The 70,954-nt window shown below is 34.6% G+C and overlaps 8 protein-coding genes across 13 annotated transcripts; 3 read left to right on the plus strand and 5 right to left on the minus strand.

The window, feature by feature from the left end:
- Positions 1-4,302: 4,302 nt before the first annotated feature.
- LOC111913046 (pentatricopeptide repeat-containing protein At2g48000) lies at positions 4,303-5,854 on the plus strand. Its single transcript, XM_023908770.3, has 2 exons — positions 4,303-4,617; positions 4,760-5,854. The coding sequence occupies exons 1-2, from the start codon at positions 4,384-4,386 to the stop codon at positions 5,753-5,755; spliced, it is 1,230 nt and encodes a 409-aa protein (XP_023764538.1). The 5' UTR covers positions 4,303-4,383; the 3' UTR covers positions 5,756-5,854.
- A 110-nt stretch (positions 5,855-5,964) lies between these two features.
- On the minus strand, positions 5,965-7,638 carry LOC111913049 (uncharacterized). The gene is made up of 3 exons (XM_023908774.3): positions 7,150-7,638; positions 6,800-6,888; positions 5,965-6,493 (listed from the first exon to the last, which is right to left on the minus strand). The coding sequence occupies exons 1-3, from the start codon at positions 7,303-7,305 to the stop codon at positions 6,088-6,090; spliced, it is 651 nt and encodes a 216-aa protein (XP_023764542.1). The 5' UTR covers positions 7,306-7,638; the 3' UTR covers positions 5,965-6,087.
- Positions 7,639-11,371: 3,733 nt separating this feature from the next.
- LOC111913048 (rhomboid-like protein 11, chloroplastic) lies at positions 11,372-14,854 on the minus strand. Of its 2 annotated transcripts, none has more exons than XM_023908773.3 (7): positions 13,047-13,634; positions 12,565-12,689; positions 12,382-12,467; positions 12,255-12,295; positions 12,012-12,178; positions 11,873-11,935; positions 11,372-11,678 (listed from the first exon to the last, which is right to left on the minus strand). In XM_023908773.3, the coding sequence occupies exons 1-7, from the start codon at positions 13,258-13,260 to the stop codon at positions 11,514-11,516; spliced, it is 861 nt and encodes a 286-aa protein (XP_023764541.1). In that variant the 5' UTR covers positions 13,261-13,634; the 3' UTR covers positions 11,372-11,513. The 2 variants fall into 2 exon arrangements, 1 of the variants encoding a protein (XP_023764541.1); XR_006184092.2 differs by having other exon boundaries at positions 11,471-11,678; positions 11,742-11,935; positions 13,047-14,854.
- A 2,947-nt stretch (positions 14,855-17,801) lies between these two features.
- On the plus strand, positions 17,802-22,968 carry LOC111913045 (potassium channel KAT3). The gene is made up of 13 exons (XM_023908769.3): positions 17,802-18,093; positions 19,403-19,618; positions 19,908-20,069; positions 20,338-20,395; positions 20,472-20,789; positions 20,865-21,104; positions 21,367-21,465; positions 21,549-21,581; positions 21,771-21,956; positions 22,099-22,176; positions 22,257-22,323; positions 22,399-22,545; positions 22,678-22,968. Exons 1-13 carry the CDS (start codon positions 17,906-17,908, stop codon positions 22,779-22,781), a joined length of 1,896 nt encoding a protein of 631 aa, XP_023764537.1. The 5' UTR covers positions 17,802-17,905; the 3' UTR covers positions 22,782-22,968.
- A 3,878-nt stretch (positions 22,969-26,846) lies between these two features.
- LOC111913028 (uncharacterized) lies at positions 26,847-27,943 on the minus strand. The gene is made up of 2 exons (XM_023908748.3): positions 27,456-27,943; positions 26,847-26,997 (listed from the first exon to the last, which is right to left on the minus strand). Exons 1-2 carry the CDS (start codon positions 27,838-27,840, stop codon positions 26,945-26,947), a joined length of 438 nt encoding a protein of 145 aa, XP_023764516.1. The 5' UTR covers positions 27,841-27,943; the 3' UTR covers positions 26,847-26,944.
- A 25,877-nt stretch (positions 27,944-53,820) lies between these two features.
- On the plus strand, positions 53,821-56,439 carry LOC111913043 (branched-chain amino acid aminotransferase 2, chloroplastic). Of its 4 annotated transcripts, none has more exons than XM_023908764.2 (10): positions 53,821-54,097; positions 54,300-54,400; positions 54,487-54,664; positions 54,760-54,936; positions 55,045-55,176; positions 55,263-55,361; positions 55,619-55,735; positions 55,818-55,913; positions 55,983-56,095; positions 56,215-56,439. In XM_023908764.2, exons 1-10 carry the CDS (start codon positions 53,963-53,965, stop codon positions 56,330-56,332), a joined length of 1,266 nt encoding a protein of 421 aa, XP_023764532.1. In that variant the 5' UTR covers positions 53,821-53,962; the 3' UTR covers positions 56,333-56,439. The 4 variants fall into 4 exon arrangements, with proteins under 4 accessions (XP_023764532.1, XP_023764534.1, XP_023764533.1 ...); XM_023908766.3 differs by having other exon boundaries at positions 53,830-54,097; positions 54,303-54,400; XM_023908765.3 differs by having other exon boundaries at positions 53,831-54,097; positions 54,490-54,664.
- Positions 56,411-59,121, minus strand: LOC111913044 (psbP domain-containing protein 5, chloroplastic). The gene is made up of 11 exons (XM_023908768.3): positions 58,962-59,121; positions 58,686-58,855; positions 58,427-58,535; positions 58,087-58,136; positions 57,904-57,971; positions 57,709-57,807; positions 57,444-57,503; positions 57,315-57,374; positions 57,150-57,204; positions 56,889-56,938; positions 56,411-56,726 (listed from the first exon to the last, which is right to left on the minus strand). Exons 1-11 carry the CDS (start codon positions 59,027-59,029, stop codon positions 56,628-56,630), a joined length of 888 nt encoding a protein of 295 aa, XP_023764536.1. The 5' UTR covers positions 59,030-59,121; the 3' UTR covers positions 56,411-56,627.
- Positions 59,122-60,887: 1,766 nt separating this feature from the next.
- LOC111913042 (uncharacterized) lies at positions 60,888-67,654 on the minus strand. 2 transcript variants are annotated; one of them, XM_023908761.2, is made up of 6 exons: positions 67,496-67,654; positions 65,926-66,416; positions 63,478-65,173; positions 62,649-62,769; positions 62,018-62,077; positions 60,888-61,932 (listed from the first exon to the last, which is right to left on the minus strand). In XM_023908761.2, the coding sequence occupies exons 3-6, from the start codon at positions 65,145-65,147 to the stop codon at positions 61,012-61,014; spliced, it is 2,772 nt and encodes a 923-aa protein (XP_023764529.1). In that variant the 5' UTR covers positions 65,148-65,173; positions 65,926-66,416; positions 67,496-67,654; the 3' UTR covers positions 60,888-61,011. The 2 variants fall into 2 exon arrangements, with proteins under 2 accessions (XP_023764529.1, XP_023764530.1); XM_023908762.3 differs by lacking the exon at positions 65,926-66,416.
- Positions 67,655-70,954: the final 3,300 nt, after the last annotated feature.

Raw genomic sequence — 70,954 nt, forward strand, 5'->3', positions numbered from 1 at the left:
AACTACTCATTTTTAATACCGATGATAGTGCTCTACAATGATCACACAAATGCAATATGAAACAAATGCAATTATAAATAGAAAATATTGTATCTCTACTGATCAAAATTCATAGTTTAACCTTTTAAATTCATAGTTCAACTTTTTGAATTCATAGTCAAACCAATTCATTTCATAGTCAAATTTCACTGACCGACATGACAATACTACAGAATGTACTTGTCTGCATTTCATAGTTCAACTTTTTGAATTCATAGTCAAACCAGTTCATTTCATAGTCAAATTTCACCGACCGACATGACAATACTACAGAATGTACTTGTCTGCATTTCATAGTTCAACTTTTTGAATTCATAGTCAAACTAGTTCATTTCATAGTCAAATTTCACTGACCGACATGACAATACTACAGAATGTACTTGTCTGCATTTCATAGTTCAACCTTTTGAATTCATAGTCAAACCAGTTCATTTCATAGCAAAAAAGAATTGTCTGTAATATGATTTCTTCTATAAATGGGTGTCACTCATTATGAAAAATTTAACTGAGAAAGTAACTCCGATTTAAAAGAAAAAGAAGGCTAATGGCATACTGCAATTGCGGAGGAGAACGTATCGTTAGGATTTCGGGTACAGCTAAAAACCCAGGAAGATTGTTTTACGCTTGCCCATATTTGGTATCATGTTGTTAACGTCATTCAAATTTAAACCCTCGTGTTTACATCACAAAAATTTATTTTCTTACTGTGAATATTAAATTTAACAGGGACCAAAATGCGGGTTTATCAGTTGGGTTGATAAAGAGAAGGACCAATCTTCTATGGTAATAGCTAAAGTAGCTAACTCTAATAAGCTATTTCAATCAGAAAATAAGAAGTTAAAGATAGCGTTGGTTTGTAGTTGGGTGTTGTTCTTGGCAGTTCTTGTTTACAAGTTGTAAGCTTTTCAATATTGTTTTTATGGTTTTGAAGTTGTTAGGTCAATAAATTGTTGTATTTGTAATGTTAAAACAAATGTTGTAGTCTTTCTTATGTTGTATGTATTGATAAGTAATTAGTAGGTCATTAATTTGTTGTAATTGTCGTAACGTTATATTTTTTGCCATCCGTTGAGTAAACTGTAAAAATAAACTAATAATGAAATCCAACATTAATTTATATATACATTTATATAATCCAACTACATAGGACCAAGACTAGACCCCCAAATAATTTTTGCCATCCGTAGACGGAACTCTAAAGCTGCGTTCTTTGGGTCAATAAGAACACATATTGGTTGACCTGAAACCAATTGCTCCATAAACATACAAAGAAAAACACCGCAATCTCCCAAATGACTACTTTGTTGGGGAACATTTTCTTCATAAATGAATTGCATATTCAATGGAATCCTTGGGATGTTCCTCCGGGCCCAATACTTAATCTTGTCCAAATAATTTGCCACCCGACGTTCAAATTTGGAAAAGATTCCTTCAGATTTGAATTTTTCATAAGCCCCTCAACCAAGACTGTCATAAATATGCACTTCCATTGACGTTAATCGTAGTTCCCCAAAAACCTCTGTAGGTTGTCGGTTCATAAACACATGCTGCTCCAGTGCATGTAGCCGTTTCAACACCTCGTCTAGCTTGTGTTTCCCACTGCCCCAACCTCTACCATGAGAGCGGCCACTGGACGACATACTAGACGAAGATTCGTCTTGTCTCCTAAAATGGTCCCGTACTGGGGATGGAACTGCTTTCCCTTCACCATATACATACTCTTGAAATGACATATAATAAGAAGATGTCATCTCACCATCACCCGGTAACATGTTTTGTCTTGGTGGTAGCCCCTCCTAAAAAATTAAACATATTAAAAATGCATATAAAAGTATAATAATCAAGTTTATTAATAATAAACGAAATATTTTTAAACCTACATCTTTGACCAAATATTGTTCACGTCAACCCATTTCAAATTTTTTGTTCCACTCCATCGTTTCATCCGAGGCAAGTTTTTATTTTTTCTCGATGCAAATCCACATGCACGAACAGCCAGAATCATCTCATATATCCATATCTACAATTTTTTACAATTACAGTAATAAAAGTTAAAATTAAAATAAAAAACATAACAATAAAACAATTTAAATATAAGAAAATTTTTATACCCTTATTAGAGCCGTAAATCTTGAGACGGAGTACTTTAAAGTTTGACCACGCTCAGAAAGTGATAAATAATGATATATTTTGTTCCATGTATCCTTAAGGTCAACATAAGTAAAATCCCAAAGATAGCTACCCCAAACGAAGCTAACAAAACAAAAAAACAAAATTGATTATTATATAAATTATAACTTTAATAAAATAGAACTTTTAACGTAAACAAAATATACCTGTTCCAGAGATCCAAATTCTCAGCCAAAAAAAACCAATCTTGTGGCACCCGATCATTAACTTCTTTACCCAAAAAAACCTTCACACAAAACGTATATCAAACATACTCTAACTGCATCAACGTCGTCAAGTGCTAGGAATGTTTGATTTAAAATTAAACGTTTCAGGTCGCCGATTTTCACCGAACTATTAGTATGGTCCGGAAATAGCCGTTCACGCAATAAACATCTTTTTTTACTGCTTATTAATTTTTCCGACCCTTTTCTCTCAATGTTTTTTGGATACTCCCCAAAATTGAAGCCGATAATCAAACAAAACTCTTCCGGCCCATAAACCATTTTCGTATTGCCTACTCGAAAATATAAACGTTTTATTCCATCTGGAGATAAAACAGGGTCCGGCCGGATCTGATGAAGGAACATTTTATGAAACAATAATGCGTCCCCTTGTAAACGAGGGACATCAATAAAATAACCAAAGACGGTATCTCTGAAAATAGCACGTCGGGCATCATCTAAAACTTCAAATACTTCCCATATGTTACCGCTAGAGCCTTTTAAGTTCGCAAAGACTTTCGTATTCATTAAACTAAAATCATGCTGCAAAAAAACACAAAAACAAATTAGATAACTAAAAAATATTTTTTTTAAAAATATATGATTACGAACTGCAAATACAGTTTCTTAATTACTAATATATATATTTCCGATAAAAAACAATAACATACACATGTATAAACAATTTTCCAAGTTATACAACAAATATATTTACGATAGATAACAATATCATACATAATTATATAAACATTTTATTAAACAAATTTTCAACTTAAACGAAAAATATATCAACGACAAATTTTCAACTTAAACAAATTTTCAACTTAAACGACAAATATATAAACAATTTTTATCTTTCTAATTAAAACTAACATTTTATAACCATATAAACAAAAAAATTTAAAAATAAAACGACAATCAAATTAACAATTTTGCAAGTTATATGACAACTATATACAAAATTTTAACTTACACGACAAATACAAACAATTTCTAACAATATATATACGACAAATTTTCAACTTATACAAATGTTATACTTATACGACAAACACAAACAATTTCTAACAATATATATACGACAAATTTTCAACTTATACAAATGTTATACTTATACGACAAACACAAACAATTTCTAACAATATATATACGACAAATTTTCAACTTATACAAATGTTATACTTATACGACAAATATATATACAAACGACTATTTTGCACTTTATATAAACAATTATACGATAAGAATATACAAGATTTCAGGTTATACAACAACTAAAAAAATAACAAAAATAACAAATTGTAAACATTATCTACGCAGTCTCTACTTGTCTCTACTTGCATTTAAACTTCAAGTACACTAAAAAAATATTAAAACTATCAAACACAACAAAATTACCCTTTTTTAACACTAAATAATACAACAAATGATAAAATAAAGAGATTGTTGACATTAAAAGAGTTAAAATCTAACCATATTTGCGGGATCGTTGACATAATCCTCTATTTTCTTCAAAAACTAGCCAAAATTCCGAGAGAAGCCCAAAGTTAGAGAAAGTTTTTGTGTAGAGAAGGGTGAAAAATGGAGAAAAAAAAAACATTTTTATACTCAAAATCGAGGGCATTTCGCAGATGAGAGCCATTTCGCAGATGGACCTTCTCATCTGCGAAAGTACAAGTACCTAAAGCACAGGTGCTTGTACTTTCGCAGATGAGAATGTCATTTCGCAGATGGGACCTTCTCATCTGCGAAATGGGTGGCTATTTTTGTAATTTCGATTTTTTTTTGCTATTTTTCTAATACAATCAGTGTAAATGATTATTTTTGTCATTTTCTCTATTTTAAATATCTAAAATAAAGTGCTTTGCTAATAGGAATAGAATTTATATCACTGGAAAGGTTTGCAAATAGGTCCATCACATCAACCAAGAGCCGCAAAAAAGCTTCACAAATGGTGGGAGTGCGAGTGAATGGTTTATCATCTGCCAAAAGGCTGTACCAGACGATTCTGTATCAATCCTCACGAACAATTGCATCCAATATATTGATTCAGGAGCCAGTTTCTCGAATCAAGACAAACCTTGATTCAGAAATGGTGGGAAAATCAGGCATCGAAAACCTCGACCTTTCATGGGATTCGCTCCTGACCTCTATTTATTCTTCCTCCCCTCACAAAGCTCAGCTCGTAAGAATTCTTTTCCTAACCCTAATCGTCTCGTTATATTGTCTGAAGTTGTAATTAATTAGAAATTAAGTATGCTTCAGATAGTGAAAGTTAAAATCAAACTACTTGTTGCTAATCCAAAACCTATTATTTACTTAGACAGGTTCTTGAATGGGGATTACAGAAGTTGCAAAAAGAAAACGAGAAAAACCATGATATTTACTTGGAATTAATCCATCTCTGTGGGAAGATCCAAAACACACAAACAGCAATGCGTGTTTTCACTTTAATGGAGAATCAAGGTCTAAAGCCAACTTCCATCATTCTCAACGCCCTAATTTCTGCTCACTTATCTTCAGGTAATGTCATCACTGCACTTAGCATATTTCAGCTAATGCAAAACTCAGAGGACTATAAACAACCTACTTCTCACACATACAATTTGTTCATTTCGGGATTTGCAAACATGGGAAACAGTAAGGCAATGGTGGCATGGTATGAAGCCAAAATGGCCTCTGGGTTTTCAGCTGATTTAGATACTTATGAGACTATCATTTTAGGTTGCATAAAGTTAAAAAGATTCGAAGATGCTGATAGATTTTACAGAGACATGTTAGTAGCAGAATTCAAGCCTAACACATCAATACTACATAATATGCTTGTGGGGTTATGTGAACGAAAAGATTTGGTTAAAATCAGAGGGTTTATGCAGAGTATATTGGATCATAAATGGGAGATTAACATGTGTATGGCTGATAAGCTTGTGGGGTTTTATTGTGAGTTAGAATTAGTGAAAGAATTGGAGTGGGTGGTAGAGAAGATTAGGAATACGAATCTCGATTTTGATGTTGTTTCTCAATTTCACAATGGTTTGATTAGGGTTTATGCTAAATTGGATAGATTGGATGATTTGGAGTATTGTATTGGGAGGATGTTGAAAGAAGGAGTGTCTTTTAGGTCACATAAAGATGTGGAAATGGTGGTGTGTTGTTATTTTCGTGGGGATGCTTATGATAGATTAGAGGTGTTTTTGGAGTTTATAAAGGATTCACATAAACTTGCAAGATCCACTTATGAGTTATTGGTTGCTGGTTATCGTAGAGGTGGATTATATGAAAAAGTTGATTTTTTGATTAAAGATTTGGATAATGTTTGTTGATGAAGGAAAAATCCCATTGCTATGATATGTAGAAGCTATTCACATTTAAGCCAAATGTATGTTGCTATATCTTTGAGGTTCATAATCTTTTACTTTCTACCACAGTTTGTATGAACTATGAACATTGACATTTCCTTAATTCAAGAAAAATGAGAAAGATATTAGAAGAATGCACTATATATATACAATCAATCATACAAAAAAAACCAGAAAATAACATCCTTATCATGCCTTCAAACACAAGCCTTAACATACAAAATCAGTCAAGACTACCGAGTCATGAAGGTTGGATAAGAATCAGTAGTGAGTCAACTCGGGAAAGAAAAAAAAATTCATCCATCTCGACTTTTTTGTTCTTTAAAAGAAAAAGTCTTGAACCATTGTTTCCAAGCAGCATCTTGTTGTTGTTCAAGCCATGAAAGGAAACAGCTATCCAACAAGCAGAAAAGATTGACATATAAAAGTTGGTATCTCACGGGTATAAACCGGAAATTGCCCACTTGAACAATGGGCCATATCCCGCCTTCTACAATTAAGGCTGGTAAAAAATCGCGTTTCACTTCTTCTTTCACTTGATTTACATTTTTACCGGATGCAAAACCCATGTAAGTAAAAAATACAAATAAATCAACCGGACCGAATATGATCCCATCTAGGGCTACTTTCATGGCAACAAATCGCATCGATTTTGGTGGGTAATTGAATCTACACTTTAGAAAACGATCTAAGCCTTCGTACCTACAAAAGCAATCTCATAACATCAGTTCAATGCAACCCAAACACAGTATAACAATAGCAACAAATACCCAATTTCTACAAGGGGGATTGATGTGTTAAAAACTTAATCTGGACAATTATGCATGTATGTTTATTTCTAACTTATTCTGGACCGAATGACTTACCGGGTTAAGCTAAAAAAATTCTGGCTTAATGTATTAAGACGTTAACTTCTCTCTCGTTCAAATTGATGAATATTGTGATATTTGTTATGTGGAATGTAAGGGTAAAGTGGTTGAAAAAGATGCAAAATAAGAAAAAACTAACCAGAAGTGACCAATTGGGCCAACAAACGCCATACCAAAAATGCTTGTGGTAACAACTCGTCTCCAATTGATATGTATATTATCTTCATCCTGTTGAGTAAAGGATATATCATCATACATGTTAATCAAACGAAAAGTCATCCAATAAAAACAGATAAATGGTGACAAAGATAGATAGGTATCGGATGACGGGATGAGATGAAATTTAAAACCATCCAACAAACAAAAGATTATCTTCGCAAATAAAAGAAATAATCGCAAAGAACAGGAACAAGAAGACGAAGAACAGCAGAAACATGAAGGGAAATATGGAATTGTTAGAATTGGAGAAGAATGATGGGGGAAACTTACGGAAAGGAAAAGGTTTTTTTTCTTAACAGCGGTGGCGCGTGTAACAGCCTGAGCGGCGAGATCACCAAGTCCCCAAATTAAACCGGAGCTGATAACCTGTGTTTTCACCGGATGAACAGCTAAACAATTTGTATACCATCGCCAAATCTTCAACATTTCATTAAACTTTCTTGTTGAAGGTGGTGGGATTGGTTGTTTATGTGGTAAATTGAATTGAAATTGCAATAATGTATGAATAATAATAATAGTATGAGAGAATATTCGATGATGGATACAAGTTTTCTTCAATTGATAATCGAATTATGTTGAGGAGACAGACGGAAACGAGCCTTTCTTCTCGCCATGATAATGTTGATATTGTTTTGGATTGTGTGAATCTATACGGGGTTTGGAATCAGAAATTTGAAACCTCTGCTAATTATGTTGGTTGAGATTCAATTTAGGCAGCCGTGGGATTGTGATTTGATTTGTGCATGAAGCCCATCATTACCCTTTTTCTTTTATGATAACCCGACCCGAAATTACAATCACATTATGTAATCGTATAAAAAGCAATGTTTTAAAAACTAGTTTGAACTAGCCGGTTGGACCGGAAACCGGGAAAGAGAACGGTTCAACTATCATCGGTTTTACGTCGATTTTTGAATCGGATTAAACCGACAAGTTTTTAGAAAAACCCGATTGAACCGGTCAAAATAAATCGGTTAAACCGAATAAATACACATACGAAAGAATCATTTACATAATAAACTTTGGTAATTTTTTTAAATCTATTTAGTTTTCTCTACATAAAAACATATGGTAATATTATAAAGTTTTTTGATGTGTTTGTATTCATCTAAAACTATATTTTGTTTCGCTATTATATTTTATTTTCTTTTTGACGTATATGTATTGATTTAAAACACTAAAACTTATGCTTGTATGTTATTTTGATGTATTTGGATTGATCTACAACTTATTTTTATGTATATTTTTAATGTTTGAATTATTTAACGTCAAATTCATGATTTATATTTGTATATATGTATAAAAAATAAGAAAAAAGATGAAAATTATAGAAACCGGTTGATCCGACGGTCGAACAGGTTAAACTAGTTGAACCGGAAACCGGTCACCATACCTGTTCAATTAAAAAAACCGGTTTTTAAAACATTGATAAAAAAGTTTACTTTACAAAGTCATGTCTTAAGTATAATTTAGTATTCGAGTTATATAATTAATATTAGATTCTTGTTCGAGCATTTTTGAATAATATTGTACATTCTAGTTACTTAAAAAAACAAATTAAGGCTACACGGAGTGGTTGTGTAATGCCCTCCGTAAGACGAGGTGGCGTAGGTTGACTTACGTTACGTTAGAAGGGAGACAGAAAGAGGCAACAATCTTTTTTTCTTACCATTGAAAAAAAAACTTTATCTTAAACTATCTAATATTTACCTATAAATACCATCTTATTTCATACACATTTTTATATAACATTCACCAATTCTTTCTCTTTAAACACACTATTTCTCATTCACCAAAAATTAAAAAATGAATCAAAATCCAAACACTCCATACAACCATTTCACCCACCGTTACATACATACTCAACACAACACCTTGCAAATACTCATATTTCAAATCACCAATCCAAGGGTTCGTGAACATGCTAGTTCCAACAACCTCACTTATTCCACAACCACCTATTTTCCAACAAAACTACTTCCAACAATTAGACCATTACCAAATATCACACCAATTCCAACAATTTCAACAACCTCAAACCTAATCTTCCTACCAACCACATTACCAACTCCAATCTCCTTATAATAATGACATCAAAAAGGTGTTGGAAACTGAACCACCAAAATCTTAAAGAAGAAAAAATAAAGAAAAGGGGAAAAGGGGCAAAAATATTGGACCGAAGATGAGGAAGCGGCGCTTTCAAAATCTTGGATTTCAATATCTTTATATGGGAAGACATGTAACGACCAAACCGGGACAACATTTAGAACCGTGTTCTAGCACACTTTCATTTGCAAATTTGAAATGGTGAATACCAGAGTTACAATTACAATGGTGTAAATGACAACTAGCTCGAGCTAAGAGCTACTTTCACAAGTTTTAATGAAATCTTTCCTAACCTCACAAACATCGACAAAATGGGTGTAACGAATTTGACCTTTTAAGCACTGCTCTTCAACAATACAAAACCACCCATGTTGGTAGACCCTTTAGCCATAAAAACGTGGTGTATTATGCAAGATGATCTAAAGTGGGTACTTGATTCGAGCTCGCTTAGTTAATCACAATCCATTGGCTCTGACAAACAACAATAGAGAACTTTGGAGTTGGACGTGGGTTTTGGATTTGACCTCAATGATGATGATGACGAGGAGCCACAAAAAGTCACCATTCGACACCCAATGGAAGAGACAAAGCTAAACTGAGAACATCATCATTGACAAGGAACAAAGAAAAAAATGTCACTGAAATGAATATCATGCAAGTGCGTTCGCAAAAACTTGACAATCATCTTATCTATCTCAAAAAATAATAATAATAGGAGTTGGAAAATTCAACTCGAGAAGAGAAACAAATGCTTAACGACGTTAAATTTATAAACATCTCCCCCATCCAGATCTTCCACTTGATCAACTCAGTCTTTTTAAAAAGCTTCAACGCAAAATGAAAGACAAATATAAGGATTATATTTTTTAGGTTTAATGTAATTTTTAATTTTAGCGTAACATTTTTTTTAGTATTTTTTTTTTAGTTTTTTAATGTAATTTTTTATTTTCAATTTTAGTAATATAACTTTTATTTGATGTAATGAAAATTTTATTTTGTTTCGAAAAAGGTTGTATTTTTATTAATTTTGTGTATTTAAAATAAATAATTAAATAAATGTATATAGATAATGCGAATGGTGAGTATTTCCTATAGTTAGTAAGAATATAATAAAGATGTAGTGAAACTGATGTGACATATTTTTTAAGTAAAGAATTAGGTTAGAGAGACCGATATCATCCCTAACACTTTGTTACATCACTTTTTTTACTGTTATATTAGTTTTTTTGTCTATCATCTCACTAACACCTAATTCTTAGTATTTCATAGAGAGTTATAACATTCCTAGCAATCATTTTTTTTTCAAATTTAATTAAGTTATATTTTTTTTTAATGTACATACATTTATTATTACATAAATTCTATTGTTTTAAAGACAAACACTTAATATTTTATGTGTGTGAAATATTAAGAGTGTAGTTTAATTTATAATGGTTGATAAAAATTTGAAATTTTGATTTTTTTAGGGTAAAATTTCTTTTTTGAATTTGGTCAAATGTGAAGTAATGAATCCGATCAATGGTCAATCCACCAATCACAACAAATCTCTCTCTCTCTCTCTCTCTCATAGTGGCTCCCTAGTGAGAGCCAAGGGGAGGTGTTCAGCGAGCCTAATGACCCCTTAGCGAGCTCCATAGCACCTACACTCCGCCTAACCTTAATGGACCACTCCTTAAGTTACCTAGTATGGACAATTTCATGCATAGAAGCTAACGTGGAGGGAGGTTCCGAAGTTTTAGTGGTTGTCTTGTGGAGTGAAGGTTTCCCTTGTGAAATGGTTAACTGATGATGACTTGCTTTTCACCGTGATGATATCGAATGACCTTATATCCTAAGAATCAGGTTTGAATAATCATACTATTTTTCTTAGTACTATGCATGCATCTCTAAAGTAAAAACATGTGATATTCCAACTAGACAAATTTTTTTGAAGTTTAAACTGTGCAACTGAAAATCCTAAATAAATTTAACTCCGCAACAATTCATGAACAATATCCAATAAAAAACCACCTACAAAAGCAAAAATATAATATACTAAATTACATGCTAACATGATAGATCTCTAAAAGATTTCTCTCCAAGGCAATCCACTCTAATCCTTGCTACATGAGACAATCGAAAAAAAAAATGTTTTCCTGGAAGCCTTGTGAGGTATGTTTTGTTATTCACAATTATCAAGATATAAATATCACTAAAAGAAACCATGTAACAAACCACTGTCCTCGGAGGGACAGTGCTGTTAATCGGTGTGGATCCTCATTGATTTTGGTGGGGATCCCATTGATGGTAGCATGAGCAACTTAAAGGGCACCTATATACAGACCTTCTTTAAGATAACCTTTTTTTTTGAGATACAGATGGATGATAAGTCAGTCGTTGGCTGGAGTAACCAAAATCCAAAATATGGAATGCTATGCATTTAAACACAAGCAAGTGATGGTTTAATATGTAACAGAATTAGCAACAATTAACAAAACAGCAGAAATAGTTGAAATGGAATGGGTATTAATAATTATATTATGAAAGCATCATTTTTTATTATCATGGTCCACAGATTGAGAAGGAACTCTGCTGAGAAGCCACACCAAAGTCGCACCCACAAGAGCACCAGAAAGATGAGCAATATGATTTACATTCTGCATAGCACTATTACTGCTTGCAAAACTTGTTGAAGCTTGAGCTGCTTCCATCACCTGTCAATATATGCCCTGTTACTTTTTTACTTCATACATTAAAATAGCTTATATATAAGCTACCTTTTTAAAAAACTATTTGAAATAGCTTATTGATAAGCTTGTAGAGCTTTTCCAAAAAGTAGTTTCACTTTCTTGAAGATTTTTTAAACATTTCCCATTCATATATGATCACTATATCCAGATATGCATACCCTCTCAATAACAAATTGACCGAGTATAAGTACTTCAAGAATCTTCCTCCAGTCAAACGAGAGCTGCAATAAGTAAAAAAATTAATAATTAATTAATAAAGTGGTTGGATTTCAAAACTTTTAAAGAAAAAACATGTACCTTAACAAGAACACTAATTGCAAAAAGACCAAACACTGCACCAGAGGCACCAACAGAAACCGCATTTCTTGGAAGTATAAGCCAAGAAACAAGATTTGCTCCAGCACCCGTTAAGATATAAGAAAGCCACACTCCAAAACTTCCTTCTTCTTCTTCAACAAGCTTTCCTATTTGCCAAAAAGATTCAAACTATAAAACCCTAAAATAGACAATAAGGAAACATTAAAGAAATCTTTCCCTTACCAAATATATATAGGAAGAAAAGGTTGCTAGAGAGATGATTCCTGTAGTATAACATATTAAGATACAGAATAAGTAAACTTCTTGGATTAAATTTAAACCACATCAATAGTTTCGGTTTAGGCCTTACCAATCAGCATGACAGAAAGTTGAAGTCACAAACTGGTACCAAACAGGAAAATTGTGGTATAAATACAAAGCTTTAATCTCACGAACCTGGTTCAAAATATAAAAATTTTGAATCAATTCTCTATAGTTTAGATGCCAAGTATATGTATGAAACAACATTATAATAAGTTGATTCAGTTTGAACCTGAAATATGTGATCTGCTACATAGATTCCAATATTAAGTAGTAAAATCCAGAATATCCCATTCACTCTCTTCTCTGGCTTCCTCTTGTCGCTATATTTTCCAATCTCCAGCTGCGATATCATATCTAAAATTGTAATGAATCAGTTTAATAAGTCTTGTTTCATTCCACAAAAGAGCTACAGCTTAACTATAGGCTTCACTTTTATGATTTCTAACTTAAAAATTGGTATGAATTTCGATCTCAGTGGAGATGTATTGCTACCTACATTTAAGTTTAGGTGGATAATCTACTTAACTAGGTGTTTGATAAAACTCCTCAATAAGACAAAGCTAATCAACCAGAATACTTCGCCTCAATTCTTGGGAATTGGGTATTCATCATCTCACTATATAACTAAACAATTAAACCGAATTTAAGCTATAAGCATCAATCAGATATATGTAAACCTAAGCAGGACATTTTTACGCAACAAAGAATTACCGGAGTCTTGCATCTTGCACAACAGACGAGATCGAGGAATCGGATGAATGAGAAGAGGGCGGTTGAATCTGCCGAAACTTGGAGAAAGAGATTGAGGATTATAACTGAATTTGAAGGGTTGGCGATTAAGTATCATAGGCATTAGTTTACATGATGGTGAAAAAGATAAGGGTTTGGCGAAAAGCTGGTTACGTATAACTATTAACTCCGCCATTGTTGTCAGCTTAGTGCAGCTAAACAACCAACAGAAGAGAAACCCCGCCAATTGTTCTTCACACTTCCGGCTCTCAACGCACAAGGTTCGTGTATTCTCGGGCAACGAACACCGTTCTACAGTTATTGACTTGATAGAAAGGAAGAAAAGAAAAGACTATTCTCTTAAAAACAAATTAAGGGAGGAAAAGATGTGAAAATGAGGTTACATTTGAATTGATTTGTTTTATAAAATGGTTAATTTTAAAATTGAGTAAATAAACATTTAAAATGTTAAAAAAACAAGTGAATTAAAAATGATATAAGACAGAAATTAAAGTGTTCAAAAAATTCAAGTTTAGTGGGTCATGTTTTGAGTTAACGTCTTTCACAAAAAAAAAAATAAATAAATAAAATAAAATAAAAACTTATTGTTTATTAGTAGTTTATAAGCTAGTAATTTATGAAAAACTGATTTATTAGTTGTTTTCAACTAGAATAAACTATTTTTATTCAAATATTAACTTATGGATAAATTACACCTTCGTGTATATGTCGAAACGCACGTTTAGTCCCTATTTTCAAAAATTAACTCGGACCGTCCCTCATATCATTTAAAGTTTCATGTTACGTCCCTGAAAGACGTGTTTGTTGCTAATTTAATCCGTGCCCAAACTAAAATGACCATAATACCCTTGTCTTTCTATTTTCCAATCAATTTGATATTTTTATTACTATTTTCATTTTTTTTAAAAGGGCCCACTAACCAACCCTCCTCCTTCACTTTCACCACCCTCCACCATTTTACTGATTGAAACACATACCTACACACACTCGATGAGAGAGAAAAATGAGACCCAACTCTTTTCTTTACTCTAAAACTCACCGGTGACCTCTACCTCCGGTCGTCTTCATCCGACGAGCATCACCTCATTACCACGCCCACTTAGTTCACTTTTAAACCAAAAGAGCCAACCACCGATCTATTTCTCTTTGTATCTCTCACATCTGTTGTCATCCACCTCCAATGATCTTTTACCTCTGGCGACCATCATCTCCCCAACGTCATCATCCTTTAGCGACAATCATGAAACCCATCAAAAATCGAAGATCTTGCCTCAAAAATCTTATATCCGATTAGAGAGGAACCAATCTTAGAGTTTTAGAAATGGATTCAAAGAATGAGTAAAATGAAGTGGTGTTGGACGATTACCACCATAGGCATCGATGGTCCCGAGATTTAAGTTGCACCAAGTTCCTCGATTTGGTGGTGATGGACATCGGTTTCCTGCGACTCGTTAGTTCCGATTTGCAGGTTTAGGGTCCGATCTTTTAGGTTTTATTGATTCGATATTTAATTTGATTTGATGTGTGTATCAACTTGAAGGGGTTTGATGAAGTTCACATAAACAAAAATTGCAAAATTGATGTCCAGTCATTACAAAAGTGTGAGGGTGATAAGGATATTTGGGAAGGGAATGAATGAAGGAATATGGTTGAAGGGAGTCAACAGATGTACACTGGGAGTGGTTTGATTTCTTTGAGTTTGTCGGAGAAGACGAAGGACGTGTGGAGGGAGGGAGGCTGTTTGAAGGAAGGGAAGGGTGAGAGGTGTGGTTGGTGTGGATATATTTTTTGTTAAATTATAAAAACTGATAAATGAATAAAAGAAAATAAAAAAATATATATATATATTAAAGGCAAATTAGTCTTTTTATGTCCACAAGGACTAAGAGTGTAAGGAAAAACAAATCTAGGAATGATCGGAGTTAATTTTTAAAAATAGGATAAACGTGAGTTTCGACATATGCACGAGGGACTAGTGGTGTAATTTATCCTTAACTTATTAACTTATAGCGTTGTGAAACCTAATAAATTAATAAATTATTTTAATTTATAATGAACTATTTTAAGAGAAAAAAACCAATCATTTTAATCTTATTTAGTCAAATTATCAAAATAGCCATCAATTTTGTGGTGAATTACTACAACAAATGCAAATCATAAAAAACGGGAAAAAAATTCCGCCATATGTAAAATCATAGGTTTTATTTGCAAATATGAGGGAAAAACAATTTTTTTTAAAGCTTTTGGGTGTTTAAATCTTTCTTTTTGGATGTGTAAATAGTTTTTGAAATTTTATAACACAAAAAATTTTATTGTTTCCCATATATTGCAATAAAACCTCCTATTCGTAGTGAGGTATTTTGAATTTTTTAGATTTTTGTCTTAAATTAATGTTGTTTTTATGATTTTACATTTATCGTAGGAATTTGATAGCGTGGGATGACATCATGCAAAATGATGTCTATTTGATAAACTTTTTGATTTTTGCTTAAATCTTGGAAAATAGTAAATGAAATTAGCTTCTTTTGTCTTTTCTCTTATCTTAAATGCTAAAAAAAACCTTTCTGAAATAGAAAATTTGTTAAAAGGCAATGAATTATTTAAAATGTTCAAAAAAACATCATAGTGACATGGTATGTGTCATTTTGTTTTTTATGTCCATCCGTAAAATAAATAAAGAATAAAATTTATTACTATGGTTAGAGAGCTATTTGTTCAAATATGACTTGAAAGTTCATATATTTATAAAGTTACAAAGGGTATTTATGAAACTGACATTATAAGATATTAACATATAATTTTTTTACCTATTTGGGATTCGAAAAGGATTCAATAGTATACTAATCTAAAGAAAAGGTCGAAGATAATCTTTATCTAACTATTCAGGAGTGTAGCAATCCAAAGTATTTGAAATTATATAGCCATAATGATATATGATCTTTGAAATTGTATTATATTGCTTGTTTCAAGTTCAACGCATGAGTTATGAATTATTTAATCTGTTTATTATTACACGAGAGATTGAAACAAACATAAAGACCAAATTTGTCGGATAATAAATCATAACAACTCGTATCATGCATTATGAATTTATAGGTAGAGAATTAACCGTGTTACCAATGGAAGAGAGAATGAAGTTTTATTTAGAGGATTAGTTTCACCGATGAGGGTATCAACATGCTTTGATGCCTAAAATGAGCAATTTTACAATTATCATTATTATTTTCGACTTCACTATTATCCTTTACACCCCCTAAATACCCTTCTATTCCTTATTTCAAGATCAAGATAAAGAATTTCAAACGATATACTAGTTTTCTAACCATAGCAATATCTAACCTTTCAAATCATATTTAAATGGTACGATTTTCTAATCACAACAATATTTTTATTAACTAAAGTCATTTACAATATTATTGTCCCTCAAGACATGTAAAACATGTTGTGTCGGACTCGGATGAGTTTGAAACATTAAATAGGTTGAAAAACCTTGACTCTTAACCTTGCTTAAATCTATGTCGGTTTAAAGTTTGCACCTTGTAAATTTGAGATGTTGTGCCGGTTTGAAACACTAAACATGTTAAAATAGTAGAAATTGATGATGTGGATAAAACTTGCATATAAAAGAAAATGGTCATTTTCGGGTTGAAGTTTTGTTTAATTAAACAAACTAAGATTTCTTACCAAAATTCATTTATCTGCAAAAATTAGCATTAGCATGTTACGTCATCTTTTTGTCTGCTCACAATATTTATGAATACAAGGATCTTTAAGTTGAAACATTATCATATTAAGGAAAAAAAACAGCTTGGAATAAAGTACATAATTTTAAATATATTTTCCTATTTTGTAATAAAAAAATCATATAAATGTTACTTTACTAAAAGTGTTTTGTAAAATTCTATAACAATAAAAAATGGTACTCGTATTTTAGCAGATATTACAATCAAATAAGAATAATTATAAAAAAAACAGATATCATTTCTTTTTTCAAAACACACTAATAAATAATATATATATATATATATATATATATATATATATATATATATATATATATATATATATATATATATATATATATATATATATATATATATATATATATATATATATATATATATATATATATTATGTTAACTATATTTTTTTCTTTTATTTTTTCTAAAAGAAACTCGAAAACATTGTTCACTATTGAAGGGTTTGGTCCAAGTAAAATGGGTGTGTTGATACTCAATCCAAAGTCCAAGCCCACGTCCCACAACAACGTTTGTCTCACTTAAAACAAATTTTGACTAATCTCGCTTTTTCTGTCTTAATATATTTTTAAATTAATCTTTGTAAAATCTTTTTGCGAAGATATATAAACCTTTCATTTTAACAAAAAGGAAAAAAAGTGTGTTTGGGTCAATCGGGTCAACCCTATCCATAAACCCATGATCCAATTTGATTCAAATCATGACATAAATGATAAAACCATGATCAATCTTTTAACAGCTGTTGTTCATTTTGTCAAAATCCAAACACACACACACACAGAAAGTCAAACCATCCAAGGGCCAGCAAGCAACAAATTTAAAATATAAATTTTGTATTTACCAATAAAGTCAAACCCTATCACCAATATCTTAAGCAAAATGTAATTATCGTTTGGGTTTTTGTTTAATTAATATATTCTACTCCGAATTGAATAATGCAATTATGCAAGGCAAACCCCAATGCCTCCTTTCTTAATTGCTGGTTTAATCCGAATCTATTTACTAATCAACATCCCATAAAAATATAGATCTAATCTCTCTCTGTCTAAAGACTCACCGGAGATGAAAGAGAAGTCACCGGAAAACCGATCTCCGGTGCCATTACTGTACCGGAGACATTCGAGTGGAGATATTATGAACAATCTGGCATCAGTCTCAAGCAGTCTGTTGCCAGCTTTTGGAACTGTTGTTGGCGGCGATTCACCTCCCCTTAGAGACTATGTCATTGCACCTTATGATCGACGCTACAGGCAAGTTAAGTGTTTATATGTTTGAAAGTTGTACACCATGCATCAAAATGTGTACGATTGCATGTTCTTTCGCCATTGAAGAAACTTTTCCAAGATTATTTTCATCAAATCTTCAACTGTCTTGTAACTTTTTATCTTCTTTTTTTAATAGCTTAAGCCTTTGGAATTCAGTTATAACAAAAATCTTATACATCGGATATGATATTTTCATTTATTTATTTATTTATTATTATTATTATTATTATTATTATTATTATTTTATAGAGCTGTGAGCTCATTTACTTTAAAATAAATTGATTAGAATTACCTTTTATGATAGATCAAATGAGTAAAAAATAAAAAGATTGATTTATTTTTTGTTGTCTGTATACAATAATTTATGTTTTAAAATATTGTATTACAACTTTGTATATAAAACATGAATTATTATGTATTGAGAAATTTTTTTGTACCAATCACTCTCCAAAATAAAACAAATTAAATGGATCTAAGGAGCCAAAAGTTTGAGATTTAACATTTATTAAATTTTTTTTACTTGTAATTGTCTAAAATATTTAATATCAGCATCTCGCACGAAATTTACAAGGTTTAACCTTGAAGAAAACAAGAAAGTTTGAGATTTGGCGTAGATTTGTTGCCTGCATAAAGTACATACATTTGAAGAAAACAAGAAACTTTGAAATTTAGCATATATGGTTTAATTGGTTTTGATTAAGGGATGTTATTTTGGATATTAACTTTCAGGTGCAAGTTTCTTTTGGATATTAAATTTGTGTAAATACTAAATAATATTATTTTTATATGTAATAATTCTATGTCAAATTTCTTTGTCATGGTAAATATTACAAACAACAATTGAATAGCTAAAAGCCAAATATCAGATCAATTAAATGAATATAATATTGGTAGTTTTTTTAATAAAAGCAATAAAGAAATTTAAAAATTCACGCCGCTTGATTGATAGTACTAAACGAAAAACGCAATTAAAGGGATAAGTATTCTCTGACCAGCGACCACGCCCTTCATCATGGCTTTCAATAAATTATGGAAGTCGATTGATAATTTTTTATTTTGGTTTGTTTAAAGTTATATTATTACAAAAATATTGTAATTTACTGAAGGAAACAGGGAATAATGTTTTATGGACTGAATATATATTTTAGACAGCTTTTAACTCGCTTGTCCTACGTGTTTCTTTTTAGGTGTCTTTTTAATTTTACTCATTGTTTTGCACGCATAAGTTATTTATTGGAATGTAGTGTTTCAAAAAAGTATTTGAGATTTCAATCTTTCACGTAAATGTATGTAGATGGTGGCAAGCATTTCTGGTGGTACTTGTTATATATTCCGCATGGTCATCCCCGTTTGAGCTGGCTTTCAAGAAGGTGGCCACAGGTTCTCTCCTATACGTCGATTTAGTAGTCGACTTCTTTTTTGTCGTTGACATCTTCTTAACTTTCTTCGTGGCCTATTTGGATAAGTCAACATATCTACTTGTCGATGATCATCAAAAGATAGCCACAAGGTATCCTAAACAAACTATTCTAAATGTATCCAAAACATGCATTATTGCCCCATGGCATATCATAGTTGGTTCCAATATGCTATATCTAAAGTCAAAAGTTTCGGCCTCAACAATGTCATATTTAATTTCAATATGGATTAGGCTAACTGTCTGTTTGATTTACCTCTCACATCTCACATGATGCTTCTAAGACGGACAGTGTGGGCTAACTCATGACAGAATAACCTATTTTGCAAAACAAAAAATGCATTATTTTCCATTATACCATCTACTTTGTGTGTTTTTTTAGGTATGTCACTCATATGATGTTCCCAATGGATGTGGCATCAACACTCCCATTTCAAGCAATATACAGACTCTTCACTGGAAAACTACACCGTGGGGAAGTCTTTGGCTTTCTTAATCTTCTTAGGCTTTGGCGGCTAAGGCGTGTTAGCGAGCTCTTCTCAAGGTACAAACCATGAAACTTGTTGAATAAACATTCTATATATTTTGCCAAATAGTATAAAATCTAAAGCATCAAAATATCTACTTTATAAATGATCAAGGGTTTGAGTCTTAGACTGTAGTATGAATATTTCAATTCCAATGTCCATTAAACTCGTTATGAGCCCTAAGCCTCTAATGTCATTAACCTAGATTGCAGTAGTATAGGCCAGCTCAGGGGTTGCTGAAAGAATAATAAAATTTACTGAAACAAACTCTTGTTATCTAAACAGACTAGAGAAGGATACACGCTTCAGCTACTTCGGGACAAGAACTCTCAAGCTAATTTGTGTTAGTACCACTTTTACTTAACCTATTTGATTATCTAACTGGCAAAAATATAATCGGTATTTTTTGGATATCACAGGTTACACTTTTTGCAGTGCACTCAGCTGCGTGCTTTTACTACTGGATAGCGACTCATCATAAACAATCGGATGATACATGGATCGGATCTATTATTCACAACTTTGAGGACAGAAGCATTTGGTTAGGATACACGTATTCAATGTATTGGTCAATTGTGACCCTTACAACTGTTGGCTATGGTGACTTGCATGCAGTAAATACAGGAGAGAAAGTATTCAATATCTTCTATATGTTATTCAACATCGGGCTCACCTCTTATCTAATTGGAAACATGACCAATTTAATCGTCCATAGTGCTGTTCGAACTTTTGCCATGGTAAGTTATTCATTTTTTTTTAATAATGATTATGTCACTTGTGTGATGATATCTTATTTTAACTTTATCCTACAGAGGGATGCAATCAATGAGATTTTAAGATATGCGAGCAAGAACAGGCTTCCGGAAGGATTGAAAGAGCAAATGTTGGCACATATGCAACTTAAGTTTAAAACAGCTGAGCTACAACAAGAAGAAGTTCTAGATGATTTGCCAAAGGCGATTAGATCTAGTATTTCTCAACATTTGTTTCGTAAAACTGTTGAAAAGACTTATCTTTTTAAAGGCATTTCAGACGACCTTAGCAGACAATTGGTATGAATTATTCTTCTTTTCATATATTAGTAGCAATTTTTTTCTTTATAATACATTATTATACTTTGCAAAATCCATCCAATCATAGCATTCATAATTACTTTGTATTTGAATGAGATTACTAAAATGAGGTAAAATTTTGAAAGTACAATGTTGTAGTGGGAATAAATGGAAGTATAATGCTACATTTAATAAAAAAAAATACAAGTATGTTGCTATTTATTGCATCAATGTTAGCTTGTATTGTGGTTTTTGTTGGCAGGTTACAGATTTAAAAGCAGAATACTTTCCACCTAAGGTTGAAGTTATATTACAAAATGAGATACCAACGGATTTCTATATTGTAGTATCTGGAGCAATGGTATATAAAATCTTTAATAAATCAAATTCTAATGTTATTTACTCATCCGAGATTCTGAATTTCTAATGGTTTATTAATTCTAGGAGGTGCTGACACACAAAAACGGAATGGAACAGGTATATATTATTTTCTTAATGGGCACCGAAGAATTAAGCAGTTAAATAGCAATGTAAAGATAGTAATCAATATATTTAGTAAAGAAAAAAGATTTCTATCTCTTGCTTTAGCTTCAATAAGTTTAAAAAGATTGTGATTTGTATGTGTATTGATGCTAGGGTATTAACTAAGGCCCATCTATGTTTCAGTTTTTGATAAAATTAGGCCCAATGGACATGTTTGGTGAAATTGGTGTACTCTTCAACATTCCACAACCTTTCACTATAAGAAGTAAGAAACTTTCTCAAGTAGTCCGAATTAGTCACCATCGCTTCAAAAAACTAGTGGAGCCACTTGATGATGACGGAAAGACAATAATGTCCAACTTCACACAGGTATTTAACTAGTAATGCCTCATTTATATTTCTCTATATTGAAAATATAAAACTTATAGGTAAAGAATCTAAGGGTTAAAGTCATTTCACGCCCTCTAAAAGTGCACAGATCTTTAGTAAGATGACATTTTTATGCTCTCAGTATCTCAAGGACTTAAAGAAGGAAATGCAAGACGAGATGCCATTTTTGTCAGAGCTTTTATTGGACTTGAATATTGAGGTAAAACATTGTATTGATATTGGTATGAAATTTCAGCATTAGCAAATGAAAGCTAACATTTTTTTCCATCCTCATTATAGCAAACCAAATCAGTTAATCAATCAGAAAATCGTGAAGCATCGAATTATGGTCGAGATGATGGAGAAGGTTGTTGATAATCTTATTTATTTATTTATTTATTTCTATTTGGGTAAATAATCTAATAAAAAATATTATTTTTAGGAACACCCACTTCTGTTCTCTCAAACACATTTCCCTTAAGGGTGGTAATCCATGGACATCATCCACATGAGAAAACAATAGATGGGAAAAGGACAGGAAAGCTTGTCCACTTACCAGACTCAATAGAAGACCTTTTGAAATTAGCAGGTGAGCAATCCAACTGCAACTAGTGTATTTTGAGCTATAAGCTTATAACATGTTATTTGAATGCCATAATGAATTTTAGATTGTAAGTGAATGAAGATATCTTCGTCAATTTATAAAGTTGTTATCATGCAGAGAAGAAGTTTGGGAAAAGAGGAACTACAGTTCTCATGGCTGATGCATCTCAAGTGGAAGATCTTAATGCTTTAAGAGAGAATGACCACCTGTTTATATCTTGAATACATGATAATATAAAAAACCCAAGCTTATTTTTCCAGATAAGGCAATTGCTTTAACTTGTATAAATTTCAAATACATACAAAATGTTGTCTACAGACAAAGATGCAGAATGTAAGACCAAAATAAAAAACATTGTTGTTTGGAGAATATTAAAAGAAGTTAGCAAAGAGAGATGATTACCATGAATTTTAGCTTTTAGCTACTCTCTCTGTTGTTCAGCATGTATAGAATAGAGTAAGCTGCTTTCTGGAATTGATCTTTGTCTTCCTCCAAACTTCATTTCTCCATTTCTTCTATGATTCCACCTGAAGTCTTGTCAATTTCGTTGAGTACAAAAGAAATAGGCAGAAAAGACCATGAAAAACAAATGGTTTCATGAATATAATCATTTCCATAGACTAAAGTATAGTAGCCACTAAAATCACTTGGTTAGTATGAATGGATAATTGAGATGTTGTGAGGCCTTAGCATAAAATGGTGATATATTAATGGAGAATTATGATTCTAGGGAGCAAAAATTCACTTGGCCAAAAGAAGAAGTATATATATCCCAAGTCCAGATCTGGATCTATTATTCATCTCGGTATCATATTAACCAAATACAAATGAATAGAATGAACGCCTTTGAGGATGAAACATTGTATTGTGTATCACTTAATCCCATTTTCAAATGGTAAGAATCTCCATCAACAGATTTTCTCATATCATTGACTTCACAATAGAAATCGCACACACAATTTATATAATCCTCTTTTTAAACGTACATAATGACATTTGAACCAATCTTTTTCTAAAAACTTAACTAAGTAGGACCAATATTCAACGTGTATGGCCGTAGTATAGAGAATAACCATAAGCAATTATCGTATGTTAAATGAACTCTAAAAAATGTTGTATGAATATCTAAGCAGAACATTGTTCATAGAATTCTGTTACGAATTTGCTTCACATCAATGCAGATTTATATGAAAAACTTGGAATATTCGTTCGTTTAGAAAATAATTACCACTGATCAATATACAAGTGTGTGTGGAGAGAACTAGTACCATAGGCGACAAAGGAGATAGAGGTCTGACCATTGGAAACTCATTGGAAACTGGAATAAGTTGCCTATTACAGGAGGCAGATGTCAGCGGTGAAGAAGACGCCATCGAAGCTTAAAACTGTTAAAAAAAAAGACTATCTAATCTCTGTTTTAGCGCCATCTCTAATAACCTGATCCCAAATTAAAAGAAAGAAATTGAAGAAAATGGATGTAATGAGAAAAAAAAAAAAAAAAAAATTAGTGTTCAACGAAGGAAGTAGAAGAAAATATAAGTATTTTGAAAGATAGAACAAAATGTTTAATTTTTTTTTCATTTCTTTTCAACCTGGAACACAAGACAAATTTCTTTTCTTTTACTTTTTTTCCTTACTTTCTTTTCCATTTTTTTTCTTTTCTATGTTGCAACTCTGGAACTAGGGGAAGAGTTTTTTTTAAGGAATGAAATTGAAGTAAATGGGAGTAAAATTGTGGAAATAAGTGATTTAAAATTTTTTTTTTTTGAAAGTGTAGGGAAAAAATTGAGTGTTTTTGAGTTTTTTTTTTTAAAGAAAGAGAAACTAAAGAAAATGGAGAAAATGTTTTCTTTTACTTTTTATTTTAGAAGGGAAAATGAAAGAAATACAATGATCACAAGAAGAAAAAAGTTTATTTTTTATAAAATATTTTCTCTTTCCTTTGATGACGGGCATGAAAAGATTATTGAGAGTAAAAGTCATATGGAAAAAAATGATAGACATGACATGCTGGGCATCACTCAAGTGCATGACCCAAAAGCAACACTCAAATACACAATCTCATGAATCGCACTTAAAACCGCACCCATGATATGGTGTTCCTAGGTACGGTTCCAACGACCACACCATACAGTTAGACCCGCACCGTGAAGCTTTATGTCCAAAAGAACAATTTGATTTATTCTCTCTATAATTTATGACACCTTTTGTATTTATTGTTGTCCTAGAAAAGATTTGGACCTCATAGGCACTAAAGTTGAGAGTCAAATATTTGTTGGTAGGCGGTAGTATTTAATAGAAAAACCATGAGCTGGTGAATTAGTTTGTTGAAATTATTTTATTAGTTGTCTTTATTTAGGTTAGCAAGTCGTGTATAACACTAGCTGAATATAAAAAAATGTTAAATAGTTAAGTGATGAATATTAAAGATTTATAAATCGATAATTCAAATAATAAAGGATTGAAATTATAAATAAATAAGTACATCGATATATAATAGTTTTGAAACGTAATTGTAGTAAAAAAAACAAAAATAAGCAAACAGAATCAAAATATTTTCTTAGAAATGATAACACAAACACTATATTATCACAAACACTTTAGCGGCAAACATACATACACATATGATAAAATAAAGACACTGACACACACAATCACATATATGAGAGAGTGAGACAACTTCTTTATAGTCAACAAGACATCAATTTTGGTACCTGATTAACTACATTTACAGAAATGATCCATTTTAAAGTAAATTTACATAAACAGTTAACTAAATATAAAAAATAGGTTTGGTATTAAAAATTGCATAAAAGGCGTGGGATTAAAAAAATTAACTTAAATGGTCCATATTTAAGTAGATTTACAGAAACAGCTCGGAGTAAAATAAATTGACATTAATGGTATTTTAGAATACAAAATACCTCTTGAAGTCAAGCCATGTTTAACTAAATAAAAAATGAGTCAATAAAAAATATATAAAGGGTGTGAGAGTAAAACAAAAATTAACATAAACGAGCCATATTTAACTAAATTTACAGAAACAATCATTGTTAAAATAAATTTACCAAATATTAAATTTATAAAATTCTTTAAACTGTCATAACTCATTCATTTGAAGTCCGAATAATATCATATTTTTTGTAACATCTTTACTATTTGCATTTCATTTTATACTATAATTTCACTTTATTTGGTAACATATATATTAGAGTCCCCCGAAGACCAGGTATGAAAGCGGAAATATTTTTAGTTTTTCTGCATAATGTTGAATATGTAAAAAAATTTAAATTTTCTAATTCATTCGTTCGAAATTGGAATAACACAATATTTTTTCCGACATGTAGTTTATTGTGTGTACTTCACTTTAGATTATAATTTTGCATTATTTTGTTACATATTCAATAAGTTACAGCCCCTTAAAGACGAGATATCAAGGATAAAATATTTTCAAATTTTCTATAAAATGATAAAACAATTTCATCAAATTAATACAAGTGTGCGTCGTATTTTTATTAAGTATTGCTAACAATACTTGACTCTCAACTTTTTTTACTACAATTTAATGTCACTAGATCATATTTTGTTGTATTTTTTATTTATCACTCAATATATATATATATATATATATATATATATATATATATATATATATATATATATATATATATATATATATATATATATATATATATATATATATATATATATATATATGGTCAAATCACTTTTATGATTTTTACATCTAAGCACATATGATTTAATCAGTAGTTTTTAATATTTTTTAATTATATTAGTTTTTAATATTTTTTATGCCGATATCGTGTCATATTATTTTAATTTTATTAAAATGACAATATTAATAATAAGGATAAACTAAATATTAATAAAAAGGTATATATTTTTATTAATTACCAGATAACACAACTATTTGAATATTATTATGAACGAATCAATGAATATGTATTAGCACGTTAAATCATATGAAAATAATATGTATAAATACATATATGTAGTATCAGTTGTCTTGATTGAAAGATATGCAAATTATTTGAAATTTTGATTTAACCATGCTGTAATAAAACATTTTAAAAGGCTTAGCTACACAGCTTATTACCGGTTTATTATCTCACTTGTTATACGATGATAATTAAATTAATGAAAAAAATTCTATTAACATTAAAAGTAACATTTTATTTTAATTAGTGCTTACTGTTGTTCACATATGAGATACACAAGTGCGAGACTATGGTTTACACAAGTGCTCTTTTTCGACTCTATGTATCTAACATAAGCTTTAGTTCGTTTATATCATTTTTTTCTGGTTTTACGAGAATATTAGAAATAAAATAATACAAACAAACCAAAACCTAAACACCAAGTACTATTTGCATTTGTGTGTACACCTTATGAGACAGAGCTTCAAATCGACTCCAGCTGCAAAATCAAGTCATACAAACATACAATGAATAAGTTAATGACAACAAAAATATCTATCAATTCCTCTTTACTTACTCCATATTTATGAAAACCTTGTTAATATACAAGACATATTAAATAATATGCCTTCCTAGAGATTTTCAATTTGTTACCTTTTATATATTACATACAAATTGGTAATAGTTTTTGCTTCAAAGCCAAATTTGGTTTTTGATTTTATTCTAAAAAGTTTAATCACCTCTATTAATTAACTACAATATCTAAAAGGGACTATCACAAATTCACAATATATCATAATTTACATGTGTTTCTGTTCGGAAATTAATTTAACTTCTTGATGAGAGAGAGAGAGAGAGAGAGAGAGAGAGAGAGAGAGAGAGAGAGAGAGAGAGAGAGAGAGAGAGAGAGAGAGAGAGAGAGAGAGAGAGAGAGAGAGAGAGAGAGAGAGAGATTACCATGACCATGAATAAGGCAACTATGCAAAGAACAACCGATGATGCAATAATACTTTTTACCCAAGCCAAAATGAGGAAATGTGGGTTTGTTATTGAGAGATATGGGAGGGGTATTTGGTAATGGAGATCCAGCAATTTCACTAGCCGATGATGAATGGGTTGAAATTTGACCCGATTCAGGAAAGCAGTTGGCTAAACAATTCCAATAACATGGTGATTTTTCTTCAGGCTTTTTGTCAGCGATAAGTACACACTGATTGAGACACCCACCCCAGCACCCGTACACCCCAGCCCTCCCCGGATGTATTAACAACATTAGAACAACCAAAGTACCGATTAAAGTACTACCATTCATCATCCTTCTCGAAGTATAACTTATCCCCATTTGATGATCCACCTCTCAAGAGTCAAGACTCAAGTAAAGCAATTTCTTGCTCAATTGAGATTGAAATCTGTTGACTCTCAAGGGGAAAAGTTATAAGCCATACATGCACCAAACTCAAATCAATGCTCATAAATGTGGTTTTGACTTGTATCTCTAAAAAGAAGGTGGCGGTTATCTTTTTTCTTTATTGAGGTTTTTCATGCGGTGGAAATAAATTCTAGAAAATAAAGTTTTATCTCAAGTATAACAAATATAGTCATGTTACACATGTTATTTGGTAGTTTATTGGAATTTTCAAAGTACGGATTTGATGTACGTAATAGTTTTATTTAATTTACGAAAATAAGTTTACTATCGTATCATGGGATAATACTTTACTATCGTATCATGGGATAATACTTGATTTTTAATTGGGAAATCTTCAAAAAAAATTCTAATATTTACGGAAAAGCTAAATTTTAGTCCAAAGATTTTTTTTTTAAGATTTTCCTTGAAAGGTATCGGGAAGAAATTGGAATGGAATAATATCGATTCAAACAGAAGAAGAGGTTCTCGATTGATGAATGAAAAAATCCTGAAAACCGGTAAAATTTATATTTTAACCATTTTTGACCGGTTGAAACCGGTATCAAATTAATTTGAGACTATTTCGTAAACTAACCCAAAATAATGAGACTTTTCTGTAAACAAAAATATTATGATTTTTCTGCAAACAAAACCCTTATTATTATTATTATTATTATTATTATTATTATTATTATTATTATTATTATTATTATTATTATGAATAAGAAGACTATTTTTAAAACTTGTTATTATTAATATTGTTAATAATACATATAAATGTGTTTAAATGAAAAAATAATATTAATGACGTTGTTTAAGGTGGAGGTGATGTTTTTAACATTGAAATCATAAATGTCTGATTGTATACTTTTACATTGTATATGGTCAATTTAGAATATTAATACTTAACAATTTAAAAGAAGTTGCATATTTGTAAAATTGTTTACAAATAGTTTAAGGTAGAAGGATTTCTCACTTTGTATATAAAATTGTTTAAGGTAGAAGGATTACTTTCCAAATGCAAGAGATCTACTACAAACATCTACATAGGTAGCCCATGGGTATGGTGAAAAAACTCACCTCGAATGCAGAAGCTTCCTGAAGAAATCCTTAGTTGTTGCCCCACCAGCTACCCGAGCTGTCACTACCAATCAATATAGCCAATTAGCAATTGGGTCCCATACCATAATCCTTAATCCATGCATTGGGTAAAATGTCCATTTTACCCCTAGCTCAATATGATCCAAAACTAAGGGCCCAAACCAAAACAAAGCCCAACATTTTAATGTCCATAAAACCATCAATGGCCCAATTTTCCAAACTGGGCCCAGACCTTTCTAATGGACCTTATACTAAAGCTCAATATTCTCCTTAGTCAATAATCCTGACCAAATGTCACACCCCAAAACCAAGAACAGTGGAAACGTTCTGGGGCGGAGGATGTCATGTAAAGTAATGCAACAGTGTAAAGTAGTAAACAAGCCACAACATCATCCATTGCATTAATAGTATAATTTTAAATACAAGTGTGTTCTTTCATAGTATAAAACAACATAATGAATATTCAAAATAAAAGACGAGTCTTGACTGCTCCGTCTTCACAAAACCTGGTCGTCGTACCTGTCTATTTGTGACCTGAGAATACAAGTTATTTTGAAAGTGAGTATCAGCATAAAGCTGGTGAATTCATAAGTATTTTAATGTCATTGATTTGTAAATAAAACTTGTAATTATTTTAAGGAAAAGTTTGTATACGTATGAAAACCCTAGAAAATCTCATATTTCCTACTAGTATAAAAAGTAGTCTTCTACCAATACTCGATTGTTTTGAAAGTAGTCTTCTACCAAGACCCGACTGTTTTGAAAGTAGTCTTCTACCAAGACCCGACTGTTTTGAAAGTATGAACCTCTATATAAGTGAAGGTTTGTCCCTTGTACAACTATTATTATTCAAATCTAATCTACCTCATCGATTATGTGAATGCGACAAAAAATAAAGGTAATAAAGAAATAATTTAATAACTGAAATCGTAACCTTTTGTACTAGGATAATCACGGCGTGGGAACTCGCCGATAGGTACAACTGTAGACACCCATCGATGTACATTTGTCGTTTGTAAAGTGTAAGTACTGTAGTATTGTATAAAGTGACTACTATTGTACTAATTGCCTTAATTTGAGTATTAAGGTATAATGTGATGGCTAGATCCCATACTAAACACTCTCCTTATCAAGAGATTCTGGAAACCAAACGCAACCTCTGTAATGATTGCAAGCCGTGAACATCCACATTAAGATTATATGATCATGTATACCCAATATAACTATCACCTTTTGCTTAGAACAATGTGTTAGTGATTCATTGGTATAGTTAGATCCTGTAATTGTTCCATGCTATAGCACCTTATTATGTTTGTTCTGTTATCGTGTATTGTATCTTCCTCCGTGTTTCTCTTTATTGTGTGTCCTCTTATGTTATCGTGTATTGTATCTACGAAATACTATCTATGTAATAGTATCTATGTAATTGTCTCTCTTTTAATTGTATCTCTTGTAATTGTATGTAATAGTATTTATGTAATTGTACTTTTGTAATAGTATGTAATGTATTAGTATAGACTCATGAATGAACTGACTCTTGTGTGATTCTTTGTACTTGGAATAGTAAATAGTATCTCCTAACTATACCTATTATAGTTACTAGTAATGTATGTGTATAACCGAAAGTATGCCTTTGCTACCCAAAGGTACTGAACTGATTGATGGAACTTTTATGTCTATATATGTATATATGATATATATATATATAACTAATATTTAGACGACATTCGGATGAATAATCGATACCCTAAGGCCAGATCCAAACGAGGAAAAGGAATTAAAGCGAGCTAGCCGTCCTAAGTCCTTTAAAAATTGCTTATATAACTATACATATATAGGCATGCATTTGACAATATAAAAGTATAAAAAAAGTTTTGTAAAACCTTTGAAAAGTTTAATAACTAAGAAATGATGACTTGATGTCAGATTATAAAACGATTTGAAAGTAGTTTGTTTGATAAGATAGTTTTAAGTATAAGAAAAACCTTTGTTTGAAACACAATTGTAACAAAGTTTGAAAGGAAACATACAATATGTAAGACAGTTTGATAAAGAGCTTGAACATGTAAAAACGTTTTGGTAAGTCATTTGGAAGTATTATACTGAGTAAACAGCTAAAAGTGTAGTAAATCCATTTGTATGCTAGTTATTAATGACATGTGATTGATGTACTAACTAACATGATTCAACTTGTATCCCCCCCCCCCCCCCCCCCGCATAAAAGCATTTAAAAACATTTAAAAACATTTAAAAGGTTAATTAAGGGGTATGAACTCACCTGCAGTGAGTGGATCGTATGGAAGTGTCGGACAAGTGCTTGGTGTTAAGTGAAGACTTAAACACACACAAAGATCCTAATAACATATAAAGACATATGTGTGTGTGTGTATATATATATATATATATATATATATATATATATATATATATATATACAATTAGTGATTATAACACTAATTAGACAAGTATAAACACCCTAATGTGTTGAAAACACTTTGGTCAAAGTGTTAGGAGGCCATTGGGTTGCAACAAAGGAGTGCAAGGCATTGCTATTGAGTTTATGGTCCATGGACCATACTTAATGGAGTTTACGTCCTAGGGGAGTTTACTCTTGGCCATAAACTCTCTAATAGGTCTCTATTTGAGGCTTAAAGCTATAATGTCTTAAGTGGTTAAGTGTTTCAAGGCTAAACAAGAGGCTAGGTGAGTTTAAGGTCCAAGAAATGACCTTAACTTGTGTTTACGACCTGGGGACCACTTCCCCATAAGTTTATGGCCGTAGACTCATGGTGTGAAGTACCATTTCGATGTTTAAAGTCCCCAGTTCAATGGTGTATGGTTCTAGACTAAGTTCTGGGCATAAGGAAGGAGAAAAGGGCATCATGGCACCCTTATAGGGAGTTTACCGCCTTGGGAGATCCTTGTCCGTAAACTCTCATTCATCCATTGATTCTTGATGTTTCTAAGCTCTAAACATGTTAAAACTAGTGTACAATGAGTTAGAACAAGAGTACTTACGATCTAGGAGATTGAATGGTCGGTTTTGGCCAAGAACACGAGTGTGTGTTCTTGGTGAAACTTGAAGATCTATACAAATGGAATGATTTCACGGATGAAATCATGTAAGATCACTAGATCAAGTAAGATATCAACTAATTAGGACAAGAAACTTACGTTTTTTGAAGATCGGGGACGAAGATCGGGATGATACTTGAGAGGATTTGGGAGGAAATCAGCCAAGGGAAAGAAAGGAATGAACTAATGGCCAACATATCAACATATAGGGGGAGTTTACGGCCCACATGGACTTTACGGCTGTAAATTCCAATGTGGTTGCCGTGAACTCCTTGTCAAGGTGTTTCAGGCTTGTTCTTTGTGTTATAACTTCAGCAGATAAACCCCGACACTTATCCCTTAAGTGTACAAGGCTCAGAACGCTCAAATAAACTCCTAATTGTGCTAAAAGATAACATAAATGAGTTTGACTTTCAATGAAGTGTTAGACTGAACAGGATGGAAAATTTCGGTTTGTCACACCAAATCGGCCCACGAAGGCCCACAACAACTTATTCCAAGAATTGGTCCAAACCGAGGCCCACAAATGTGAAGTCCATTTCTATATTGGGACACAAGGCCCAATAGGCCCAACTATTCCAATATTGGCCCAAGATACATTCAGATCCAACAAACCGCAAGTCCGGGCCCAAAACTATTAGGGCCCAAAGGTCTGAAGTTCATTAAGCCCCAAGTCCTCCTGAGAGCGTACACCCATCATACCTCTTTTGTACGCTTAGCGTACTGAGCAAATGGACTGTACGCGCAGCGTACTACATAGTACGCCCAGCATACAAACAGCTCATGCACAACATCCATTAAGTGCTTAATACTTGATCCAATAAGTCTAAATCACAGATCTTAAATATACTTAACGTCTGAACCCATAAAGTCACTGACTTGGTGACTTTGCATGCCCCAAACAAACCCAAACTCCAAAAATGGCATTCTACTTCCATAAAAGTGACCCTAACTCAAGCATGAACCAATACTGACCATCAAGATGACAACTTTCTGCCTTAGGGACTCAAATAGCATCAAGGGTGGCAACCCCAAGCCTAAAAACGGATTTGGAACCATAAATCTCCATTCTTGGGACCAAAAGATCCAAAAACTAAACATAATATATCTAAGCATTCAATGGTCAAGTTCAAAGCTTTATACCTTTTATCAAGCTGAGAATGAGTCCTAAAAGCCAGATCTATAAGCTCCTCCTTGATTCCCATCTTTGAAAATGGGTCAAACACCCCAAAAATGGACTCCATAAGCTCAAAATGCCACCATGGATTATATATGACAATTTCTAGGGTTTAGAGGGGTGGAGGCTGAAGATATTAGGGTTAGGTTATGAGATAAGGAGTTTAAATAGGTTCTAAGACCCTAAAATAAGGATTAGGTCTGATTGGCGTACGCTCAGTGTTCATATGGTACGCCCAGCGTACTCCGAAGAACATTCGCGACCATCCTAGTCAGTACGCCCAACGTACTCCAAAAGTATGCCCCTCATACTGCCTTCTTCACTAGTACGCCAACGTATTCCTTGTGTACACCCAGCGTACTCGGCTAAGCCTAAAACTACTAAACTTCCGAAGGCCATAACTTCTTCGATATAAATCCGTTTTCGACGATCCTTATATCCACAAAAAAGTAACGAAAAGCCCTACACTTCTATAAACTCATATCTTCCTAAATACCTTCTGAACAAAAGTCCATTTTCAACAAAAACCCAAACTTCCATTTTACCAAAATACCCCTAGGCTCCAAAACACGAACCGAACACCCGGATCACTTCTAATACATCACCCACACCCAAAAGGGGCTTGATCTTACCTTCCCAAGAGCCATAATCCTTATAATGACCGACCTTTAAGCCACCACCTCGGACTAAGAGTCAATTCGGAACAGAGCATTACAACAAGGCTTGAAGAGGCAACTGTTCGTCAAGTTTTCTAACCAAAACTAGAGAGAAACGGGAGAGGGAAGAGAGGATTTGGATTTTTCATCAAGGAATGAATTAGAAAATAATCCAAGTGCAGGCTCTCTTACTTATATGCATAAAGTGAAGTTATTAACCATTAGTCCTTAGCACTTTAAGCAAACTTGTCCCCATTGTCATAAGCATGATTAGACAAGTCACGCACTTCTTCTTTTTATTCGTATCTCGAAAATTGCATAAAGAGGAAGAAAGAAAGTCAAACTTTTATAAACTCTTTTATAAAATATAAACCTTGTCTTTTAGGAAAAAGACAAAAGTATTCAACTAGTCCAAAAGTTCGTACATGACTTATAAATCATACCATATGATATATTTTAAGTTACTTGCTAATGGAATTTATTATTTCCATGAAATAAATAATTTCCAATTTAATTATAAGAGTTTTATTGAATATTTATTAAAATCAATTTCTAATAAATAATCAATTGTATCAAGTTGTTGTTAGCATGACCCATTAGTATCATATGTTATTTAGCAATATCATTTTAATATGATTCTTGAGCATATCGGACCTTTCAGTTTGTAGTGGATCTGTTGGATTTGGAAAGTAATCCTTCTACCTTAAACAATTTTATATACAAAGTGAGAAATCCTTTTACCTTAAACTATTTATAAATAAATTTACAAATATGCAACTTCTTTTAAATTGTTATGTATTGATATTCTTAATTGAAAACAATAATAACAAATGTGAAATGACCATACACAAAGTAAAAATATACAAGCAGACATTCATGATTTCAATGTTAAAAGCATCACCATCTCCTCCACCTTCACCCTTAAATAATATCATTAATATTATTTTTTCATTTCAATGCATTTATATGTATTATTAACAATATTAATAATAAAAAGTTCAAAAAATAGTCTTCTTATTTATATTTTTAATAATAATAATAATAATATTAATAATAATAATAATAATAATAATAATAATAATAATAATAATAATAATAAGGGTTTTGTTTGCAGAAAAGTCCTAATATTTTTGTTTAAAGAAAAGTCTCAATATTTTGAGTTAGTTTACGAAATAGTCCCAAATTAATTTGGTACCGGTTTCAACCGGTCAAAAAGGGTCACAATGCAATTTTTTCCCGGTTTTCAGGACTTTTTCGTTCAAAAAAAATCTTGGGACTAAAATGTAACTTTTCCATCAGACCACCATAATTTGTACATGACTTGTAGATGGTTATGACTTATAAAAATATTAGGTTCCTATAAGGTTACAAGGAGTGGACTCGGGAAGGGCTCGACACCTGTTGATCAGTCAGCTCGGCAAGCAACACACCGGCCCTCGAGCTCAGCATGGCGAGTTTGGCAAGGGCTCTGTAACCGGTTGTAGAGGAGTGAGAGTTTATCTTGTTCTCCCTTACTTCTTCCAACTCGACAATCCCTTGCGGTAAAGGGTTGTTTGGCTGAGGTAAAGCTCGGTGAGCTCAACACCATTCACTCCAACCTAAAACATGGTTATTAGATGAACATGATTCAAAATTGTGATCGAGTTTCTTGGATCTCTCACAAATTCGATATTTTTTGAACTTGATTTTCTATTGAACCACTTGCTGCTATCATATGGATCTCATTGAACCTCTTGTTGCCTAACTTGTTCTTCAAAATCATTAATACATATCCTTTATATCCTTTGATCCCAAATAAAATTATTCAACCATCCAAACTTTTATACGTCGACAAATTAGGGCCAAGCTAGACATATTAGAATAAATTATATTATTACTGTTTCAGAGAACAAAAAAAATTAAAAGATAAAATGGAAATAAATATGAATGAAAGTTAAAGAGGTCAATATTTAAAACCGGCTCTTTTGAATAGGGTAATATATAGAAAAAACATTATATTTTGGCTATTTTTTTGTACTTCAATTTTGTCTGTGAATAGGGCAAACATATCTAGTTTTTTGTCTGACCGGTTGAACCATCAAACAGGTAAGGTAGGTGGTTTGCTAACCGATTTGTTTCTCTGAGATACAAGAGTGGAGGGTCCAAACCGAGTTGTGAGACCGGAGGGTCTTCACTGAGACACATGACTGGAGGGTTCAACCCGAGCTATGAGACCAGAGGGTCTTCACTAAGACACAAGACCGGAGGGTCCGCACCGAGCGGTGAGACCGGAGGGTCCTCACCGAGTTGTGAGACCGGAGGGTCCAAACCGAATTATAGCCATGAGAGGATTATTATTTGTGTATGTGGTATTTTTGAGAACTCACTAAGCTTCGTGCTTATCGTGTTGTGTGATATGTGTTTCAGGTACCTCACAAGATCACGGGAAGGCGTCGCCAGTTAGAGGTTATGTTTTTGAGGGTTCTGGGATATTATCAAACATTTGTTGACTTGTGTTTTGACAACTTGTACATTTTGTGGTTTTTGAGAAATGTGATATTGGGTTTTATGTGATTTTAAAAATGAAAAAAAAATATTCGAAAATTAGAGTGTTACAATAAACTGAAAACCGTCAGCACAAAACTTATTTAGTTCCCCAAAATACCACATACCATACATATCAAACATATGATGGGCCCTGCCCGGAACAGATCTGTCAGTCATTAGGTCCCACCTGGCATCGGGCCCCACCGGTATACATACAAACATATACATACATGCAAAATCACAAAGATAAATAGCATACAATATAATCATCAAACCTCGCCCGGTATACATATAAACACATAACACATGCAAGAGTCATGTAGATAACACAGTGAGGAAACTCACCTCTAGTTGTTGAATCTCTCAAATAAAATCTCGGTCTGCTGATCTCGAAAATCCCCACACTATTATCATCAATAATATCCGATTAATAATTGGATCTCGAACCAAAATCAAGAATCTAAATTACTTGTCCAACATCCAGGGTAAAAGATCATTTTACCCTTTTTCTTACATGGCCCAAAACCAAGGCCTAACCCGTTCACTCAAAAGGCCCAAATTCCTAAATGACATTCCACGGCCCAATGTAACACTCTGAATTTTCAAATAAAATTTTCATTTTAAAATCCACACAAAATACAGTTTTACACTTCTCAGACTCAATTTATAAAATTGTTTCAAACACAATGCATAAGATTGTTTTTCATATATCCTAGAATCCTCAAAACACAAATCAACTAGCCGGTGTGTACAATCAAGCCAGCGCCTTCCCGCGATCCTGAGATATACCTGAAACACATTTCACACAACACTGTAAGCACAAAGCTTAGTGAGTTCCCCAAAATACCACACACAAATAATTAGCCTCTCATGGCTATATCTCAACAAGGACCCTCCGGTCATGTGTCTCAGTAAAGACCCTCCGGTCTCACAACTCAGTTGGACCCTCTGATCCTATCTCAATAAATGCACAGAATAATATACAGCACAAATTACAAAGTCAGAAGGCATAATATCACATGAATCAGTATAAGCACATAAGACCCTCTGGTTGATAACACCAATAAGACCCTCCAGTCGCACAGTGATTACCACACAGGTAAGTATCGTGAGGAGACTCACCTCGTAAGTAAGGCAAGTATGTCTCATACTCCAACTATCGATCTAGACTCCGCCTACATATATCACAATCATCTCTAATTAATAATTCAACTTCAAAGATGTTAATCTAACTCTTCTACTAAGTCTTAGAAAGGGTGAAATACCATTTTACCCCTCCATGGTCTCCAAAGCCCACAACTTGACCAAACCTTAAAAGTAAACGGAAGTCAACAGTCCATGTTGACTCAACTCGTCAAGTGCATCTATGCGACTTGTCAAGTTCCTTCTATTCTCAGAAAATCAGGAAGATTCAAGTCAACTCGCCGAGTTGTCTCGCCAACTCGTCGAGTTTGTATAGTGTCTAGAATATCGGGGGAAAACCCTAACCAACTCATCGAGTTCCTTCATAACTTTCTCTCATTCAGACGCTTTTAAGCAAGACTAAGGCCCCAAACTCTAGATCTAGCCTTCTAGGGTCGAGATACCACGTAAAGTTGCAAGCTTTACGTCCATGCATGGCATTTAGGGGATAACTTTGCCAAAAAAAGGCTCAACAAGGGGTTTAAGGCATGAAGATTGGCCAAATATTGATAAAGCTTGAGTCTTTAGGCCTAAAGGCCCTAATAGTGTCCGGGTCTGAAGTCTTAGCTTTAAAGCATGCTCAAAACAAATAATGACTCAAGAAGAAGCTAGAAATGGACATAAACTATCTAATGGAGAGATCTAACAAACAAGTGATCAAGGTTATGGATTTTTACCTCCAAATGATTGCTACAACTGAATGGATGTCAGATCCAACGACTCATTCTTGTTCCAAGCCCCTTTACTCTTAAAGTTTCTTCAAGGGATGCACCCAAACACACACTCTTAGCTTACACACTCTCAAAATGGAATATAGGTCGTAATGGGTTTGTCTCAGGGTGATAAGGTGATGAGGTGTGACGCCCGCAAATCCGGGCTAGTCAATTTAGAGGAAATAGGGATCGAAAACGACTTTTTGACAAAATATTATTTGGAATAAATAATATTAACCAAGTTATGGAATATGTCTCAAGGTTTCCGTACATATAAAGAACGCCGAAATCCGAGTTATAACGAAGAAGTTATGGCCCGTCGAAGTTTTACGGCAAAACCAGCACGACACCGGGAAGCGTAAATAGTGAATTTACGATAGATCGAGATTTATCCTTATCAATCTAAACGAAAGTTGTAGAATATGTTAAACTAAGTGCGTCGATAAAAAGAACGCCCAAATCTGACTTCGTATGAGGAAGTTATGATTTTTCTAAGATTCGGCTTAGCAGTGTACAGCCCGAAACTCGAATTTTAGTTCGAGCGGTTTTTGGCTTACGCGACCTAAATGAGAGTTGAATATCTCATTAATAGGAACTCAACGGTAAAAAGATGGATGAAAACGGAGTTCGTATGAAGGAGTGACGAATTCTTCGCGGTCATTTAACAGTCTAAACGCCTCCTACTATTAAATTTGAGATCGGTCGAGAACTAGCCGACGGAGTCTGAACGAAAGTTGTAGATATTGATTTTACCTACGCGTGGATATAAAGAACGTCAAAAACGGAGCTCGTATGCGAGAGTTATGATTTTTCTAAGTCGGGAGGCTGCTTTGCGAAATCGGGTGACGTGGCGCAATCTTGGCCGTTGCTTCCTCCCCAAGGCTAGCCACCAGATGGTGACACCTGGCCTGGAACTCGACGAGTTTGAGGCCAACTCGACGAGTTTTTGGCTTTTCCAGCCTATAAAAAGGGTGCCGGGGCATCCTCATTTCTCAGACCTTCCAACTTCTCTTTCTCTCTCTAGAATCTCTCTCTAAGCCTCCTTAAACCCCCTAAAGTCTAGGAAAACCCCCTAGCACCCGAAGGAAGCCCCGAGGCTCCCGGAGTCCCGAGAAAAAGAGTCTTTCGACTCGGGGACGCTGCTCCAGCGAAGCCCGGTTTTCGAGAAAACCCGCTGTAAGTGAGCTACGCCTAACCTATCTTTAGTTTAGCTTACGTTTTAATATAGTAATGTTACTAGGACCTTATAATAAGTACTTGGGCTATTATTATGGGTTATATAAGTATCGTTTAACGCTTATATAATAATAATAGCTAGACTATTAATTAACCACGGTTATCGTTAGACTAAACCCTAGTGGTATTGGTACTAGGTTTTATCGAAGGAAAATCGTTTTGAGAGTATCGAAGCGCTGTTCGAGTGCTGAGTAACCACCTTTCAAGTGAGTGCGTAGTCCCTTTCATCTTACACATAGATATGAAGTATTTTATATAAACTACGTGCTATGTGTACATATTATCTGAATACTTGTTGTCTATGTTGGATGAACGTTTTATACAGGTTTTAAATAATTTAAACTGTATATGTATTTTATACGAATATGTTGGGTATGACATGGGTAGATGAACGATGAGAGATATAAGATGATGAGAGTATCCGTTGGCAGCTATAGACTTAGTGCCTATTGGACAAACACCGGTAGCTATGGACTTAGTACCTGTTAGACGTTGGTAGCTATGGATTTAGTACCTGTTAGGAATTGGTAGCTATGGACTTAGTACCTATTAGTTGGACGCTGGTAGCTATGGATTTAGTACTTGTTAGGAATTGGTAGCTATGGACTTAGTACCTATTAGATGAACACTGGTAGCTATGGATTTAGTACCCGATGAGTAGACTATAGCAGCTATGGAATTAGTGCTTTACAAACGAACATTGGCAGCTATGGATTTAGTGCCAGTCCTATAACCCTGAAAGTAAGGGACTTCGAAATAAACGAATGCAGGATAGATGACTCTTAGGTTAAATCCTTAAGAGTAAGAAGATAATGGGGATGGGTAATTGGGTGGATTGTTTGATTATTTAACATAATAATTATATTATTGTGGGTTGAAAACCCTATGTACTCACCAGGTTTTCCAACCTGACCCACTCAGTTTATTTATATCACGGGTGTTGATATGAAGTCACTTTACACTGAGAGATTTAAAGAGATGTAGATCACTAGTGTAAACAATTGTAAGTTCTGTTTATGCTTATGTTTCTGTATTAACGATGACATCCCAAACGTTTTAAAATGAAATAAATACGTTTCTTCGAAAATGTTTTAATAACATATTTACCATGTTTTTCTGGGAACAAATTCCGCAACACTTTTATAAAATGAAGTACTCTGATTTTTACAAAGCATAAACAAACTGGTCTTTTCTGGCCGTGATTTTGGGGATGTCACATGAGGGAGGCGGGGTAAAGGTCTTAAGGTGCTTTAAATAGGGTGCAAACCCTGAAAATTAGGGTTTTCACACTCAACTCCAACTCGTTCAGTTGGATCCTCCAACTCGTCGAGTTGATTCCAAAGTCCACGCTGCCATCTCAATCTCTACTCGATGAATGGGGGCCTCCAACTTGTCGAGTTGCCCTGTCAAAATGAATATAAAACACTTTAAATTTATACCTGGGAGTCGGGATGTTACAATTCTCCTCCACTAGAATCAGACTTTGCCCTCGAAGTCGTCCACTAGAAACAACTCTGGGTACTGCTCTGTGACATCCCCAATTTCACGGCCAGAAAAGACCGATTTGTTTATGCTTTGTTTTTAAAATCAGAGTAATCTTTTATAGAAAACAGTTGCGGAATTTGTTCCCAAAACAAAATATGATAAGAATTTATCAAAGCATTTCTTAAAGAAATGTATTTTCATTATATAACAAAATCTCGGGATGTCATGTTCCGATACAGACACATAAGCATAAACAAAACTTACATTTATTTACACTAATGATTTACATCTCCTTTAATCTCTTAGTGAAATACGTCTTCGTATTAATACATGTGATACAAAGAAAACTGAGTGGGTCAGGCTTGGGAGCTTGGTGAGCATATAGGGTTTTCGACCCACAATAATTTAATTATTATATTCAACCATCAAACAATCAACCCAATTACTCATCCCCATTATCTTCTTTATTTCTTAGGTTTTTACCCTAAGAATTGAACTACCCGTTATACATTCATTCCTAAGGATTGACCTAAGGAATTGGCACAAAATCTATTGCTACATAAGGCTCATCTACCAACATCATCCTTTAAGCGCCTCTGCCAGGATTCCGTCATACACTATGAGGCGCGACTACCAGGTTTATGACATTCTCTTTTAGGCGCATCTGCCGACATTATCCTATAAGCGCATCTGTCAGGATTATCCTGTAAGCGCATCTGCTGGTATTATGACATTCTCTATTTGGTGCATCTACCAATATTATTCTTAAGCGCATCTGCTGGTATTATGACATTCTCTAAATGCTGCATCTACCAATATTATTCTTAAGCGCATCGGCTAGTATTATGATATTCTCTAATTGGTGCATCTACCAATATCATTCCTAATCATCTTACATACCTCATCATTTTATCACATACCAACTATCTCATCTATCCATGTTTTACCCAACATATTAGTAGATATAAAATACATATACAGTTTAACTCATTTAAAAACCATATAAAACATCCATTCCACACTTATCTCAAATAAACAATAATATATAAACACATAGCATGTATTTTATAGTAAATACTTCATATTTATGTGATAAAAGAGTGTGACCACACTCTCACCCAAAACATATACTTAATACATTCAAACAATACTTGTATTAAAATTGTGTTTATGAAAAGGACTATACACTCAATCCAAATAAACAACAATATATATACACATAACACGTATTTCAAAGCAAACACTTCATATTTATGTGTTAGAAGAAAGTAACCACACACTCACACATATAAACAACAACAATATATATATATATATATATATATATATATATATATATATATATATATATATATATACACACACACATAGCACGTATTTTATAAAATACTTCATATCTATGTGTAAGTCGAAAGTGACTATACACTCACTTGATCAGAAGATGATCGGACAGCACTACTGCTTGTAGAAGTAGTATTCTTCGGTGAAACTGGAGGATCTTCACACACCGGGCTTCTCGCAGGCAGAGCTTCGGCTCGGAAACTCTTTTCTTCTCGGGATCTTCGGGCTTTGGGACTCTCTTCGGGTCTCGAGATGATATCAGGTCTTCGGGGGTTAAAATAGGGCTTAGGGAGAGTATCGGGAGTGAGAGAGATGAGATGAGCAACCAAACTCGACTGCCCCTTGAATTCTATTTATAGGGTGAATTTTCTGGGTTCACCTCGTGAATTTATGATATTCATCTCGTGAGCTAGCTCACCTCGTGAGTTTCTAATATTCACCTCGTGAGCTCGATACGTCATTGCGTTCATCATGGCCACTTGCCCTGGAAGACGTCTCATCTGTTCACCTCGTGAGTCAGTAATGCTCACCTCGTGAACTGGGATCACCTCGTGAACTACATATGTTCACCTCATGAGTTATGACAGTTTTGGGGTTTCGCGCCCCGAACTTCAGAAATTCATAAATTTCGGATACGAACTCCGTTTTCGAAGTTCTTTCTATCCACGCGTAGGTAAAAACAAGATCAACAACTTTTATTTAGACTTCGTTGGCTAATTTTGACTTTAATTTTAATATATTATTAATATGTTATTTTTAGTAGGCCGGGACAGGAAAACTCCGTTCAAAATTCATAACTCCTTCATCTGAATTCCATTTTTGTCTGTCTTTTTGTCGTTATGCTACTATTAACAAGATCTTCGGTTCTCGTTTAGGTTGTGTCGGCTAAAAACCGCTCGATCCCAAATCGAGTATTCGGGCTGTATACCGCTAAGTTGAAACTTCGAAAAATCATAACTTCCTCATACTAAGGCTAAATATCGCTCTAACGTAAATTCACTATTTACGTCACGCTGTGTCGTGCCGGCTCTGTCGCGAAACTTCGACATGTCATAACTTCTTCGTTATAACTCGGATTTCGGCGTTCTTTATATGCACGGAAACCTTGTGACATATACTACAACTTAGTTAAGATCGATCCTTCTAAATAATCGTCCATCAAAAAGTCATTTTTGATGCTTATCGTCTCTAAATTGACTAGCCCGGATCTACAGGTGTTACGTGCTCCGGCTCCCAAGTCCACTCGGATCCCTTCCGATGCTGCCACTGAACCTTAACCAAAGGCACCTCCTTATTTCTCAAGACCTTCACTTTCTTATCCAAAATCGCCACCAGATTCTAAATGTAGTTCAGGTGATCATCAACCTGAATGTCTTCTAAAGGAACCACTGTCGTCTCGTCGGCTACACACTTCCTCAGCTTGGATACATGGAAGGTGTCATGAATTTGGAAGGTATCTAGCGCCCAACTTGCCCCGTTTCCTGAATCGAATCACCCCTTTCCATGGGGATACCTTCAGGAGGACAAAATCGCTGACCTGGAACTCTAGATCGGAACATCTCCTATATGCATAACTCTTTTGACGACTATGGGTCGTTAGCAACCTCTGTCTAACCTGTTGGATCTGATTTGTCGTCTTGAGCACTATCTCAGTGCTCCCTATCACTCTCTGCCTGACCTCCCCCAACATATGGGAGTCCGACACCTCCTCCCATAGAGAAGCTTAAAGAGAAGCATCCCAATACTGGAGTAATGGTTGTTGTTGTACGAAAACTCAGCCAAGGGCAGGTAGGAGTCCCAACTCCCACCGAAATCCATAACACATGTGCGTAGCATGTCCTCGAGCGTCTGAATCATCTGCTCGATATGGCCATCTGTCTGCGGGTGGTATGTGGTGCTGAAATGTATCCGGGTACCCAACTCCTCATGAAATTTCTTCCAGAACCTGGAAGTAAAATGCACATCACGATCTGACATTATCGATGTTGGCACTCCATGTCGTGCCACCACCTCTCAAATGTAGACCTCGACCAATTTCTCTGCATAAGAGTTCTCACTTATAACCATAAAGTGAGCACTTTTTGTCAACCGATCTACAATCACCCATATCGCGTCGACACCCCTCGCAGTCCTCGGTAATTTTGTGATAAAATCCATGGAGATTTGTTCCCACTTCCACAGGGGAATCTCTAAAGGCTGCAACTGTCCATGGGGATGCTGATGCTCTACCTTGACCTAACGACAGGTCAACACATCTCGCGACTACCCATGCCACATATCTCTTCATACATGGCAACCAATAATCTTTCTTCTGGTCTAAATACATCTTGGTGGCCCCAGGATGGATTGAGAATCTCGACCTATGGGCCTCCTCCATCTAAATCCGTCGAGCTCCACCTGTATATGGCACCCATATCCACCCATGGAAGGTCGTAAACCCCCGACTATCAGTCTCAAACTCAGAAATCTGCATGATCACCCGCTCTCTCTTACGGTTTTCTGGTCTCATGGCCACCTCTTGGGCCTCTCGGATGGTATCTAAGAATGGATTCATCACCGTCATCCTCATACACATGTCTCGAATCGAAGCACTTGCTGCTCTACGACTCCGGGCAGCTGCTACCACATTAGCCTTTCCAGGATGATACAAAATCTCACAGTCATAGTCTTTCACTACATCCAACCACCTCCTATGTCTCATATTCAGGTTGGGTTGATCCATAAGGTATCTTAGGCTCTTATGGTCCGTGTATATGGTACATCAGACACCACAAAGATAGTGGCGCCAAATCTTGAGGGCGAATCCCACCACCCCCAGCTCTAAATCATGGGTGGGATATCTCGTCTCGTGAGGCTTCAACTGTCTCAACGCATATGTTATCACGTGTCCCCTCTGCATCAACACGGCACCCAATCCGGATATGGAAGCATCACAGTAGACTACGAAGTCCTCTACTCCCTCTGGAAGGGCTAGCACTGGAGCTTTGCACAATATATGACGAAGAGTCTCGAATGATGCCTGTTGCTCAGGCCCCCAAGCAAAGATAACACCCTTCTTGGTCAATTTGGTGAGAGGAACAACAATTTTGGAGAAATCTCTAATAAACCTCCGATAGTAGCCTGCAAGACCCAGAAAACTCCTGATCTCGGATGGGGACCTCGACACCTCCCACTGCATAACTGCCTCAATCTTGGCCGGTTCGACCAAAATCCCATTCTGGTTAACCAGGTGTCCCAAAAACTGGACATCTCGTAACCAGAAATCACACTTGGAGAATTTGGCATAAAACCTCTCCATCCTCAACACCCCAAGAATCTCCCGAAGATGCTCATTGTGTTGTTCCCTAGGCCTCGAGTATACCAAAATGTCATCGATGAACATGATCACCGACCGATCCAACATGGGCCTACACACCCGGTTCATGAGGTCCATGAATGCTACTAGTGCATTGGTGAGCCCGAAAGGCATCTCCACAAACTCGTAATGACCATAACGAATCTGAAAGGCCATCTTCTGGATATCCTCCTCGCAGATTCTCATCTGATGATACCCAGATCTCAAATCAATCTTGGAAAACCAAGATGCTCCCTGCAACTGGTCAAACAAATCGTTGATCCTCGGTAGTGGATAATGTTTCTTGCCCTGGTGGCAAAGCAGAAGGCGGATCCCGATCTAGTCCCCTCGCCATAGACCGTAAGCACTCCCCCACTATGGTCTCGTATCGTCACCTTCTGTCTCTCACAATGAATCATGGTTCCAAACCGGCTCAACTAATCCATGTCTACTATAACACATACATCCCCCATCGCTATCGCTACCAGATCTATCGGAAACCCAACACCGAAAATCTCCAAAACACATCCCCGGAATACATCAATGGCAAAAACCGCATGCTCATTGGCTATAGAAACCCTCAGTGGTCGACTCAAAGCCTTGCGTCTAACACTAATGTGATGACTAAAGGATAAAGACACGAAGGATCAACTCGTATCTGAGTCAAATAACACCAAAGCAGGCACATAATTCACAAGGAAAGTACCTATATAAAACACAATATAAGCATAAACATATAATAACAATATCATAAATAAGGAGATACATACCAGCAACAATGTCAGGTGCTGCACGGACCTCCTCCGCAATCATCTGGAAGGATCTCCCACGAGGGCTCGGAGCCTCGGCCTTCACCGGCTGGCCATCAGTAACGTGCAAAGCAACAGGAGCAAAAGCCTGGGCTGATCCATGAGTAAGCTGAGGACACTCGACCTTCCAGTGGCTAGTCTGGTTGCAATGAAAGCAAACCGAAAATCCCTTGGGGAAGTCCTTCGCCATATGCCCCTCTTTGCCACATTTGTAGCAAATCCCTGCTCGTCAAGATCCCTCATGACTCTTGCCACACTTTCCACAAGTGTAGCCCTTCTGGCCTCATGCTCTCGTATCAGCAGGCTTAGCCCGCTTGGTCATCGGCTGTGACTGCACTGGTCTCCTGTCTCTACCCTGAGACTCTCCCTCCTCTCTGACCTGAATCTCTAGCTCAATCTCCCTCCTCCTGGCATTGGTATGTAGCTCAGCCAATATCCGATATGATGAGTTCACCATGAACTCCTTAATATCTCACCTCAAAATTCTCAAGTACCAACTCACACGTGCCTGCTCTGTAGACACGTGCTCAGGACAGAACAACGCCCTCTCAGTCTCATGAAACATCCTCGTAATCTCTGTCACGGTTTCTGTCTTCTACTTGAGAGACAGAAACTTCTGGTCTAATCGCTCCCTCTCCACCTGGGGAATGTACTCATCTCGGAATAACTGGATCTCACCTAAGTCATTGTTTAATGATCTGCAGGAGAATAATCAGTCGTCACGAACCTCCACCAATCCTTCGCTCCTAAGGGAAGCTGGTTTAGCACAAATCGAACCTTCAGGTCCTCAGGGCATGAACAAGTATAGAAACATCCCTTGATATCAGAAATCCATCTCATAGCAGAAATTGGGCCCTGGGTCTCGTCAAACTCCAGTGGCTTCGTGTTGCTAGACTCTCGAAGCAACAACGAATCACCCCCTGTGGCCTTGCAGCCACAAGGGCTGTAGTGGCTGCGATAGCAGCAGCCTCCGTGACAGCAGCATAACGCTCGTCAAAAGTCTCAATCAACGTGGTCTTAATAGACCCGAACATCTCTGGAATGGCCTCCCTGATAGCTGTGGCCACATCCTCAAAAATGATCCTGCGAATCTCCTCGTCACTAGTACTCCCCCCCCCCCCCCCCTCGGGGTTGTTTCAAGTAATCACTATAGACTCTCTGAAACACAAACACAAGAATCATCAGGGATTAGCTAAAACGCACTCACAATTACCCATCCCTACATGCTTCATAGTATCCTAAGGTTTTTACTTAGGTCGCGTACAGATCCGGTGCTTTCAGTAGTATGGGCCCAATACTACCTTCCACACCAACCCGTAGTTGTCCCAAGTCCTCCTCCTAGGATCCTAATTCACAAGTACTTTTAATACCTCAAGGATATCAAACTACTCTCTTAGAAGATCCCTATAATGAACATTTAGTTATCCCTCCTAGATTACTCTTGACTCAAAACTATATCTCAAAGATTTCCTGCCGTGTACCCCTACTCAGCACACACACAAAGCAAATAGCAAATAATGTCAAACAATAGCATCCTCCTGATGGGTTTTATACAAACAATCCTATGTGTACATGTAACCCTAGCATTGGATCTATGTTTTCACTATTAGATACACATCATTATGAACACATAATAAAACCCTAATCATGATTGCTATTTTCAAAATTAACCAAGAAGGTTAGATTACATACCTCTTGTCGTTATATTGTAATAACAACTTAAATCTTCAAACCCTAAGTCTTGAAAGCAAGCACCACAAGTGTAGTGCCTCTAATGGCTCACAAACACCAAGAGCAAATGGAGAAGGTATAAAGAGATAGGAGAGGTATAAGAATTTGTCCCTAGATGCTCTAGGGATCAAGTGCATGAATTCCTAAGGCCTTAGGGGTCTTTATATAGGGTTGGGATTAGGGTTTCAGTCCTTATCCTTATCCAGTTACTTGCCCACCAAGCAACCACAAGATAAGCCTTAAAAACCCTTATCTCTTGGACCTTGGATGATTTCAAGGATATCCTTATCCTTGAATTCGTCCATCCTTTAACAAGGATAACCATTGCCCTATTTTGCAACTATCACATAATTACAATTCAGACCCTCTAGTTTAATTAATTACATTTGATCACAAAATTAATTCTTAATTAATTATTGACCAATATTAATTAAACAAATATGATTTCTCCTTTAATATATTATTTTTATAATATATTAATAAATCATAATAACCTCTTTCTCTATTATTTATCCAGTCAAGTTGCTTTGGTGAAGGCAACCCAAAAGGACCATGCACCATCGGGTCAAGTACATACCAAAATAGTTATGGACTTAGACACTAATCCAACACCTCCTACGCTAAGGCATTATGAATCAGACAACTGTAGCTCTGAATTCCTGAAATACCTAGCCTATCATCTAGCATGTAGCTCTAATATCTCATAAGTATCTTATCTCATAATATAAAAAGTAAGGGTATTTTGGGAAACCACCGTTCGGGCTCTGGCTGATTGTACACACTACTTCATCTCATTTTCTCTTAAAATCTTTTGATCGTTTAGAAAATCATTTCTTTTTTAAATTTTTTTCTCAAATCCTTGGTTTGAGTCCAGACATACCCGAGGGTACATCCGAATCCCTCAAACCAAGGCTCTGATACCAACTTTTAACACTCTAAATTTTCAAATAAAATTTTGAATTTTAAATCCACACAAAACATAGTTTAACACTTCTTATACTCAATTTATAAAATTGTTTCAAACACAAGACATAAGATTGTTTTTCATATATCCCAGAATCCTCAAAACACAAATCAGCTATATGGTGCGTGCAATCAAGTCGGCGCCTTCCTGCGATCCTGAGATGTACATGAAACACATTTCACACAACATTGTAAGCACAAAGCTTAGTGAGTTCCCCAAAATACCTCACACAAATAATTAGCCTCTCATGGCTATATCTCGATAAGGACCCTCCGGTCATGTGTCTTAGTGAAGACCCTTCGGTCTCACAACTCAGTTGGACCCTCTGGTCCTATCTCAATAAATGTACAGAATAATATACAACACAAATCACAAAGTCAGAAGGCATGATATCACATGACTCAATATAAGCACATGAAGATTGGCCAAATATTGATAAAGCTTGAGTCTTTAGGCCTAAAGGGCCTAATAGTGTCCGGATCTGAAGTCTAAGCTTTAAAGCATGCTCAAAACAAATAATGACTCAAGAAGAAGCTAGAAATGACCATAAACTCTCTAATGGAGAGATCTAACAAAAAAGTGTTCAAGGTTATGGATTTTACCTCCAAATAGCTTCTACAACTGAATGGATGCCGGATCCAAAGACTCCTTCTTGTTCCAAGCCCTCTTACTCTTCAAGTTTCTTCAAGGAATGCACCAAAACACACACTCTTAAAATGGAAGATAGGTCGATTAGGGTTTGTCTCAGGGTGATAAGGTGATGAGGGAGGCAGGGTAAAGGACTTAAGTTCCTTTAAATAAGGTTCAACCCTTGAAAATTAGGGTTTTCACACTTATCTCCAACTCGACGAGTTGGGTCCTCCAACTCGTTAAGTTGATTCTGAAGTCAATGCGGCCATCTTAATCTCTACTCAATGAGTTGGGGCCTCTAACTCATCGAGTTTCTCTGTCAAAATGAATATAAAACACTTTAAATTTATACATGGGAGTCGGGATGTTACACCCAATATGGCCCATAATCCATCCATGGCACAAGGTCAAAAGTTTAATGGCCCAACAAGGCCCAGACCCTAAAATCCCAAAATAACTCTGAGTCCAAAAGACCCAAACAAAGAAAACCCACTACACTGAGTGCACTCGACATACTTCTCGTATGTGCGGTGTACGAGTGTTGACTCGAAAGTGGGTGGCTGAACCAATATGTGCAATGTACCTGGGATTACGCCCGGCGTACCAGCCAGAGTCCCTTTTGGCCAACTTTGTCTTAACCACTTAAGCTTTTAACGTCAAAACCTCAGATCTACTTCATTTCAAGGCATTAATGCATTAACCTGACAACTTTATCATCTTGCAAGTCTTAATAGGGCCCTAAAACCCAATTTTGTCCATTAAGACTCATAATAAGGGCTCTAACTCATGCATGGACCAATATGATTCATCAAGATGGCACCTTTTTACACAAGGAACATCATAGGGGTTAAGATCTAGCATCCTAGCTCATTGAGGGACTCAAAAACCTTAAGAGAACACAAAAGACCATAATAAGCTCAAAAAACAAGCCCTAATCTCAATCTAACACAAAGAGGTTCCAATACCTTCTGGAGCTAGCAAACTTGATGAAGATTCTGGATCTACAACCTCAAGTCCAACCAAAGCTTGGTCACCAAGCACCGCCTTCTTCAATGCACACAAAACAACACAAGGTTACTTCCAAAGCTCAAAAACACACTATGGGAGGCTAGGGTTTCGAGCTTAGGGTATTGGGGAGTGGAGGTTGACCAAAGGATACAACTAAGGCAACATAAGTTGCTTAAATAGGGCACAAACCCTAAAAATTAGGGTTTTCCCCTACTTAGCATACGCCCAACGTACGTGGGCGAACCCATATTCCTGAATCGAGCTAGCACACTAAGCGTACTCATAGAGTATGCCCCGTATACTAGCTATGGACCAAAATGATAAAGATTTTGCATTAAAGGGGTTAAAAGTGAAACATGGCAAATCTCAAATGTTACAAGTTCCAAACCTATTCCTCATGTTCTTAACGAGTTCATCATGTTCCAGAACCGTTCCTCGTGTTCCAGAGGCTTCCAACATGAAATTTTAAGATTCGAAACACGACATTTCGATGTAAATCAACAATACCTAAACATCTAAACTATTTTTCAATTGGTCCTACAACAATGACATCGTTAATTTAAACTCTGGAAAATTTTCAGTTCGTTCCGAAGGTGATCTACAAATTTCAGAACAACAATAGTAAAAAAATGGGAACCTTAAACAAACAAGGAAAGTATGTAAAGAGAAAACGAAGAACGTACCCGTAAAATAACAGGGTCGTAGTGCTCGTCTTCCATGTAGGAGATGGATGTCAATGTGTGTCGGAGAAGGGAGTTGCGTGTCGGGATCGAGTCGGAACGTCGAAATCAAAATACGCCTTTCCATAATGAAACTGTCACCTCAAATTATATTCCGGATTTTGAAATTCAAAATCCCGATCCGGAACATATACGGTTGATCTATAATAGGCATTATGGATCCAATACAATGGGTTGGGCCACCCGGAAAATAATCTGAAATTCGTTCAGGAACGACCCATTCCGGAATATATGGTTACTTTGTAAAAAAATGTTATATTAAAAAAAACTCAAAAAAATATTAGATTACTCAATTTCCTATTTGACAAAACTGCAAAAATGGTCCCTGTGGTATGCATTTTTTTTGGAGTTTTAGTCCAAACCCCGACTTTTTTGGCTTCGTGGTCCATTTGGCCATGTTTGTACATATAATGCCCTTCTGATATTTTTTTCTATTTAATTTAAATGAAAAAGAAAATAAATAATTAAATTGGGCCCATCTCTCTCTCTATCTCTCTCTCTCTCTCGGATGGGAATTTGTTGCTGTTGTTGTTGAATTATCATAACCTAGACTTTCTTCATGAAGTCTTCTTGTTTTGTTCTTCCTCTTTGCTGCAGATTCATGATTTAATGTGCTCAATTCAAGAGATTTATAAAAGGTACAAGTGTTGTAAATTATAAGTGAACTCTAAAATGTAAATGCCAACCTCTGTTCAAAGCTTGAAAGGTCGCTGGGAGGTAGCCTTGAGTGTCCGTCTTCTCCATCTGCTGCCTCCAAAACTTGAAGATGATGAATCATAACTTTACATAGTAGAATAAAAGTTAATAAATCAGCATAAACAAGAAGCAACGATCTCGATTTTAGAAAAACAATGATGAATGATGACTTACGTTTCTTCTGCTTTGACGACCACCTCCTGAAATCCTGTTTGAAGTGCTAAAACGTAGAAATAAACCCATTCAGAATCGAAATTAAGCATGTTTAACAGAAATTTCATGGCAGAGTTTTTAGATGATGACCAACCAACCTCCCATGGTTGCCATCAAGTGAAGAACACAACCCTAGATTTTCTGCAGTGAGTAAGAGATCAGATGGGTTGAATGAAGTAGAAGAGAATCGTCTCTCAGGATTGTTGTTTGTTTGAACAACAACTTCACTTGATTTAAAAACCCTTCCCGAGAAGCCCTAAGAGTCTCATAAGCAACACACAAACATTTGTCCGAATTACCACTAGCCTACACTTACAATCGACTGAAATCGGGGTTTTATCCTTGTCTTTCTTTGAATTCTTCTTCTCCACCACAAACTTCCTCTCTCGAATCTTGTTCTCTGGAGAAGGCGAAGAGATCTGATTAGGTTTCTTCGTCGCCGATTTCTGGACTTTAGTCGCTGATTTGACTGATGGGGAATTCAAGGCTTTCAGATTAGGGCTAGTAACGTTAGGGTTTACATTCTCTGGTAGCTTTGACTTGCTGGAATGCTTCGACTTCGACGGTGTCAGTGACACTGCTCCGACGTTCTTGTCGTTTGGTTCCATCGGAAAATCGCTGGGATAAAGAGGAGATCAGTTGTAGAGAGAGATGACGAGGCTTGTGGGATTCAGTTTATCAGGAGAGAGAGAGAGAGAGAGAGAGAGAGAGAGAGAGAGAGAGAGAGAGAGAGAGTGAGAGTATGTGGACCCCTATTTTTATTTTTTTATATAAATACTTATATGAAAAAAAGGAAAATGGAAAATAAATTGTTTTTTCAGTTTACCGAAGGATCAAAATCATAAACAAACCGTCTCAAAATCACCACCAATCCAAAAAAATCATGATTTTGACTAAAACCTCAAAAATTGCATAAACAATTTTTGCAATTTTGTAAACCTATTTTTAAAACAGTTAGTACCGTCATGTAATTAACCCAAATTAAATATGACTAAGAGGGATGATCATTTCGTGACTATTCCTATGAGACTATTGCCAAATTCTCTATTGAATGCCCAAGAGTACATCCAACCAGACAACAACATCTCCTCTTTACTTTGCATTCGGTCTTTTCCATTTCTGACATTAAGCCCAGGTATCGATTATAACCTTACGTTACCAATTTAGCCATTTTAGCCATTTATCCATTATTTTTATTTTTATTCTGTTATCGTCCCTATTGAATGTGCTATGACGATTTAGGACAACAAAACAAGGGTTCAGATTTGATATAATAAAGATCAACGGCTAGAAAACACGGACAAAATCATGTCTTCTTTCTCCTATCGTCGTGTGCGTAACATACATTTATAAATTGCGATTAATGGTGCATGAGTCAGACTCCTCCAAGCTTGAATACAGAGAGTAACCGAGCGAAAAGAGGCAAATTCGAGAGATAGATGGAGACCTCCGCTGTATTCTTAAACGCCACCACCACCATCGGCGGCGGTTTTCATAGACACACGACTACTGCTAGTCTTCTCTCCCGCAATCCCTACCTGACGACTCCTTTTTCCTTTCTTCCTCCTAACAAGGTAGGTTTATGGTTGTTTTGATTTTTGGCGATTTATCATCTAAATTTTCCGATTTGTAGCTTTTCTCATTATCGATTGTAGTCATTATTATCATGTTTTACAAAATTGAAACTAGCACGTCCAGTTTTTGAATTTCGAATTTGATGTCACATTCTTTTGTAACTGAGATTTGGATTTTCTTCTGAATTTATGGCTATGGCAGCAGCTTCAACATCAGTTGCGTTTTAATTTGCCGAATACCACCACCACCACCACTTGCGGCACTAACATTGCACTGGCTGTTGGAGTGAATTCTCCCGTCAGGTGCCTCTTCTAACTGTTGTTCGAAGTTCAGTGAGTTTCTGTAGATTTTTGTGAGATTGTACAATAACTACTCTTCTTCAACTCAGCAGTGTACCAAGTGATACAGTTGACATTAATTGGGACACCATTGGATTTGGGCTTGTGCATACTGATCATATGTACACCATGAAATGTTCTCTAGGAGGGAGCTTCTCTAAAGGGGAGCTCGTGCCTTTTGGGAACATCGAGCTCAGCCCATGTGCTGGAGTCCTCAATTATGGCCAAGTAAGTTCTTAAAACCCTTACAGAATCTTTTAATTTACTCTACTATTGTTGTAAGCTGTAACTAAATCAAGATTTTCCCTTTTGTAATTGCATAGGGATTGTTTGAAGGCCTAAAAGCATATCGTACAGAAGATGATAACATTTTACTCTTTCGTCCTGAAGAAAATGCTAAAAGGATGATAATGGGGGCAGAGCGTATGTGTATGCCTTCTCCTTCTGTTGATCAATTCATTCAAGCTGTTAAGGACACTGTATTAGCAAATGAAAGATGGGTAACACATATGTTTACTTTTGGAATATATAAAATTTGTACATAACTTCACATGGATTCTAATATGTTATATGATAAATTGATAATAGCATCTTGTGTCTTGTTTTAGATACCCCCTCCTGGAAAAGGCTCACTATATATAAGGCCACTGCTCATAGGGAGTGGAAGTGTACTTGGTCTTGCACCAGCTCCAGAGTATACTTTTCTGATCTATGTTTCTCCTGTTGGTAATTACTTCAAGGTATGTTCATGTTGTTTACAAATGAGTCTAATTTTTTCATAAGATTTTTGTTATTTATGTCAGTTTCTATGAGTTTTCTGATGCAGGAAGGTTTATCGCCTATAAACTTGATAATTGAAACTGAAATGCATCGTGCAACCCCTGGTGGAACTGGAAGTGTAAAGACTATTGGAAACTATGCTGCGGTAAGCATGTCTACTATCACTGCTAGTTTCTAGTAAAGTGGCTGAATGAGTGATGATGTCTGAATGGATAAAGACATGTATACATAAACACTATTTCCTTTTTAAACTGAGTAAACGGTCTGAATAAGACTAAATGTTTGACACAGATGTACAGATTGAGTGTTTAACACATTAAGCTCGGAAAGTAAAAAGAAACAACCCCTAAAAATCGTATATAAAAAGCTTTCTAATGTTTTTATATAAAATAATGTGTGTAGGTTTTAAAGGCGCAAGGTGCAGCAAAAGCAAAAGGTTATTCAGATGTGTTGTATCTCGACAGTGTGCACAAGAAGTATTTGGAAGAGGTCTCCTCATGTAATATTTTTATTGTAAAGGTATATAAAAATTGTTCTAATCATTTTATTTTTTTTCTTTTTTGTAAATAAACTAATATTGTTATCGTATAATGTGGTAAAGGGAAACTCTATATCTACTCCAGATATAAAAGGGACTATCCTCCCAGGTATCACACGAAAGAGTATTATTGATGTGGCTCGTGATGAAGGATTCCAGGTACTTCAAATGTCTAAAATACCCCTCCAATAATCCAAAAAAATAATGGAATATTTCGACTTTACCCAGGTTGAGGAGCGAGAAGTAACAGTAGATGAGTTGCTTGATGCTGATGAAGTTTTTTGCACAGGAACAGCCGTGGTTGTATCCCCGGTGGGTAGCATAACTTATCTTGGCAAAAGGTAAAAAGAGAAGAATGGGCCCATTATAAGCCTTTTTAAGTTATGGGCCACCAATCACTGTTTGGTTTCGGGTGTTTCATTAATATCAATTATCATCATGTGTGTGTTTGTGTGTGCAGTGTGACTTATGGAAGCCATGGTGTAGGACTTGTATCGCAACAACTTTATTCTTCATTGACAAGGCTACAAATGGGCCTTGTGGACGATAAAATGGGTTGGATTGTCAAACTTAAGTAGCTTCTTTCATCATTTGTAATTTGACTATGTGGGTAGCATTTATGTTGAGCATTGGACTGATTTTGAGACTGATATCAATGAAACAGAATTGAAAATAGCCTTGAAAAGTTTGTCTAGTCTTGTGTAACAAATCACCGAAACGGTTGCTACATTATCATTTGACAAATCGAACTAAATACAAGAAGCTAAACGCCATACTCGCTATGGGATTGCAGTTTCAAAACCCTAATCTAATGCAACATTGCAAGGGTTAATTAACCCACCAAAATTTTACAAAAAAATGATTACAAATTAATCACCAAAATCTCCATGGATCCTTGTATGGTGGAACATAGTTTTCAGTGGGAGGGAGAAGTCTAAACGAAGCCACGGTTTTCTCCAGTACGGGCCCCATCTGTTTTGAAAAAAAATAACAAAATTGATTAAGATCTCTAACAAGTATATAAATTGGAAATAAGCTCCTAACAAGACATTTACTATTTTCTATTATTCGCATCAATCTAAACATGGAAATAGACAAGTCGTAATAAGAAAAGATGGAGGAAGAGAGAATTACCATGTCCCATTGCTTGTTGAGTGTTGAAGCATTCAAAGTGTATAAAAATCCTACACAAAAGCACTCAAGTGTGTTAACAAACTGTAATGTCATTGGGATTCTTGTTCGTTTCTTTCTATTACAACATTGTACTTTTAACTGTTTTTCAAATTAAGGCCTTATATGAATGAAAGTAGTTGCTATTTCTTGCACTTAACCCAAAGAGAGAGAGAGAGAGAGAGAGAGAGAGAGAGAGAGAGAGAGGAAGAAATATTATCACACCATCGCGTTCAACAGATGCAGCTACATAATGCCGAAAGATACTTGAATCTGTCACCTGTATTTTTTAACATTAATAAACACCCTTTAGCATATATTTTTAAGCTAGAGCAAGAACAACCATATTAATTACAGCACAAAAAAAAAAAAAGAGGGAGAGAGACATACAGTTTTTGTAGGGGATTTGCGAACTAGGTATTCATAGTACCAATATGGCTCACCATCAATCTATAATACAAAACAAGAATGAATATTAAAAACAAAATTAAAACAAAATGCAAAGCTTTGAGAACTTACTTCTGAAGTGTGAGCATCAAGAACCGAACTTTCTGCCATGCGTTGACTCGAAGTAACACGCTGTATGCACAAAAATTAAATCAAGATTTCATTAAAGTATTTAAAATGGTTGTTATCAATCCAAATATAGTATTGTACTTTCATTTTTTTCTTATTAAGACGCCATACTTTGATAACAGTGAAATTTCTTTTGTATAATAAACAAGTCAATGAAAGTACATTGCTATATCCTGCATTAAACTTTATGAAGTAAATAGTAAATTACCAAAGCAGACTTGTCAGATAAAACAGAATCAGCAACATCCTTTGCCTCCCATGTACTCTTATCATTTGATTTCAAGAATATTGGATTCGGGGGACCTATCTGAAAAATAATGCAAATAGGAAGGAGATTCAGTACAAGAATTCATCACTTAAGTTGACTTTTTGACTTTTTAAGAGTAAAGTTTGTTGTCAATACCGTTACAGAAAGAATGAGATTGTCAAAAAAATCAACACGTTCAGCCACAATCCGTAGTCGCGCATTAGCTGTATCATAATGGAGAGTTTTCTTCATCAGTATGTATGTATGTATGTATGTAAACACACACACACACACAAGTATGAAGGTTCAATTATGGAAGAAAGCAAGCTACAAACATACGGGAAAGAGGTGCTGCAGATGAGTAGCGTTCAGGTTTTCTTGATTCCACCCTTCAAAAGAAAAAAATATGAAAAAGTATTAGATAGATAACCACACTCATAATACACACTTGTTATGAATGTTTTTCTCTCTTAATGCAAAGAATGACTTAATAGAAAAAAGTCAAAAGAAAGGAGACTTCCCTCATTTATTTTTTCCTTCCATTAGATATTTTTTAAACATCATTTATTACAAAATATAAAGGAATCTTGTGTACCCAAATCAATACCATGAATCTATGTGTAGTGGTGGTAATGGGCAAATTAATAACTTAAACATGGTTTGAAGATAAGATACAAACCATTTGAAGGAAAAGTTCTTGGAAGGCATTTCCAATGGAATCAAATATGAATATGCATTTAGGTCATCAACTATTGGAGCCATTTTAATCTCTTCATCAGCAACAGATCCTGACAATTACAAGGAAATTAGGGAAGATGATCTTATAACATACACAAAATACTCACTCTGTCGCATTAGACTACAAAATTTATACAAATAGAAAATCAAACGCCAACTAATGCAGACGATGAAACAAGGAAATTTTAATGGTTGTTTACCTTCTACTGGGAAAACTGTAGCAACCGAAGCAGCAAACCCGAATAGAACAATATCCCTCCTACAAAATCCATTTTGGGAGGTGGGTTCTGAAGATTCACAGCAACAAGCTACGAATTTTTTGTTAGAATTACATATCTTTTGGTTTGATGAACTTATCTTAGCTTGGTCCCTGAAGAATACACAAGCACGCACTCGTTACACAAGGCCCATTGACATAATATCTATGGGATACATACATAGCTTTATTTATAGACAGAGAAATAAAATGAGAGAACCTGAAGAGTGAAAGCTTGGGATGATTGGATATGGCGCGAGAATGTGAGGGAGAGAGGACAGTTTCCATAGCTCATCCACTTCGCTTTGTAGATTGTGAAAAGAGGGTGATCTAATGAATAGAAGAAGAATATAGCCTTTCTGGTCCTTGTAGTTTGCCATCTATACATCTCATACTCCTTATAATAAAGAAATTAAATCAGGGATACGTATAGTAAGTGAATGCAGGGTTGAATCCATATAGGGTTAAATCATGGTGGATTAAGACAAATAAATTGTTAATTACCTCTTTGTTGTAAGATATAAAATCTTCGCATTATAAATAAAATATAAAAAGTAACAAATGGAGGTCTTTTGTTATTCAAAAGACTAAAAGTAATAGCATTAAAAAAATACTAGTTTTTTAGAAAATCAAGGAATCAAAAGTTTTTAGATAATCAAAAGTTTAATTCAACAAGTTTAAAGGGTTAATCAAACTAATAAAATACCAAAGAGTTGGTTTGTGGATGAGATCTTCAAAGTTCTTTAAAATTTGTCTTGATTGCGACCAAAATCGAGATGGATAGCAGATCTGATGAAAATGGTATTTAAAGACCAAAAAATTGTGAGTTGTCCCAACTGATCCAGTCAACTCAAAGTAAAAGAGTGACACGACCAAGTCAAGCCTCCCATGTCTAGCTTCTCAACTTGGTCAACTCGTATAGGAAAGGCCAAATAACTCTAGTAACTCTGTAGAATGACTTGTGTCTTCAAAATTTCCAACTTTCTCGTTTCTGGTCCGATCTTCCTGAAATTTGGACTGCAACCCCCTAGCATCATCCCAAGCATAGTCAAACCTTCAAACACTTTGGAAATCATCCAAAAAATATGCAAATAACAAGATTCTACCAATATGAATAAATGTCCCAAAAATATCAAAATGCATGAATCATAACACTTAAATGCAATGCAAATCCATGTAATGAACACACTAAATGATACATAAAATGCATCTACCACTAGCCAAGATACTACTAGTTTTAATATCTTATAAATTTGATTAGTTTTTGAATGTGAATATTGTTAATAAATTAGGAAATTAAGAAAAATGGCGTTACGTTACACCACATAAGCATGGTAAATAACGATACATATATGTTAGGGGTTCTTTGTGAGAGAAAGGAAAGGAAATGGAAGGAAAGTTCCCCTTCATTTCCTTTACTTACTTTTCCTTCCTTTCCTTCCCCTCAATTTTAAATTCAAGGAACAAGGTGTTAGGGTTTCTTTGTGATTTTCACAAATATGGACGGAGAGGCCACCGACGATTTTTGTTATGTTAATTAGGGAGAAACCAATAGAAGTTCTCTATTGATAATTGGAACTTAGAGACTATCAAAAACCCACTAGATGCTAGTTTTTCTCATGATGTTCAATGGTTTTCATTTGATGTAAATTGAGGGTGAAAGCTATGGATTCCCATATTTGGGTATGAAGGGATTGATTTTTGGCATAACGTAATGATTAAGAACACAAAATAGTCGAACCTTGTTTACTATACTTTGCAAAATATCATGTAGACCTTAGAAATTGCAAAACGGGAAATTAATATGAATACCCCTTTGATAAAAGGGTGAATTTCGAGTTATATCATATCATTGGTGTTGACTTGTGATGAGTCATGCACCCTCTAATATACTCCCAACTGCATCAAGACTTGAGCCATCACCAACTTGGGCTAAGAGACACCATGTCAAACACTAAATACCACTAGGCTTTATCTTGGTTCGTATATAAGCAATGACCATAATCTTGTATCAACTTCTGGATCATAAAACAATCCATTTTATTTAAGATGAAAAGTAAGTGTCGGGTTGATTTGCAACACAAGAGTTGAAAACGAAGAAAAAAAATCTCAACCATCCAGCGAAAGCCCAAAATACAAAACAATAGATCCTAAATGATTAGCATAATATACTAAACATTATTTCAAGTACACAAAGTAACATGTTACAAAACTTAACTACCACAAAACAGAAAAGACAAAGCTAAACCTAAGCTAACTATCTACAACAATCAAAAACCTCTACCCCTCGGCTCCTCCGGCCGCCACTGCCCACCATAAAGCCGGCCTGGCATGGCAGCATTAGGCAGAAGAGCATGAGGTCCAGGCAGTTGCACCCATACATTTTGCATTAAATTAGGTGGTGGTCGTACATGCATAACAGGTGGTCCCATCATGGGTCTAACTTGGTTGACCATATGGTTAGGCAATTCGCCCTGATGATGGATTTGGTGTTGCTGTTGCGGTTGCCATTCCGGTATATCATCCTCCTCATCACGATTCCAAGGTCTATTTCCATTCCAATGTATATTATTATTATTATTATTATTATTATTATTACCATTATTATTATTGCTATTATTATTATTATTATTGTTATTATTATTTCCGGTTTGACCATATTCATGAACAAGATGTCTCATATGAGCTACAGGTCTAGGAGTATTATTAGACTGAACCATTCTTGAAAGCTGCCCAACTTGGGCAGAATTTGAATTTGACCCGCTGCCGGAAAAACTAAACTCGGGCAGGTCATCCTCATCCCGGGCAACAACTCCGGGACCAAATCCCGGTGGAATATCATCATCATCATCACCACCACCATCATGATCTGGTGGTGGAGGTGGTGGTGGATGCAACTGTTTTGAATTCGTATTGGTGCTGATAGTTTCTTGTCTTCTAGATGAGACAGTGTTTTTTCTATGGTGTTTATGGTGAGGCGGCAACGTGGCGGCAGCAGGCTGAGGTCTGCGCCAGACCACCACACCGATGAGCCCGTTGTCTGTTGACTTTTGTATATCAGTCTGGTCTTTGGAGAGCAGTCTGCTGAGCATTTCTGTGATTCTTTTATGTGGTGGACAGAAATAGACTTCGGTTCCTGGATTTGGTTCTCCAAATCCTACTCTTTCTTCTGCTACATATGAATCCATAGACTGCAACAATCAATGTATACAAAAAATTAAAAAGACGCCACACTGTTAAAGGACCAAAATACCCTCTTTGACAAACTCAACTCACCTCAGAAAGACTGGCTCTGTGGAACTCTGGAGAATTATCCTTCAGGTTGAAGTGTACAACCTGCAAAACAGTGTAGTTTCATTAAAATGATTTCAAGGCTACAAGCAAGTTCAATAATTGGTTTCTTTAGTTGATCAATGCCATTTGCTTTAAAAATATTATTCCCAGATACACGGATAATAAAAAATTTATGGGTTCTTTTGGTGGTACTTTAAACACCCAAATTAATAAATAGTCTCATCTCATTGTAGTTTGACATTTTTATGTAGTGAAAAGATTTTAGGATTTCTTGTCAACCACATCCTTCTTTTACGACACAATTTCAAAAATTAACAAAATAAAAAATATTTTTTTTCAACTTGTTTTGGTCTCATACCATGGAAAAAGTAAACGTATATACCACACAACACCATCAAAGGGGAAACAAAGATCCACAAAGTTGAAAAATGTTGTGGTGTCAAATTTAAATTTAAGGGTTTATTATTCCAAAATGGTGTAATAACAAAAATAATAATAATAATAATAATAATAATAATAATATGTTGTACAAATTGTTGCATGGATAATCATCAGCTATGTAGTTGCAATGAAAAGCAACAAGATGACTTGGTAGTTGGTAGCATAAGTATACCATGACAGCACGGCTTCTTGACATGGGAAGTTGTTGAAGGAATTTCTCAAATGCCTCCAGTCTCACTCTGCCCTTGATCTCAATAGATCCAGGCCACTCTTTTGTTGATGTTTTTTCACCACTATACAAATAACAAATAAAATATCAGATCAATGCACACCATTCGCTTTATAAACATAAGCTAATACATCAAAATCCATCCAGCAATTTAGACATTCACACAGACTAAACAGAATGTTATATATATAGTATAGTCATTCACAAGCATTTCAAACTGAGGTTGAAACCCACGCAGTCAATCATATCATTCTAGTGATGGAATCAGGGAAGGAATGGAATGGAATGGTTCGCTCCATTGGAATGAAGAAAAAAAAAAGCCATTTGTTTAGTGTAATGGAATGGAATGGACCATTCTTAAGGTTTACATTTGACTATCAATCACACAGTACTTATTTTTCCCATTATAGTGTAACGCTTAAATAACATACATCTTTCAAAAAAATTTACAGCTTTGATTTATTTAAGAAAATAAAATAAAATATCTATATTTACTAAAATATTCAAAGCTTTAATGAGATTTTGTTATGTTATTCTTTTACTATTATAAATAATAAATTCAAAAAATCTCATTCATTAATATCTAAAGTGGAAATAAACTCAATACTATTATTTATTTTTTTTAAACTGTGAATAAATACTATATCCAAATATATAAATACCATGACAATACAATGTAATCATTCCATTCCATCCAACCAAACAGACCCGTATAAATCCTGACAAATTTCTCATCATTAAGAATTTAAAACAAACAGCTTGGCAGACATACCTTCTGAACAGTCCCATAACAGACACTGAAGAAGAGATGCTGAGCTGGAGGTCACCTTCCCATAAACATTCACCAATGGCTACACTAGGAGCCAAAACTTTTCTCTCTGCAGAAGTCTCCCCACTTTTCACACTTGACAACTCCACACGTGCTTCCACCTCAGCAGAAGTGGGCCCCAAAGACGGCTTCTCATTACCAGTTTCTTTTTTGTCCGAGACACCAGCACCCTTCGTTTCCTTACCATCTACAGTCAGGTTCTCAAATGGAGGCTCAGTATCAAGAGATTCCATAAACTCATCCAAAGAAACAATTGGTGGCAAGAATCCCTCATCTTTAAACTCTTCCACAATCAACTCTTGCATGAAATCAGTCCCCTCTGTAGAAACAGTAACCCGATTGCCTGTCTCCTCTCCTTCTTTCACTTCTTCACCTTTGACTTGTTGACCATCAGACTCCACTTTCTTCTTCTTTGGTCTAAACTGACTAGCCATAGAGGTTGACCCTACAGCCACCTCAACAGAAATACCATCATCTTGTTCAAAGTCAACCACCTGATACTCACCTTTATGTGTTTTTTTAACCAGACGCCTCATATCAACATCGGAATCAGGTAATACTATCATTTTATCCAATTCCTCAGCTTTTGCCATTCGCCATTCCGAAAGCTCCTTAGAAGCAAGTTCCTCTGGTGTCATTGAACACAATCTTTCAGGAGAGATCTTACCGGATAAAACTTTCTCTCTTAGCTCAGGGTTACTTCGGTCTTTTAAATTGAACATCAAAGACCTACCCTTTTCTTTATACTTCTTATTCACACCTCCAAACAGCTTAAACAGTTCACCTTCAATCTTCAAACCCAATTCTTGAGGAGAAAAAATCACCTCTTCAACACCATTACCATTCCCATTTCCGTTCTCAACACCTTGACCCTGTTGACCTATTGGCACTGAAGTTGACTTTTCATCTACTTCCATATCCCATGCCCATGATAGCCCATTTCCCTGTAAAAGCTCATCTTTCACAAAAAAAGTGTCCCCAAATGAACCTTCAGTGTCAGGCATTACATAGTTATACTGAGGCTTTTGTCCCTCACTTGTCTCCTTGATGTCCACGTCAGCAGTAGGTGTAGACTGAGGGGCCACATTCTTATCTTCATTTGAAAGTTCCTCTTTGTTCTGAATGCCAACAGACAAAGCAGCAGCTAAAGTTTCCCTCATTTTCGCACGTACATATGACTCACTTTGAGCTTTTGGGGACACTTCTAGTGGTGCAGTCTTGCTCTTTGACATTTGTACCCTTGGAGACACGGTTTTATTTGACATTGACTCATTTCTCATCATTCTTTTATTCGGTTGACCATTAGGCATGGTTTGTACTTGCGTTTGTTTCTTGTTGGCAGAGAGTGGTGACACACGAGGTGAGCTTGAATTTACATGAGCATCTATTTGAACTACACGTTTGTTTGGAATTGATGAATGAAGAGGTAAGGGATTATTGGAGAAGGATTCTGCTGTAGCTTTCCTCTTTGAAGGTAATAATGGCTTCTGTTGGCCTACACTAAGTGATGAGTCTTGATTGGAAACAGGTTCCATTTGAAGAGGTGTTGATAATGGCTGAGATGCAATGCTGCTCATGTCTACTGGACCTGATGATAGAAGCTTATCCAGCATACCCCATTAACTTCCAGGATTATAGTCTACAATAAAAAAAAAAAAGAATTCTGGGATATGAGAAACTTCACTCAGGTAATGTTTATCATATGATATAAAACTCAAAATAGTGCAAATACAAGATGACTAGACAACTTAATGAACCCCAGTACCCCACATATATTTAGCACCTAGACTATATACATAAGACACATATAGCAAGTAAGTTCAAGAATGCCGAAAACATTGTATAATAATATCAACATATGATTCTGCTTCTGCATTGATAATTTGATTAGTTGCTGGAAAACCCTTAAGGAGAAATCACTGTTAAGTCAACTATCAACCTCATGTATGTTACAAGCTACTCCATATATGAATAATAGTTATATCAGTTCTTTCCCATCTCATTTTCATTGTCAGTAGCAATACTGCTGGAACAGCTTGATTTTGATGTTCTTACTTGATCCAGTTATCAGTTGAACTTGACAAAAAACTGGTTTCAAAATATTGTGGAAAACAATCTTGGAAAGAATAATCTTGTAGTTTTCAAATTCTTGTGTCAAATTTAAATTATGCATGTTTGTACAACATTTATGGATCTCTATGTTGTAAAAAATGTGTTCATTTCAGATTTTCCTTCTTAGACATTACAGAAAGCAGATTTGTCAAAAAGGTTAAAAGACAAAGATACCCTTGTCCAAAAGGAGTAAATGTAATTTTTCTCTAATTTTCTATTTGTTACGAGTTGAGGGAGGGGGTTTTGGAGAGTGCTAATGGTGTTATTATGAATAATGACCTTGACTGGATCCTAAATATATCCACAAATGTTAATAGTCAGAACTTCCAACAGCTTTCCAGAACCCCTTGACAGATACTCCAGCATCTGCTGCTATGTTTTATTAATGCCACATCATCCCTTGGCCTAAAGACTGGATATGCACAAAAGATCTTCTTGCTATGCCATTTGGTTCACATCCCCATCAATTTAGTGGTGTAAAATGATCAAAAAGCACCATGAAGATCAGATTCTTGAAGTTGGAACACTAAAGCTCTATGCAAGAAAATTTACATCAAAATTACATAAACAGCATCCTAAACTACAACAAAAAGTAAGAACTTTGGGCATAACAAGTTCATAATATCAGTTGTAGCTGATATGACCCTCCGACTTCAGATGAAGTGATTTTTAAACCAATTGAACACCAGATACTGCGAAGCTCATGAGAAATGCCTTGACCAATGGCAAGAGAGAAATCATCCAGTTATGCTAATTATACAGCAAAGCAACTGAAACATTAACAATTTCAGGAGGTTAGGGCACAGCACTGGATCATTTTTGCCCAAATAAAACATATGAACCTCTCATATCTTGTTTTTAATTAGTCCAAACTAACTTTTTTCCACTAGAAAAACAAGTCATATTAATCACTATCAATTGTAAAAAGATAAAACTTCTCATATCCTGTTTTAAATTAGTTGATACATCCCATTTCCGGATCATAAGCTTGCCAGCTCCATGCCAATCAGTGCTTGATAACATTAATATAGATCAACAGAGAAACAGATATGAAGAGCAGGTGTAAGGTAACCCAAGGAAAAATGGAGAGAGAGAGAGAGACATGGATGATTAAGATATAAAATCAATGCACAAGCAAACCAATACAAAGACCTCACATCAATGTGACCAGCGAGTACCTCATACACGTGTACGAACATTTCTTCATAAATAATAACTTTTTCATAAGAAAAAAGTAGTTACAAGAAACTTATCTAACAATAATAATATAGATGAATCTTTCAGTTGTTGATTGTTTATGTATTTATTTATTTATTTTGGGTGAGGATATAGAAGTATCGAAACTCTAATGAACGTCAAAATCTACATGGATATGCAACACTAACAGGTTACAATTTACTAAACAAGAAAACAGTTTATGAATTATCCCCTCAATAAAATTAGCGTTACTAATAAGAAACCAAATACTGATCTTGAAATCGAAATTAAAAACTTGCATCTCCTGGATTCCATTCCCAAATCCCCTTGACGCTAGCAACCAATAAAAGCTTTAATGTGAACTCAAGCAAATATAATAAAAACCACCGTAAAAGCCTTAACAAAAGGTCCCAAATTTCATACATCAAAATACAACTTTCCAACGGAACAGATATTAATTCACTTACAGCCCTAATACAAACTCCTATCAACGACGAATTCAGAAACAAGACCCAAATCTTTCTACGCTAAAACAACCGTCGACGAAAAAACAAGTAAGTTTAAGAAAATTCGCATACAATCATCAATCAAACAATCACAAAACAAATAAATCCACATAGATATTAGACCATAATAAACAAGAGACGCTCACCTGAAATGAAAATACGCGGATTGAGTTGAAATTTATGAGCGAGACGTGCCCTAATCCATAGATGGAGAAGATAGAGAAAGATTACAGTGAAACGTTAACCCTAGAAAAAAACGTTAACATACACAAGAGCAAAAACTTCCGAGAGATGAGACGTGTATGCATTGCATTTATAGAACAGATTTGGGGCCGAATTTGGCGGTGAGCCCACTGTTATCATCTTATCTTGCAACTTTTCAAACACTTGGGCTTATTACAATTAATTTAATTTTTTTAATTCATGAATAAAAATATTTTTAGTATTATAATTTAAACTTTGAAGTCCTGCGGTGATATAGATTTATAAATAAATAAAAATTCAAATTATGTTAAAATAAAAATTAAACCGTTTTTAAGTTTTTGTTAAATAACAAAATAGGAAGAAAGAAAGGTAAAATAAAATAGAGAAGAAAAACAATCATTTTTATATCCTCGAGTTGATAACAATAAAAAAGACATTTATAAACTTATCGGCTAATTTGTTTTTTTTTTTGTTCTTATGATAAGGGTCTCCAGCCTATTCTTATTTTTCATATTTCCTTCTATTTTTTCTTCATTTTTTTTTCCAATTTTACTTCCTTTTGGGTATATGAATATTATTACATTATATTTGTTGTGATATTATTCATATCTCTCAAAATCTCGATAAACTTTGAGTTGTCAGTTTTAGTTTTTTTTTTATATATTTTAAGTTTATTTTTATTTACTAATTATAATTTAAATTTATATTTAATATTTATAATATTTTGTTATATATTAGATTATATTAGTTAATTATAAATATAAAGTTTGTTTTTTTATGCATCACATTCATATAAAAAGTTAAATACATATTAAAATTTTAAAATACGATTACATATTTTACAAAAATTTATAATTAAAATATATATTACAAACACAATAATATATGTTATTAACCATGCAATTAACCTATATATTACAATAATAATTTAATAAAAATCTACAAATGACGATATTATTAGCCTAAAAATAAGGTAAACAAGATTCAGATCCCCTAGGTTATTAAAATATTGTCCATGTGATAAATATGTTATAAATACATGTATAATATTTATTTAAATATATGTATAATATTTATTTAAAAGTGTGTATGTTTAATATTTATATAAACGTATGTATAATAGTATTGTATGAAAAAACATACATTATATTTGTTAAAACCAAATTAGTAGGATGGATGTGTTTAATAATCTACGTAAGTTGAAATAATGAAATATACTATGAATATATTTTTTTAGGGTAAAAAAATAAAGTATGGTTGGAGATTAAACACTATTAACTTTATTTTTTACTCCATTTTTTGATGAAAATGAAAATGAGTTGGAAATGGTCTTAATATGCAATTTTAGGTTAAACGTCATTTGCACTATATGAAGTGTGAACGTAACTGTTGTAATTTAATAACATTATCACATCAAAAGCATTATATGAAGTGTGAACGCAACTGTGTAATTTAATAACATTATCACATCAAAAGGTGTTTGAGATTTCGTTTTGAAACTCAAAAGGACTTTTAGGTAAAATAACTTATTTACTTATGGTTGTAGGAAAATATAATTTTTTAAAAGTGTTTGGATCAGTTTTTGTGTTGGGAAAAATCAATAAGACAATAAGTTATTTTTTAAAAAGCAATAGTCTTAACTTATATATATATATATATATATATATATATATATATATATATATATATATATATATATATATATATATATATATATATATATATATATATCAAGGTTGTAAAAACGTTCAACGTAAGCTAGTCGGCTAGACAATGATTAATCGGAGACCATATATTATATATATATATATATATATATATATATATATATATATATATATATATATATAATCGGCTACAAACATGCCTTCTCCTCTCTTTTTTGTCTTATTTCTTTTTGGTTCAAGGGTGTGTAAAGAGTGGTGGTTTAAGATGTGATAATGATGGTGATTCTCGGTGGTAATTTCGATGGTGAACAAGGGTGGTATAAGGAGGAGATTTGGTGATGGTGGACATAGATGAAAATTAAGGCGGGTAACGGCGATAGAGAAGAGGTTATATGATGGTTCTCGGTTGTTGTAAGGTTAGGTAGAGGTGATTATTATAGTGGTTTATGCGGGTGTTTGTATTTTTGTGTTAACAGGTAGTGTAGAGGGTGTTCGAGGGAGCTGTGACAAGTTGCAATTTGGCTAAAGAATGAGGTAGTCTTCGTTCCGGTGAAGGAGGTAGTTTATGTTCTTGTGAAAGAGATGGCGCTCTCTCGGCGATGGTAGTAGTGATGAATGTTTTAATAAGTTACAAAACCACCATATCTGAAGAACTAAAGAGATAAAAAAATTCCCACGTCGTTGGTTAGATAATAGATGAAGGCAAGCATGTTATATAAAAAGGGAGTTGGCTCCTTTGAAAATTAAACACAACTAAGCTTTGGGCTAGATGGCTCCTTTGAGCCGGCAAGCCTTTTAGAGTTAAGCATTAGTCTACCTGGCTCCTTTGAGTTGGTGGGTTTTTAGAAATGGACGAGCTAACTTGGTCCGATTTGGAGTCCGAGTTGGTCCGATTTGGACCAACTTTAACCGATATTGACCAAGATCGACTACCCTAACCTTCTAACCTTCTGATAAGGGTGTTCGCGATGCGGTTTGGTTCGGTTTAGAGTTGAAACCGCAAACCGCACCGCACATGCGGTTTGAGTTTTATGGAAACCGCAAACTGCACCACAAAGGCTCTAAACCGCATATGTGGTGCGGTTTCATGCGGGTGGTTTGGGCGGTTTATGCGGTTTGATAATTTGTTTCAATTTATAACTTTGGTTGTTATTAATTACATCTAAACACTTTCAAATTTTATTAATTATATTGCATACCAGTTAAAAGGCATAGATATTGCAAACAAAAAAAACACATAATGTTTTGCTAAGTTGTTATGACTTATGAAATTTGATATCATAGTCTTTTAAGTCTTTAATTATCATATTTAACCATCGTGATATAGAATAAAGTTATTAGACAGTATGAAGTATTTGGTGATTTTAGCTTTTACAACCTAAAAGTTATAAATAATCTTGAAAAGATAAAAATCTTAACTTATTGAAATCTCATTTTTAAAGGTTCATGAAAAGTTCTTTTAGAAGTCATTTTCACATTGTCAAACATTCTTTTAATTTATTAACTTTTCAAAAGGCCAATAAATCAATTAGTTGTTTTTAAATGCAATCTCAAACACACTCCAAATGCAATGTGTATAATAAATTGATGTGCAAGATGCAAATATGCATATAACAATAACTCACATATTATGTAGCAAAAGGAGAAAACTTTATATACATTGAAAAATCAGCTTTGTCTTTTAAATATATATTGAATGTTTTTCTAAGTTTATCAAGAACTTTTCACCAAAAA

The sequence above is a fragment of the Lactuca sativa genome, chromosome 6 (genome assembly GCF_002870075.4).
Source record: "Lactuca sativa cultivar Salinas chromosome 6, Lsat_Salinas_v11, whole genome shotgun sequence".
Lineage (NCBI taxonomy): Eukaryota > Viridiplantae > Streptophyta > Magnoliopsida > Asterales > Asteraceae > Lactuca > Lactuca sativa.

Excerpts from the sequence above, each read along its gene's own strand:
- LOC111913046 (XM_023908770.3), top strand. The coding sequence starts at position 4,384 with ATGGTGGGAGTGCGAGTGAATGGTTTATCATCTGCCAAAAGGCTGTAC. Across the intron at positions 4,618-4,759 it reads CCCCTCACAAAGCTCAGCTC|GTTCTTGAATGGGGATTACA; the intron begins GTAAGAATTCTT and ends TTACTTAGACAG.
- LOC111913049 (XM_023908774.3), bottom strand. The coding sequence starts at position 7,305 with ATGTTGAAGATTTGGCGATGGTATACAAATTGTTTAGCTGTTCATCCG. Across the intron at positions 6,889-7,149 it reads AAAAAAACCTTTTCCTTTCC|GATGAAGATAATATACATAT; the intron begins GTAAGTTTCCCC and ends TTTACTCAACAG. Across the intron at positions 6,494-6,799 it reads GGCCCAATTGGTCACTTCTG|GTACGAAGGCTTAGATCGTT; the intron begins GTTAGTTTTTTC and ends TTGCTTTTGTAG.
- LOC111913048 (XM_023908773.3), bottom strand. The coding sequence starts at position 13,260 with ATGGCGGAGTTAATAGTTATACGTAACCAGCTTTTCGCCAAACCCTTA. Across the intron at positions 12,468-12,564 it reads TAGCAGATCACATATTTCAG|GTTCGTGAGATTAAAGCTTT; the intron begins GTTCAAACTGAA and ends ATTTTGAACCAG. Across the intron at positions 12,179-12,254 it reads TTTCTTCCTATATATATTTG|GAAAGCTTGTTGAAGAAGAA; the intron begins GTAAGGGAAAGA and ends TTTGGCAAATAG.
- LOC111913045 (XM_023908769.3), top strand. The coding sequence starts at position 17,906 with ATGAAAGAGAAGTCACCGGAAAACCGATCTCCGGTGCCATTACTGTAC. Across the intron at positions 20,396-20,471 it reads GAACTCTCAAGCTAATTTGT|GTTACACTTTTTGCAGTGCA; the intron begins GTTAGTACCACT and ends TGGATATCACAG. Across the intron at positions 21,105-21,366 it reads ACGACCTTAGCAGACAATTG|GTTACAGATTTAAAAGCAGA; the intron begins GTATGAATTATT and ends TTTTGTTGGCAG.
- LOC111913028 (XM_023908748.3), bottom strand. The coding sequence starts at position 27,840 with ATGGGGATAAGTTATACTTCGAGAAGGATGATGAATGGTAGTACTTTA. Across the intron at positions 26,998-27,455 it reads TTGCCTTATTCATGGTCATG|CTGGAGTCGATTTGAAGCTC; the intron begins GTAATCTCTCTC and ends TTGATTTTGCAG.
- LOC111913043 (XM_023908764.2), top strand. The coding sequence starts at position 53,963 with ATGGAGACCTCCGCTGTATTCTTAAACGCCACCACCACCATCGGCGGC. Across the intron at positions 55,362-55,618 it reads CTATTGGAAACTATGCTGCG|GTTTTAAAGGCGCAAGGTGC; the intron begins GTAAGCATGTCT and ends TAATGTGTGTAG. Across the intron at positions 55,914-55,982 it reads CTCGTGATGAAGGATTCCAG|GTTGAGGAGCGAGAAGTAAC; the intron begins GTACTTCAAATG and ends GACTTTACCCAG.
- LOC111913044 (XM_023908768.3), bottom strand. The coding sequence starts at position 59,029 with ATGGAAACTGTCCTCTCTCCCTCACATTCTCGCGCCATATCCAATCAT. Across the intron at positions 57,972-58,086 it reads ATCTGCAGCACCTCTTTCCC|CTAATGCGCGACTACGGATT; the intron begins GTATGTTTGTAG and ends ATTATGATACAG. Across the intron at positions 57,808-57,903 it reads ATCTCATTCTTTCTGTAACG|ATAGGTCCCCCGAATCCAAT; the intron begins GTATTGACAACA and ends ATTATTTTTCAG.
- LOC111913042 (XM_023908762.3), bottom strand. The coding sequence starts at position 65,147 with ATGCTGGATAAGCTTCTATCATCAGGTCCAGTAGACATGAGCAGCATT. Across the intron at positions 62,770-63,477 it reads GTTATGGGACTGTTCAGAAG|TGGTGAAAAAACATCAACAA; the intron begins GTATGTCTGCCA and ends TTATTTGTATAG. Across the intron at positions 62,078-62,648 it reads CAAGAAGCCGTGCTGTCATG|GTTGTACACTTCAACCTGAA; the intron begins GTATACTTATGC and ends ACTGTTTTGCAG.